Genomic DNA, 72089 nt, shown 5'->3' with positions numbered 1-72089 from the left:
GTAGAGATCCCCACGGGGCTGACCAAGTTTTGTTATTCCTCCATCACCATTTGACTTCTTCCTCTGCTCAATCCTGCTTTTCCTCCCTTTCTTAGGTGTTGATTCTTAATAAATGGTCTGCATTACAAACTCCATCTAGTTATTTCTGGAGAACCTAAGCTGTGAGACCATCTATAAATGAAGCTCAAGTGTTTTCCTTCTCAATCAACTAGTCTAGGAACTGACTCATAGGTAGCGGTTGAAGGAAGTTTGGCTATGTTGTAGGATTAGCTGCACTGGAGTGAAAGTTTCATGTTCATGTAAAATAGCTGTGCTTTCAGGACTTGCTTAAAGCTAGAACTTTTATGTACACTTCCACCTGATGATAGAGTGATTAAGGGTCTGCCTAATTTTATGGGCTAGTGTATTAGATAAAACCCAGTTTACAATTGCTCAGATCATATGGTCACCAATTAATCCATGGTCAGATTTTTAGTTACAAAAATAAAAGCTGACTATACAAGAGTCTAACCACTTTCCCAAATATGTGTGGCTTCATTCCCCTAACCTGCAGAACTTCCCTGAGATTCTCTTTTGAGGGAGAATTGATCCAGGCATATCCAAATCTTCCAAAGACACTGCGGGCACAGCTGGTCTACTGCATGACAGAGAAATGAGCTCTTATTCCACCAAGTCTTATATGATGAAGCATTTCCTAAACATTGAAAGAGAGCTTAGATGCAGGTGACAAATGACCACTACTAGACCTTCTTACTATTACATTTCAGAAAAGTATGATAAGCTTTGTAATAGAGCAAGACGTATCAGGTTAAAGTAAAACTTTAATCCTGCTTGACTGCTGATGCATGGTGCTGGGTTCCCTCCCTCTTTGTTGTTTGGCCTGAGGCAAGCCAACACTGGAGACTACTGGGCTCTTCGGTGGGGCTAATGACAGACTCTGGGAGGGCTCACGCCAAGGAGTACTTCCCAGAACTTCTGCTGCCTGTGTCCTTGTCCCCATGGTGAGCCACAGCCACACCCCGCCTCTGCAGGAGACCCTCCAACACTAGCAGGTAGGTCTGGTTCAGTCTCCCCTGGGGTCACTGCTCCTTCCCCTGGGTCCTGATGCACACACTACTTTGTGTGTGCCCTCCAAGAGTAGAGTCTCTGTTTCCCCCACTCCTGTCAAAGTCCTGCAATCAAATCCCACTAGCCTTCAAAGTCTGATTCTCTAGGAATTCCTCCTCCCGTTGCCAGAAACCCAGGTTAGGAAGCCTGACGTTGGGCTCAGAACCTTCACTCCAGTGGGTGGACTTCTGTGGTATAAGTGTTCTCCAGTCTGTGAGTCACCCACCCAGCAGTTATGGGATTTGATTTTGCTGTGATTGCACCCCTCCTACCGTCTCATTGTGGCTTCTCCTTTGTCTTTGGATGTGGGGTATCTTTTTTGGTGAGTTCCAGTGTCTTCCTGTCAATGATTGTCCAGCAGCTAGTTGTGATTCTGGTGTTCTCACATGAGGGAGTGAGAGCACGTCCTTCTACTCTGCCATCTTGGTTCCAATCAAGGGGTTAATTTCAAATGTAGAGGTCAAGCTGCTGCCTGCTCACCTCTCTTCTGGCTCTGTAACTCCTGATTCCCTTTAAATTTAGTCATTTTTTTTCCAATCAAAAGGAATCCTAGGAAAAAAAGTACTCACCTCTTAGAATTCCTTATATATTCTAAGTCACTCCCAGACATTTTAGGTGAAATCCAATAGATTAGAGTTGCTGGAAAGAGATGCTGAGTTTTTCATCCCAAACAAGGTTTGGCTTGAAGCCATAAGGATTTCTTTCTTTCATCTTGAAGGATCATAGCCCCAGTTGTTTCCCCCTACCCTACAGTAACTCAGTGACTGCCTTGACATTAAATTGTATTTTCTGGCCTAAATGAGTTCATTGTTTACCTTCCCAAACACCTAGATTACTCACAGGCTTTTTAGGGCCAAAGAGGATGTATGCTAAAAGACTGTAATAGGTTTAAGCACTGTATACATTTCCATCCAAACAGGGATTACAAGATTACCTTATTCAGGGACCAGACTAGAGTGTTTCTCTGTTGAAAGAGGCTGATTTGGCGAGGCAAAAGAAAACAAAATCCTTTTCACAACTTTGCTCAGGGGGACTTGAATTTAAAACCTAAGGAAGAGAGGAAGGAGGGGCAAGGTGAGGAAAGATGTAATTTGTATAACTGAAGTTCTATTGCTGGGAACACCAATACCGCCAGATTTAATTATTCCTTTCATCTTGCCTTATTTCACTCTTGAAGATCAATACACTTGTCCTCTTCTGAAGAAGCAATGATTTCTACAATCTAAACATAAATTTAATCATGTGCTGCCATTTCAGTGATTATAGACTCTGTCAAAGACATAGCCCATTATAATTATTTTCTCTGTCATTCGCCATAAGAGAAACACTTCAGGCAACACTAAAACTTAATCACTAAACACAATATCAGTTCCACAAATCGGTCTTATTAGATGGCCATTTTACAAAAGGAGTAAAGCTCATTTCCTAATACTTTAATTTTCTGCTAAATTTCAAACTGTGTTTACATACAGAAATTGAACTACTGCCATATTTTGTATGAAACATAAATGGAATGTTATCATGAGAATATTGTTATTAAAACTGATTCTTAATGCAGCATATGCAAATTTCTAAGGTCATTAATCATTGTGGGTAGTTTATTTACTTCCTCTCTAAAAAGGAACTGTATGTTAATGCTAAAAATGAGTAGTAAGTATAGATTATAGAAATGCTTAAAAAGAAATAAATTGAACTGTAATATTAGAAGACAAAACACTTATCAGAAAAGTGGCAGCCCAGATGACCTCCAGAACTCATTCAAATCCAAGAGGTTTCAGGTTAAATATGAATTACACGAACAAATGTAAAATTGTGAAAGATGCCAATGGTGTTTTAACTGTAAGCAGATGTTCCAGTAATGCCAGAGACATACCTTATGGTACTTTTGTCTTACAACATGATTCTATAGCATAAATGTGAAGAAACTCAAATATGTATATATCAATTAAAAAATAAAAGCATGACAGTTATTCAATCTTATTACAATCAAATACAGTAATACCACATACTATGGGAAATTAGAAGTATGTGTGTATATGTGAATGAACATGTGTATGAGCATGTGTATGTACATATGTGTGTATGTATGTCTGTTTTGTTTACATAGATGTAAGACTGTTATGTATATGTGTTTTCAAGTGTGCTCTTGATCTGTACAAATAAAATTGATAAATATATTTCTTTGGAGGAAAAAGGAACTTGCTTAAAGTCCTTTTAAGGACAAAAGTAGGATCTGTTATAACATCAAACATTTTGTTTTAAAAACAGGAATTTAACAATATGTAGAAATTCATGACAAAATCAACTAAAATTATCCCAATTTTTTTCAAAGCAGTGAGGAGTAACTGCTGATTAAAATGATTTTAGGAGACGCTCTAAAGAGTGCATTTTATTATTCTGTTAAATTTTTTTATTATGAGCTATTTAAAACTCACAAAATGTCCACAGAAAAAATAAAACAAATGTCCTGCAGCTATTATTAGATTTAGTTAAATGTACCATTTAACCATATTAACTTAAAAAAATGTTATATTTTTAGTAGGAGGTCCTGTATGCTCTTTCAGAAACTCATTTCTGTCCTTATCTCCCCACAAGTAGTCAGTCCCGAAGCCTTGTATCCTTTCTGTTCATGATTTTGCACTTTTTAATCATGTTAAACATATAATGCTTTATCTGCATGTTTTTATACTTTATGGAAATAACAATCCTATTGTAAATGTCATTCCATACTTATCTTTCTTTGCTTAAAATTATGTCTTTGAGATTTACTTACATTGATACATATTTATATTGATAGCTCTAGTGAATTAATTAATTGCTATATAAGATTTACTGTAAAAGTATAACACTTTATCTTTGTCCATTCTCAAACTGATAGACACTTATTTCCACATCTGTTGTTCTTTTAATCTATCAAGCAAGGATTATTCTTGTACATGTCCCCTTGTGCACATATGCAAAAAATATGCTATGGAACTTGACTAGAGGAAGAATTGTTGAGTTGCTGAGAAGGGCATCTTTGACTTTATTAGATCAAAAACTTGCTTCCATTGTGTTTGTACAATTTATATAGTGGTGTATGAACTTTTATATTATCCCACATCCTTACCCAAACGTGTTATTATCAGGACTTTAAAATTCTGTCAACGTGAAAGATATGAAATGGTAACTCAACATTTTGTTTCAATTTGCACTTTGCTAATTGCAAATAAGCCCATCATGACATGAGTTCCAAATATTTTTCCAGTTTTCATTTGCTTTTATAGTTTAGTGATGGTATCTTTCCAACTTTCTTTCCATTAATTTTTCTTTTTCTATTTGTATTTTCTTTTTACTGTTTTCTTTGTGTTTATCTTTTGTCCTTTTTTCTCCAGATTCTTAAGGTGAATTCTTAACTTATTTTCTCCAGTCTTCATTTTTTTCTTTATTTAGATATGCATTTAAAGCTTTCCTTTTATTCTTAAGACTTTCCTCTGGAGACAATGGTTCATCCAATGCAGTAATTTAAACAGTGGGAATTTTTTTTTTTTTGCGGTACGCGGGCCTCTCACTGTTGTGGCCTCTCCCGTTGCGGAGCACAGGGTCTGGACGCGCAGGCTCAGCGGCCATGGCTCACAGGCCCAGCCACTCTGCGGCATGTGGGATCCTCCTCCCAGACCGGGGCACGAACCTGTGTCCCCTGCATCGGCAGGCGGACTCTCAACCACTGCGCCACCAGGGAAGCCCCCAACAGTGGGAATTTTAAGAACAACAGGCTGAAGTATGTAACAATTGTTTAAAGGAATTCTTTTGTGTTCCTTGCTATCACATAATGCAGGTGACTACCAAGCTGCCTAGCTGGTTGGGGCTGGTTTTGCATACATAATACAAATTTAATTGTGCTTAAGCTGGCATGCCCGGTAATCATGAACAAGTGCTTTTTCCAACTGAGAAGCTTCAGCTCTGCTCCCTTTAGGTCGTCTTACAAAGAAAGAAGTTAGAATTCTGTTTAATAAGATCAGTGAACCCTAGTCAGCAGAACAACTTCTAGAAACGTAACTGATTGACTAGGGAGTTATCCTTAGATACTATCAGCTTAATCCAGTGTCTTCTAACTATGCCTCTCAATACATATTATTGTTCTCGGAGAGCAATCAAATACTTTAACTGGAAACTTCCTTTTTGTGTGTGCAAAAGGCCAAGATGGTTTAAAATATATATAAGTATATGTAACAGTGCCCTCTTAAAACAAATGACTTACGGGCAGGGAGTTGCAAGCTGATTCTATGGAGGAGAAACCAGGTCCCTCCATTGGTCAAACTTAGTTTTTTCTCTAAAAATAATGTGGAAACCTGAGGTGTATCAATAAAACCATTTACTTTATGTACTTATGACTTACTGATTTTTCTAGCAAGTTTATAGAAAACAAATTTATGGTTACCGGGGGAAACGGGGAGGGGAGAGATAAATTGGGAGATTGGGATTGACATATACATACTACTATATATAAAATAGATAACTAATAAGTACTTACTGTATAGCACAGGGAACTGTACTCAATACTCTGTAACGACCTATATGGGAAAAATAAAAAAATAAAAAAGAGTGGATATATATATATCAATAGCTGATTCACTTTGCTGTACACCTGAAACTAACACAACATTGTAAATCAACTATACTCCAATACAAATTATTAAAAAAATTTTAATATCCAAAATCTTTAACAAATAGATGATTAGAAATCATCCCCACATACCCTGCAGATATGATAGCCATGCATTACAGCATCTTATAGATCACTGTCTTTGAAGATTCATCATTCAATTTAAATTGGCTTCCATTATTATTGTTTCCTGGGTTTCAAAATCATTTCAATTATTGGTGTCTTTGTCTATCATTGTGTTTCAGGAAATATGAAAAGAAACTGCCTTTATGAGTAGAAAAACATTTTCTTTTTTTAAGACCTATAAACATGAATAAGATAGAGAATAGGTCCATTTATAGGCCCTCAATTCTATGGACCCATACACAATTTCTAAAGAAGAGATTATGAATCTAGAACCACAATTCCTACTGAAAGAAGGAAATATTTTGACTTTTACTTTTTTCTTTTTGATTTCTTTTCTTTTAAAGGAACTTAGAAGGGTACATTTGATAAATGATAGTTGGTAATAGTTTCTAGGATCAACCATGAGAATGACTGGCCAAATCTCATCACTAGATGTTTTAATAGTCATCTTTTACTGCAAAAGTCATGAGGTTATTTTTTCCTCCTAAAAGGCTATAAATAGCAAACTTTATACATTTATGCCAATAATGGGAGTGGAATTTAGTGATGTGTTCATAATTGTTTAAAAATTGATTTTATGTAAAAGAAAAAGCCCCAGTTGTTAGCCTTTGCTAAGCTATAGTGTAAATACTCCCACCAAGGTTGATTTCAAACTACCAATGTGATGTCATGAAACATGGAGTTGGGATGAGAGTCGTAGCGGCACACCATAATATATATTTCCACCATATAGATGAGTAACCTCAATATTTTTATAGGAAATATTAAATTAAGTAGGAATTAATGAGTTTTGAATGTATATTACCTTTATTTTCTTTATAGTTCATATAATTAATTTTAAATTAACAGCTGTCTTTAATAATTGATTATCAAAGTTCCTAAAAATTTAGCTCTTGTAAGACTGTATCAGTGTCTACAGCATATCACTGGTTGGGTCTCTCTGTGCCGCTTTGGTTTTATGACTTGTCTTTATAAAAAGTTTCTAAGTGAGACATAAGAGTTGAGGTTTTCAGGGAAATTATTCTTTTACCCAGTAAATAAATTTCCTATTTCTTTTGGGGAAAAATGATAAAGAAATATATATATATATATATATATATAGAGAGAGAGAGAGAGAGAGAGAGAGAGAGAGAGCTATCATTCCATTTGTTTCCCATATTTTCTAGTCAATTTATGTTATATTTTCATTAGAAATTAATTAATTATAATTTTACTAGTACTTAAAGAGAAACGTTTTCCTGTGACTGAATTTGTATTTATACTAAATTTTGTTTGAAGCAAGTAGATTTTATCATAATTAAATTTAAAAGTTACAATTGCATTTCTCTGTTAAAACTTAGCTCATTTTTGTAAGGTTACTGAATAGTTTCATTAGTCTATTTTGGATTTTGAAAGCAAAATGATATAGAGTAAAAAATCAGGGTTTAGAAATCAAACTGTCTTAGATTGAAATCCTGGCTCTGCTATTCACTAGCTGTGTGCACTTGAGCAATTTAGTTAATTCTCAGTCTCAGTTCCTTATCCTTAAAATGGAAATAATAACACCCCCACTTCTAAGTAAATCTTATTTACTTCTGTGTAAATATGATTAATATATGTATTTGAAATATCTGATCTCTAAACAAGTTTTGAGAGGGCTGATCAGCTTCTCTCACTCCTTCTCTGTCTGAATTCTGCACTTAATTTTGTATTTATTTATTTTCAAATTGAAAAAATTATAAGCACCCAGTTAAACAAGAGTGTAAAAAAAAATAAGTCTACCTCCTACCCCAGACCTCCAAAGGTATATCTTCCCATTAAATTCTTCCAATTTCTTATTCTCTTTATAGAAATAATCAGCACACACTCATAATCTATGTATGTATGACTGTTCAGCATCTTGTTTTTTTACCTAACAATACATCCCATTAAGTGCACATACAGCTGCCTCATTCTTTTGCCTGGTTGCATAGGACTCTGTTCTAGGGATGCGCCAACATTTATTTGACTGGTCCCTTGTTGATGAAAATTTAGGTTGTCAGTGTTTTTTTTAAAAAAAATTATTACAGTGAACAACTTTGTACATACATCATAGTACACATGTATAATAATACTAGAATAGCAATTTTATGGAAAGGAAATTATTGAGTCAATAATTTCTTCATTTATATCATGCAGAGTTACTGTGAGAATTTAATGGAATAATTCAGATACACTGCTTAATGTAAGGTCCCGCATATAGTAAACAATCAGTAAACATTCTGTATTATTAGTAGGGCACCTATGGGTCTCAACGCCTGCAGGCAAAGCAGTATCCAGGAGCATCAAGGAAGCTCTCCAACAGAGAGGCAGGTGCTGGCTGTTGGGAGCATGAGCACTCTGGTAGCAGGCGTATATGAGAAGAGCAGAGGGATCGGAGGGGATGTGGGCAGAACACTGAAGGTGCCTGCTCCAAAAGCACTCATTGCATTATTTTATTTTTCTTAAAGAGTGACATAGATGTCATTGGAAATGGTCTTACTGGACCCAATAATTACTGGACCCAATGGGCTTAAATGATAGATCATTGAGTAAAATGATCATTTTTGTTCTGCGTGATATAAAACAACCAGTATGACAATTTTTCATGTTTTAGTTGAACACTTTGGCAAGTTTTAGTCATTTTATGTAGGCATTTAAGGCAAAAGAAGTTTAAGCTTTATTTCTTAAGTTTATTCCGTAATATTTAGCACTGATATCAGAACATTCAACCACCTTCTACGATGAGAAAGCCAATAAACTGGAAACTGGTTTGTAATCTCCAGTATCAGGCATTCGTGTCTTTGGCATTAGAGCTGATGTATCGACTCTGCTTTGTGGTTCATGCCAAAGCAGGGGCCTCACAAATCCCACTTTTTAATTGGATTTTTTCCCTTTTTGTAACAAACAACTCTCTATTTCTATATTAGGAAATATTCTTCTTCCCTGCTGAGTGCTTAAAGGTTAAGCATTCAAGAAAGGAGGCAGATTTATTCTGGCTTTTTATTTTCACATATTGGATTGCTTTCTTAGTATTTACTGAGAATTCAAAATGTGAGAGCTTCTGAAAACTAAGATGCCTTGCTTCTTGTCCCTGAAGCTAATAATGAGAAGAAAGAAACCATTAGAACTAATAAGATATTTCTTTATATTTAAATGAAGGACAACTGTATGCATTTTTTTTTCAGCAAAAAAATCTACGTATTTAACCTCCTTACCAACCACCATACTATCCACAGGGAAGTTCTGTATCCTGTGAGCCTGTGAGCCTAACTTGGAACTATGCACCTTTATGGTTGCTCTGCCGTGACGCGCATAAAGCATGTCTACTTTATGTCCTGTCTACTTTCAGGGAGGTTATCTAAATCTCAGAACCCAGAGTCTATTTATGGTCCTGGATGCCAAGCTACTTCTGCTACTAGGCTATTTAAAACATTTTGTGAACAGTTATTATTTCTAATGACCGAGGTGCTTATCAGTAAATGACAATGAAAATCAACACCAGAAGGTGGTAGGAGCTTGAGGAGGCTGGTGGGTGCTGGTTGGCAGGACTGGCCCCTGGAACGACTGCAGGGCTCATCTGCGGTGGCTGCCATCTGCTGGTGGAAGGGGTTATTGCCCAGGTGGCTGTGAAATCTAGCGGAGATGTCTGGGTGGGTGAGGGTCTAAGCTGCCCACTTGCACTAACGGGTTAGATGGAGATTTCCAAAATGGCGCCTGCCAAAGCTGATATTAGCAAGGTGGCCTGAAATTGCACAAATGGCTCTCCCCAGTGTCTCAAACTCCAGGGAGAATTCCAGCTGGTTCCTGCGTCTTGGGCAGATGCTTCAAGATTAGTAAGTAGGTCTCCTTCACCGCAAAGGACCATGGACCCATGGACCATATCTGCGCACTTTTCAATCTGGTGTTTTGGCACTGTTTTTTGGGTTGAATGAGTCTGTGCACAAGTCCTTTAATAGCAGGTTTTCCATTCCTTGTAGTTCTATAATTTTCCTGGACATATTCCCCATTGGTTTTCAAAGATAGATGTTTTGGGATTTGGTTTCTCCTGTGCAGATCTAAGGGTTTGGGTGCCTGATGTGAAGCTCAAATCCCTCGCTCTTCAGGGAAAATAACTGTATCTTTGTGAATCTTCCTGACTGTGGATGACCGCAGCTAGGGTGTGGTGTTTCTCCTTGGTGTAATCGTGTATCTGTTTCTCCTACCCTCTAACACTGTCCTTGTACCCTTTGCTGTAGACACTGTGTTCATCCAGTTCTCAGGTCCCTTGAAGAGAAAATTATTCTATATATAGAGTAGATTTGTTGTGTCCTTGGGAGTTCAGGGTCTTCCTATGCCGCTATCTTGAACCCTCCTCTCTTTTATTCGAATACACAGATCTCTTTTGCTTTTCCTCCGCCTCTTTGGCAACAGTTTCTAAGCAGGACTTTCATACTTCATGGAAATGTTCATCCTAATTCCCTGCCCCCAGTCTTGTGCCTGTTATAAGTCACATTCTTCTAGGATCCTTTCCTGACTCTCGAAGTCTAGGTGAGGTATTTTGGAACTTTTCCTGTTGCATCACACCCTGTGCTTCCCTCCTTTCCCTCACAGAAGTTATCACTTTTCAGGGGACTGTGGATTTACCTGTCTTTATTCCTGACTGGACTATAAACTCTGTGACACCAGAAGTCATTGGCCTTATTTATCTCAGTAACCCCAGTACCCTAACACAATGCCTGGCACAGAGTAGGTTCTCCCCAACAATTTGCTAAATCAATGACTCCTAATTCTATGTCTTAGCCCTGGCCTGTTTGCTATAATATAGCTGCCTGCTAAGCATTTCTAACTGTTTCTAGCTAGTACCTTTGCTTCGATATACCCCAAACTGAAATCCACTTCCTCCAAAACTCCAGATTATCTTTTCTCTCCATGGCAACACTGTTATTCCAATCCCTTGGACTCCAAACCCTGGCATCATCTCTGGCTCTTCTCTCTCCCTTGCCAGCCACATCAATGAGTTGACAAGCCTGTAGAATCTACTTTTTCAAAGTCTCTCCAATCTCTCTCTTTCACTATTCCTGCTTCCACAGTTCTAATATAAAAGATTTGGTACATTTTGACTAGATTACTAAAATAGACAGTCTTGTGGGTTTCAAACTCCAATCTTTTTCTAATATATCCCATTATTAGATTAATTTCTGAATAGTTCCAATTATATCACTTCCTTGTTCAAAATCTTCAAATAGTCCCTATTCTTTATCTAGTTAAACAAACAAATAGCCTAACATTTTAAGGCCTTCAATAATATGACACTGATCTGGCTGTTTATTTTTATTTCTTACTATTTCCTGCTCACAATAAGAATGTGATGCTGCAGTAAAACCACACCATTCTACCAGGAAGTCCTACACTTTCTTACCCATTAGTGAAATACCCTCCTTTCTACCCACCATATGTTGAAGGCCTCCTCGTGCATCAAGTTTCATGTTGGAGGCTGCGTCCTACATAAAGCCTTCCCTGATTTCACTCGATGAAATATGATATCTCTCATTTTTAAACCCCCAGAGTTCTTTGTTTCTCTCATATGGTACGCATCAGTACCATATTGTACCTGCCCTTTATTTTAATCATAATAAGACTCTAATACCCTTTTTTTTCTTCCTGTAAATTCAGTGAAGATAAGGATGATGGCTTATTTTTATTATCAACCTACCCAAGCACCTTATACATGGACATATATATATATATATATATATATATATACACACACACACACACACACACACACCACACACACAACATAATGTGCAAGGTCTCATGAACTCACTGCTGAAACATCCATCCCCCTGCTCTCTTCTTTGCATATATTCATTAGGAAACATACACTAATACACTAATCATGGCTATATTTTTATATTTCTACGGTATCTAAGATGTCTCACTCCTTCAGCTCATAACCCTTTTGTAAACTAAGACTAGAGACACTGTAGGATCAGCTCTGTGTTCTCCTGCATATCAGGGAAACTCCCTTTATGGACCTGTACACCAACTAAAGGGGGACTCTCCCTGGAATCACGCACATTTCTGTATCTCCTGGGGCTTCAGACAGACACCAACTCCTAGACAATTTCAGAGAGTGCAGCCTTTTCCCTTTCCAGGTAGTATTCATGTTCATATTTCCAGATTAAGTCACCAGCCCCTCTGAGACTTGGAAATAAGAGAAGGTTGTTCTTAGCGTGAACAAAAGGGACTTCATGCCTGACTTGTTCCCCAGGGAGAACAAACATGGCCATGTTTGCCCTCACCAAAGCACATTTGCAAGCTGAAAAGGACAGGGCATATTCATCCCTTTCCTGTTTAGAGTAATGGGGAGCCCAGCTGGGGCAGTTACTGGGTTTACAAAGAAAGAGGCAAAATTTTGGCAAGTCTTAGGGAGACCTAGCAACAAAACCCATTTCTCCCACCCCCTTTCCCATCCATTTGAAATGCAGGTTGTTTCAAAGCAGCATGAAATCCCTGGGAATTTCTTGTGCCCTTTCAACAAATCAGCTCTATGAAGGAAGATGACTCAGTCTCCTTTGCCCCCAAAAGCCAGAGCCAACTCTGGCTACCAGCAGTCTTCGCTTCACAATAGAACATTTTACCCCAGGTCTCCTCCCCCACCCCACCCCGACTCCAATCAGTCTCCTTGCTGCTTCAAATGGCATCAGAGAGGGCATGTGTACTTTAATTATTACTGCTCTTCTGGAAATACCTTTTTGATGGCCTGTATGTGCAAATGTACCCATTTACAAATGGACACCTCTCCTTATCAAATAGAAGAGGCCAATGCAAATGAAGGAACTCTTCTTCCTTTACACTGAGTTAACTTTTTTTGCAAAGGGGGCAGATCAGCTCTGGCCAATTATGAACTGGTTCTGCTGACTCTCAGCAATTTAAGTGTGTTAATTAAACTGGGAACTGCTTGCCTTCTGTGGTTCAGTAGAAAGGATTTATAAGTGGAATATATATTTTAAATAAAATGTGTCTGCTGATTCTTTGTATTGGTCTGTAAACCGGTCCTGAGTTGGCCTGAAGCAAGAGTGCTGATGGAAAATTGAGACCCAGACACATTTCATTGCCTGATGGATGGGGAGAAGCCACCCAGCCATGTTGCCTCATTTTTCTCGGAAGGAGGAGGGGTTGCACCTCTGCTCAGAGAAAATAAATCACAGGGTCAGAGGTCAGAGGTCATGAGTCCATAAAGCTTTATGATCTCTAGCCGACAGTTATTTCTCTTGGATAGAGAAGCAGGAGAGCGAAAACTAAGCTTATTCTCTTTTTTCATGTCCTATCTCTCTGAATTTAATTTCCTTGTTGTTATGTTCAATCCCAAAACATTGCTTTCTCAGTGTTTCTATTATTTATTCTTCCCTATCTCATTCCTTTTTACTACTGTTTGCTCCAGCATCCTATTTACCTTTTCTCAGTAGTGTTATTACTGTTTTATTTGTTTCAGCCAGCTCTTCAACCTTCCCCAGGAACTTACTGTTAGTGACAACTTGCTTATTGACAAATTCCTGCCTCCTTGAAGAAATGCTGAATTAAATTATAGAGATAAACTCTTTGTGCTCTTGTAATTTTTTCTATTAAGTTTATTTCCTTAATTCAATATTTTTTTAATTTCTACATTTTAATTTGGCTTGGTATAGACAGAAGGAGAATAATACTTACACTATCTTTCTTATATTTATTTCTAATTCTTGCTTTCTAGTTTATTTAAAAATATAAAAGGTTTAGATAAAAATTAGGCTTAAAATCCATTATAGATTTCTCAGCAAATTTAACAATAAAATGAACCTGAGTACATGCAACTATGTGATTTATTTGGAAGGATATATTTCTGAATATTAATGGAGATGTCCATTTTGGTTATTTAAACAACAAAAGGAGTAAGAACAAAATAAAAAGTACAGCAGGAGAACTTAACAAATCTCACAAAAAAACAAAAATTTTTAAAAATGAGTCTGGAAGAGAAGAAATGGAGATCAGAGGCAGAAAGAATGTTACAGAATGAATCTGGAATGAGTCACGTGCTCCTCCACAGCCATCACAACCATCATAAACTGCCAGTCCAGTGCTATAACATCTCAGCTAGATTGAAAGCTCCTTTGAGGCAGGTCTGGGTCTTGTGCGGAATTCTGTGTCTAGTCTCTAGCACAACTCCTGACACACAATGAGTACTCATTAAGTGTGTGCCCAGTGAGTCAATGATTAAATGAAATTATCAAAGACTTATGATAATGGGGCTCCTACTGCAGGGCTGTTCTGTCACTCATATGTTCTCTATCAAGCTGTAGCTCATGTCATATTTCTTGTGGTCCTCCAAGTGTGCTGTGTTTTCTCACTTCAAGTTTCACATACTGTTCTTTCTGACTGAAGCAGACCCCAGTCTCCACCCACCTTTACCTACTTGTTCTGTTTAGTGTTCAGTTTAGATGAACTTCCTCAGAGAGCTGGGTGAGGTGTTGCAACCAAGAGCATGCATCAAACTCTACTGGAGTCGCATGTTTGACTTATCTGTACCTCTCTCTAGACTAAAAGTTTCTTAAGTGTAAAAAGATTCTTACATATGTCTGTATTTCCAGGGTCTGGACCAGAGCGTGAGGGTGAGTAGAAGCTCAGTAACATGCTTGTTGAATTAATAATGAACAAATGAGCACCAAGAACAAGAAAATGAAATGGAAAGGAGAAGTAAATAATGATGAGAAGGGATGTACTATTGCAAAGAGCTCGTCTGTGCTTACCTTGAGAATACAAGGTAAGATAAAGCACAATCTTATCAGAAAACTACATTGATTTTGATGCTAGTGTCATCCTACGTGGACCATGTGATTGGATATGTGTGCTGTTCTGGGAGAATACAGGTTAGTAATGAGGTTGATGAGAATAGAATGTTCAGTTGGACTACAAATGACTAGAAGGCACATGACAAATAGGGTGTGGGGGCATTACCTGGCCATGAATGGAAGACAGTTTGTTGGGTTGTCCCACTCTACATGCTGGAACTTTCTCCCCACTACCTTCTAACACATTCCTTTTCCTCTTATTAGGTTTATATTTTTATTCACTCCATGAAAATACCTTATTAATATCTACTTCACTGTCTTTTCTCACAATACCCTTTTTTGTTTGTTTTTTCTTTTCCCTTTTCTTGTTCACCTATAAAATATGATTCTTCAGAAATCAGCTCAGTTGGGTATGGGGTCTGGGTTTTTCCAAACTTGTGTTGGCCTGCTAGTGGATGGAGCAAGGGCCCAGCTTGTCCCTGGATAGGGTCTGGGAGGCTGGAATTGCAGGCTGCAGGATCATGGTTTTCTTGCATCTGGTATCTGCCCCCTGGTGGGTGAAGCTGGTTCAGAGGCTAGGGCTAGCTTTCTGGAGAGCAGGGCTGGAGCCTGCCTACCGATGGGTGGAGCTGGGTCTTGGTCTTCTGGTGGGCAGGGCTGTGTCTAGAGGTGGCTGTGGGCTCAGAAAGTCTTTAGGCAGCCTGGCTGCTGATGGGTGAGGCTGTCACTGTCCAGTTAGTTGTTTGACCTGAGGTGTCCAGCACTGGCACCTACAGGCTGTTGGGTGGGGCCAGGTCTTGGCACTAATGAGCTAGAGTGGATCCCAAGATGGCAACTGCCACCAGCAGTGTTCATGCAGTAGAATGTTCCCAAATATAGCTGCCACCAGTGTCCCCAGAGTGAGCTGCAGCCACACCCTGCCTCTCCTGAGACTCTCTAAGACTACTAGGTAGGCTTGCCCCGGCTCCTATCAAATTAGTCCTTTTGCCTTGCATCCTGGTGCACATGAGATTTTGTGTGTGCCCATTATGAGTGAAGTCTCTATTTCCTCCAGTCTTGTGGGTTTCCCAAAATAAAGGCACGCTGGACTTCAAAGCCAAATGCTCTGGGAGGTCATCCTCCCAGGGCAGGACCCCTGCCTGAGAGCCTGATGTGGGGCTCAGAACTCTTACTCCTGTGGGAGAGCCTCTTCAATATTATTCTCCAGTTTGTGGTTCACCCACTCAGGGGAATGGGACATAATTATATCGTGAGTCTGCCCCTCCTACCTGTCTCGTTGTTGTTCCTTCTTTATGTCTTTAGTTGTAGAAGATCTTTCCTGATAGGTTCTAGTCTTTTTCATCAATGGTTGTTCTGTAGACAGCTGTGATTTTGATGTGCTCGTGAGAGGAGGTGAGCTCAGGGTTTTTCTACTCCACCATCTTGGCCAATCTGTGGGCATAGAGGGAACATAATTCAACATAATAAAGGCCACATATGACAAACCCACAGCTAATACCATTCTCAATGGTGAAAAGCTGAAAACATATCCTCTGAGATCAGGAAGAAGACAAGGATGCCCACTCTCACCACTTTTACCAACATAGTTTTGGAAGTCCTAGCCATAGCAATCAGAGAAGAAAAAGAAATAAAAGAAATCCAAATTGGAAAGGGAGAAGTAAAACTGTCAGTGTTTGCAGATGACAGGATACCATACATAGAAAATCCTAAAGATGCCACCAGAAAACTACTAGAGCTCATAGAGGAATTCGGTAAAGTTGCAGGATACAAAATTAATATACAGAAATCTGTTGCATTTCTATACACTACAAATGAAATATCAGAAAGAGAAATCAAGGAAACAATCCCATTTACCACTGCATCAAAAAGAATAAAATACCTACGAATAAATCTACCTAAGGAGGCAAAAGACCTGTACTCTGAAGACTGTAATATACTGATGAAAGAAACTGAAGATGATACAAACAGATGGAAAGATATACTGTGTTCTTGGATTGGAAGAATCAGTATTGCTAAAATGACCATACTACCCAAGGCAATCTACAGAATCAATGCAATCCCTATCAAACTACCGATGGCATTTTTCACAGAACCAGAACAAAAAAATTTTTAATTTGTATGGAAACACAAAAGACCCCAAGTAGCCAAAACAATCTTGAGAAAGAACAGAGCTGGAGGAATCATGCTTCCTGGCTTCAGGCTATAATACAAAGCCACAGTAATCAAAAGAGTATGGTACAGGCACAAAAATAGACATATAGATCAATGGAACAGGATAGAGAGTCCAGAAATAAACCCATGCACTTAAGGTCAGTTAATCTATGACAAAAGAGGCAATACACTATGGAGAAAAGATAGTCTCTTCAATAAATGGTGCTGGGAAAACTGGACAGCTACATGTAAAAGAATGAAATTAGAACACTCTCTAACACAATACACAAAAATAAACTCAAAATAGATTAAAGACCTAAATGTAAGACCGGACACTATAAACTCATAGAGGAAAACATAGGCAGAACACTCTGACATAAACTGCAGCATTATGTTTTTGGATCCATCTCCTTGAGTAAAGGAAATAAAAGCAAAAATATGCAAATAGGACCTAATTAAATTTAAAAGCTTTTGCACAGCAAAGGAAACCATAAACAAGACGAAAAGATAGCCCTCAGAATGGGAGAAAATATTTGCAAATGCTGTGACTGATAAGGGGTTAATATCTAACATATATAAACAGCTCATACAACTCAATATCAAAAAAACAAAAGACCCCGTTAAAAATGGGCAGAGGAACTGAATAGACATTTTTCTAAAGAGGACATGCAGATGACCAAGAGGCACATGAAATGATACTCAACATCCCTAATCATCAGGGAAACGCAAATCAAAACCACAATGAGATATCAACTCACACCTGTCAGAATGGATATCATCAAAAAGAAGACAAGGACGAGGGGAAGATGGCGGAAGAGTAAGACGCGGAGATCACCTTCCTCTCCACAGATACACCAGAAATACATCTACACGTGGAACAACTCCTACAGAACACCTACTGAACGCTGGCAGAAGACCTCAGACCTCCCAAAAGGCAAGTAAGTCCCCAGGTACCTGGGTAGGGCAAAATAAAAAAAGAATAAACAGAGACAAAAGGATAGGAACGGGACCTGCACCAGTGGGAGGGAGCTGTGAAGGAGGAAAGGTTTCCACACACTAGGAAGCCCCTTTGCGGGCGGAGGGGGAAGCTTCGGGTGGTGGAAGGGGAAGCTTCGGAGCCGCGGAGAAGAGCACAGCAACAGGGGTGCGGAAGGCAAAGCAGAGAGATTCCCGCACAGAGGATCGGGGCCGACCGGCACTCAACAGCCCGAGAGGCTTGTCTGCTCACCCGCCAGGACAGGCAGGGCTGGGAGCTGAGGCTCGGGCTTCGGTAGGAGCACAGGGAGAGGACTGGGGTTGGCGGCGTGAACACAGCCTGCAGGGGGTTAGTGCACCACGGCTAGCCGGGAGGGAGTCCGGGGAAAAGTCTGGACCTGCCGAAGAGGCAAGAGACTCTTTCTTCCCTCTTTGTTTCCTGGTGCGCGAGGAGAGGGGATTAAGAGCGCTGCTTAAAGGAGTTCCAGAGACGGGAGCGAGCCGTGGCTAAAAGCGCGGACCCCAGAGACAGACATGAGACACTAAGGTTGCTGCTGCTGCCACAGATCACTATCCACATCTCCCTTCTGGGGAGCCTGTGCAGCCCGCCACTGCCAGCGTCCCGGGATCCAGGGACAACTTCCCAGAGAGAACGCACGGCGTGCCTCAGGCTGGTGCAACGTCATGCCGGCCTCTGCCGCTGCAGGATTGCCCCACACTCCGTACCCCTCCCACCGCCCCTGGCCTCAGTGAGCCAGAGCCCCCGAAGCAGCTGCTCCTTTAACCCCATCCTGTCTGAGCAAAGAACAGACGCCCTCCAGCGACCTACACGTAGAGGTGGGTCCAAATCCAAAGCTGAGCCCCGAGAGCTGTGCGAACAAAGAAGAGAAAGGGAAATCTCTCCCAGCAGCCTCAGAAGCAGTGGATTAAAGCTCCACAATCAACTTGATGTACGCTGCATCTGTGGAATACATGAATAGACAACGAATCATCCCAAATTAAGGAGGTGGACTTTGAGAGGAAGATTTATGATTTTTTCCCCTTTTCGTCTTTTTGTGAGTGTGTATGTGTATGCTTCTGTGTGAGATTTTGTCTGTATAGCTTTACTTTCACCATTTGTCCTAGGGTTCTATCCATCCGGTTTTTTTTCCCTTAAAAAAAATTTTTTTTTTCTTAATAATTATTTTTTATTTTAATAACTTTATTTTATCTTACTGTATTTTATCTTTTCTTTCTTTCCTTCTTTCTTTCTTTCTTTCTTTTTTTTCTTTCTTTCTTTCTTTCCCACCTTCCTTCCTTACTCCCTCCTTTCTTTTTCTTCCTTCCTTTCCTTTCCTCCCCCCCTCCCTCCCTCTTTCCTTCCTTCCTCCTTTCTTTCTTTCTTTCTTTTTTTCTTTCTTTCTTTCTTTTCTCTCTCTCTCTCTCCCCCCCCCCTCCCTCTCTCCCTCTCTCTCCCTCTCTCCCTCTCTCTCTCTCTCTCTTTCTCTCTTTCTTTCCTCTCCCTTTCATTCTGAGCCGTGTGGATGAAAGTCTCTTGGTGCTGCAGCCAGGAGTCAGTGCTGGGCCTCTGAGGTGGGAGAGCCAACTTCAGGACACTGGTCCACAAGAGACCTCCCGGCTCCACATAATATCAAACGGCGAAAATCTCCGAGAGATCTCCATCTCAATACCAGCACCCAGCTGCACTCAACGACCAGCAAGCTACAGTGCTGGACACCCTATGACAAACAACTAGCAAGACAGGAACACAACCCCACCCATTAGCAGAGAGGCTGCTTAAAATCATAATAAGTCCACAGACACCCCAAAACACACCACCAGATGTGGACCTGCCCACCAGAAAGACAAGATCCAGTCTCATCCACCAGAACACAGGCACTACTTCTCTCTACCAGGAAGCCTACACAACCCACTGAACCAACTTTAGCCACTGGGGACAGACACCAAAAACAACAGGAACTACGAACCTGCAGCCTGCAAAAAGGAGACCCCAAACACAGTAAGATAAGCAAAATGAGAAGACAGAAAAACACACAGCAGATGAAGGAGCAAGATAAAAACCCACCAGACCTAACAAATGAAGAGGAAATAGGCAGTCTACCTGAAAAAGAATTCAGAATAATGATAGTAAAGATGATCCAAAATCTCGGAAATAGAATAGACAAAATGCAAGAAACATTTAACAAGGACCTAGAAGAACTAAAGATGAAACAAGCAATGATGAACAACACAATAAATGAAATTAAAAATATGCTAGATGGGATCAATAGCAGAATAACTGAGGCAGAACGGATAAGTGACCTGGAAGATAAAATACTGGAAATAACTACTGCAGAGCAGAATAAAGAAAAAAGAATGAAAAGAACTGAGGACAGTCTCAGAGACCTCTGGGACAACATTAAATGCACCAACATTCGAATTATAGGGGTTCCAGAAGAAGAAGAGAAAAAGAAAGGGACTGAGAAAATATTTGAAGAGATTATAGTTGAAAACTTCCCTAATATGGGAAAGGAAATAGTTAATCAAGTCCAGGAAGCACAGAGAGTCCCATACAGGATAAATACAAGGAGAAATACGCCAAGATATTATCAAATTGTCAAAAATTAAATACAAAGAAAACATATTAAAAGCAGCAAGGGGAACACAACAAATAACACACAAGGGAATCCCCATAAGGTTAACAGCTGATCTTTCAGCAGAAACTCTGCAAGGCAGAAGGGACTGGCAGGGCATATTTAAAGTGCTGAAGGAGAAAAACCTACAACCAAGATTACTCTACCCAGCAAGCATCTCATTCAGATTTGATGGAGAAATTAAAACCTTTACAGACAAGCAAAATGTGAGAGTTCAGCACCACCAAACCAACTCTACAACAACTGCTAAAGGAACTTCTCTAGGCAAGAAACACAAGAGAAGGAAAAGACCTACAATAACGAACCCAAAATAATTAAGAAAATGGGAATAGGAACATACATATCGATAATTACCTTAAATGTAAATGGACTAGATGCTCCCACCAAAAGACACAGATTGGCTGAATGGATACAAAAACAAGACCCATATATATGCTGTCTCCAAGAGACCCACTTCAGACTTAGGGACACATACAGCCTGAAAGTGAGGGGATGGAAAAATATATTTCATGCAAATGGAAACCAAAAGAAAGCTGGAGTAGCAATTCTCATACCAGACAAAATAGACTTTAAAATAAAGACTATTAGAAGAGACAAAGAAGGACACTACATAATGATAAAGAGATCGATCCAAGAAGAAGACATAACAATTGTAAATATTTATGCACCCAACATAGAAGCACCTCAATATATAAGGCAAATACTAACAGCCATAAAAGGGGAAATTGAGAGTAACACATTCACAATAGGGGACTTTAACACCCCACTTTCACCCATGGACAGATCATCCAAAATGAAAATAAATAAGGAAACACAAGCTTTAAATGATACATTAAACAAGATGGACTTAATTGATATTTATAGGACATTCCATCCAAAAACAACAGAATACACATTTTTCACAAGTGCTCATGGAACATTCTCCAGGATAGATCGTATCTTGGGTCACAAATCAAACCTTGGTAAATTTAAGAAAATTGAAATTGTATCAAATATCTTTTCTGACAACAACGCTAAGAGACTAGATATCAATTACAGGAAAGGATCTGTAAAAAATACCAACACATGGAGACTAAACAATACACTACTTAATAATGAAGTGATCACTGAAGAAATCAAAGAGGAAATCAAAAAATACCTAGAAACAAATGACAATGGAGACACGACGACCCAAAACCAATGGGATGCAGCAAAAGCAGTTCTAAGAGGGAAGTTTATAGCAATACAGTCCTACCTTAAGAAACAGGAAACGTCTCGAATAAACAACCTAACCTTGCACCTAAAGCAATTAGACTAAGAAGAACAAAAAAACCCCAAAGTTAGCAGAAGGAAAGAAATATAAAAATCAGATCAGAAATAAATGAAAAAGAAATGAAGGAAATGATAGCAAAGTTCAATAAAACTAAAACCTGGTTCTTTCAGAAGATAAACAAAATTGATAAACCATTAGCCAGACTCATCAAGAAAAAAAGGGAGAAGACTCAAATCAATAGAATTAGAAATGAAAAAGGAGAAGTAACAACTGACACTGCAGAAATACAAAAGATCATGAGAGATTACTACAAGCAACTCTATGCCAATAAAATGGACAACCTGGAAGAAATGGACAAATTCTTAGAAATGCACAACCTGCCAAGACTGAATCAGGAAGAAATAGAAAATATGAACAGACCAATCACAAGCACTGAACTTGAAACTGTGATTAAAAATCTTCCAACAAACAAAAGCCCAGGAGCAGATGGCTTCACAGGCGAATTCTATCAAACATTTAGAGAAGAGCTAACACGTATCCTTCTTAAACTCTTCCAAAATATAGCAGAGGGAGGAACACTCCCAAACTCATTCTACGAGGCCACCATCACCCTGATACCAGACTTGACAAGGATGTCACAAAGAAAGAAAACTACAGGCCAAGATCACTGATGAACATAGATGCAAAAATCCTCAACAAAATACTCGCAAACAGAATCCAACAGCACATTAAAAGGATCATCCACCATGATCAAGTGGGGTTTATTCCAGGAATGCAAGGATTCTTCAATATACGCAAATCAATCAATGTGATACACCATATTAACAAATTGAAGGAGAAAAACCATATGGTCATCTTAATAGATGCAGAGAAAGCTTTTGACAAAATTCAACACCCATTTACGATAAAAACCCTCCAGAAAGTAGGCATAGAGGGAATTTTCCTCAACATAATAAAGGCCATATATTACAAACCCACAGCCAACATCGTCCTCAATGGTGAAAAACTGAAAGCATTTCCACTGACATCAGGAACAAGACAAGGTTGCCCACTCTCACCACTCTTATTCAACACAGTTTTGGAAGTTTTAGCCACAGCAATCAGAGAAGAAAAGGAAATAAAAGAAATCCAAATCGGAAAAGAAGAAGTAAAGCTGTCACTGTTTACAGATGACATGATACTATACATAGAGAATCCTAAGGAAGCTACCAGAAAACTATTAGAGCTAATCAATGAATTTGGTAAAGTAGCAGAATAAAAAATTAATGCACAGAAATCTCTGGCATTCCTACACACTAATGATGAAAAATCAAGAAAAGAGTCCCTTTTACCATTGCAACAAAAAGAATAAAATATCTAGCAATAAATCTCCCTAAGGAAACAAAAGACTTGTATGCAGAAAATTATAAGACACTGATGAAAGAAATTAAAGATGATACAAACAGATGGAGAGATATACCATGCTCTTGTATTGGAAGAATCAACATTGTGAAAATTACTACCCAAAGCAATCTACAGATTCAATGCAATCCCTATCAAACTACCACTGGCATTTTTCACAGAACTAGAACAAAAAATTTCACAATTTGTATGGAAACATTAAAGACCCCGAATAGGCAAAGCAATCTTGAGATCGAAAAATGGAGCTGGAGGAATCAGGCTCCCTGACTTCAGACTATACTACAAAGCTTCAGTAATCAAGACAGTATGGTACTGGTACAGAAACAGAAATATAGATCAATGGAATAGGATAGAAAGTCCAGAGATAAACTCACGCACATATGGTCACCTTATCTTTGATATGGAGGCAGGAATGTACAGTGGAGAAAGGACAGCCTCTTCAATAAGTGGTGCTGGGAAAACTGGACAGTTACATGTAAAAGTATGAGATTAGCTAACTCCCTAACACCATACACAAAAATAAGCTCAAAATGGATTACAGACCTAAATTTAAGGCCAGAAACCATCAAACTCTTAGAGGAAAACATAGGCAGAACACTCTGTGACATAAATCACAGCAAGATCCTTTTTGACCCACCTCCTAGAGAAATGGAAATAAAAACAAAAATAAACGAATGGGACCTAATGAAACTTAAAAACTTTTGCACAGCAAAGGAAACCATAAACAAGACCAAAAGACAACCCTCAGAATGGGAGAAAATATTTGCAAATGAAGCAACTGATAAAGGATTAATCTCCAAAATTTACAAGCAGCTCATGCAGCTCAATAACAAAAAAACAAACAATCCAATCCAAAAATGGCAGAAGCCCTAAATAGACGTTTCTCCAAAGAAGATATACAGACTGCCAACAAACACATGAAAGAATGCTCAACATCATTACTCATTAGAGAAATGCAAATCAAAACCAAAATGAGATATCAACTCACACCAGTCAGAATGGCCATCATCAAAAAATCTCGAAACAATAAATGCTGGAGAGGGTGTGGAGAAAAGGGAACACTCTTGCACTGCTGGTGGGAATGTGAATTGGTACAGCCACTATGGAGAACAGTATGGAGGTTCCTTAAAAAACTACAAATAGAACTACCATATGACCCAGCAACCCCACTACTGGGCATATACCCTGAGAAAACCATAATTCAAAAAGAGTCATGTACCAAAATGTTCATTGCAGCTCTATTTACAATAGCCCGGAGATGGAAACAACCTAAGTGTCCATCATCGGATGAATGGATAAAGAAGATGTGGCACATATATACAATGGAATATAACTCAGCCATAAAAAGAAACGAAATTGAGCTATTTGTAATGAGGTGGATGGACCTGGAGTCTGTCATATAGAGTGAAGTAAGTCAGAAAGAGAGAGACAGGTACCATATGCTAACACATATATATGGAATTTAAGAAAAAAAATGTCATGAAGAACCTAGGGTTAAGACAGGAATAAAGACACAGACCTAGTAGAGAACGGACTTGAGCATATGGAGAGGGGGAAGGGTAAGCTGTGACGAGGCGAGAGAGTGGCATGGACATACATACACTACCAAGCGTAAGATAGATAGCTAGTGGGAGGCAGCCATATAGCACAGGGAGATCAGCTCGGTGCTTTGTGACTACCTGGAGAGGTGGGATAGGGAGGGTGGGAGGGAGGGAGATGCTGGAGGGAGGATATATGGGAACATATGTCTATGTATAACTGATTCACTTTGTTATAAAGCAGAAACTAGCACACCAATGTAAAGCAATTATACTCCAATAAAGATGTAAAAAAAAAGAACACAAATAACATGCTGGCAAGGATGTGGAGAAAAGGGAACCTTTATACACTGTTGGTGGGAATATAAATTGGTGCAGCCACTGGGGAAGCAGTAAGAAGGTTTCTCAAAACACTACAAATATAACTATCATATGACACAGCAATTCCGCTCCTGGGTATATATCTGAAAAAAATAACACCACCAACTTGAAAAGATACACACGCCCCAATGTTAATAGCAGCATTATTTACAATTGCCAAGATAGGAAAGCAACCTAAGTGTCCATCAACAGATCAATAAAGAAGAGATGGTAAATATATATGTATACACACACACACACACACACACAAACACACACACACACACACACACACACACAATGCGATACTAGACAGCCAGAGAAAGTAATGAAATTTTCCCATCTGTAGCAACATGAATGGACTTGGAGTGCATTATGCTAAGTGAAATAAATCAGAGAAAGACAAGTACTGTAGGATATCATTTACATGTGGAATCTAAAAAGAACAAAAACAAATTAGTGGGACTTCCCTGGTGGTGCAGGTGGTTTAGAATCCGCCTGCCAATGCAGGGGACACAGGTTCGATCTCTGGTCTGGGAAGATCCCACATGCCACAGAGCAACTAAGCCTGTGCACCACGACTACTGAGCCTGCACTCTAGAGCCCACGAGCCACATCTACTGAAACCCGCATGCCTAAAGCCCGTGCTCTGCAACAAAAGAAGCCACTGCAATGAGAAGCCCACGCACCCCAATGAAGACCCAATGCAGCCAAAAATAAATATAAATAAATAAATTTATAAAAACAAAGATGTGCCAAGACTGCCGCAATATAATGTTAAAAAAAAGAAAAGAAAGAAACAAAGTAGTAAATATAACAAAAATGAAGCAGACCCACTGATACAGAGAACAACTAGTGGTTACCAGTAGGGAGATGGGGAGGGGTGATATAGGGGTGAGGGAGTGGGAGGTATAAACTATTGGTTGTAAGATAGGCTACAAGGACATATTGTACAACATGAGGAATATAACTAATATTTTATAATAACTGTAAATGAAGTGTAACCTTAAAATTTGTATAAAAAATTTAAAACTTTTAAAAACTATATCAATTCAAGTTTCCCTGCCTCCACGCTAATATAAGACTTCCAAATCTAAGCCTGTCATCTTCAGAACACGTGCAATATTGCCATCTACATTACACAACCAATACAGGATATAATCATGAATAACATTATATTTTCTACTGCTTTATCTACTCACTTTGTCTCCCAACCAGACTATAAACTCCTTCAGTGTAGGGATTACAATTTAGACTTTTTGTAATCCTTCAAAATATTTGGTCTGATAACATTTTATTTACTCAATGAGTACTTGCTGATTGAGGAAAACAGGTTTGTAGATAACTTTTAAAAATATATATTTATGAAGTAACATGGTTCTCAAACAGCTTTCTGGTTGTCCTCCCCCAATTTTTGCCTTTGATATAAAATTTGGGACATCCTGGTTCTATAATTCTGTATGTATATAGGTATACATGTATAAATATAATTATAGATAAGTAGAAGTAACTATTCCACTGTTTCATTTTAAACTTTATACTCAAGAAGTTGAATTATACTTATACGTGCAAGCTTCTTTTCTCTTATTCATTCCTTAGAGGGTATGATAAATAGTTGTTTACTGCCCTTTGAATAATAGACTGTCACAAATGTTACTTCTGGTTTTCTCCTTTCTCGGCTAAACAACCTTAGCTCCTTTAGACATTTAAATGCCATGAACAGATGCTCAATATTACTTGGTGGCTGGGCATGATTTATAGTGCTTATTTCTGGAAGGAGATCAAAATAGAAGCATTATGTATTTTTAAAGCTTTTCTTTCACATATGGCATGCTTTACAGGGAGTGAGGATTTGGATGAATGGATAGATTAATGCAGCTAATATTCTCACTTCAGTCTCATCTAAAAAGAGGAGAAACACAGGAAACATCATAATGGAAGCTAAAATGCACAAAATGCTATTTTACTATTAACTCGGACCTTTCTTATGCCAGATGGTGTTGGAGGAAAGCTTTTGTTTTCTTGATGATGGGCATCTCCTTTGAATTTTGCTAGCCAGACATGTTTCCTCTCTTCTCGGCATTCACAGACACTGTGGTCTTCTTTTACGTACCTCTTGCATGCAGTAGTTGGTTTGCGTTTCCAGACATTGAATATCCTTCTGATTGGTTTCTGGGAGAGGAATTTATGCTTCTTGATGTATTGATTTTAATCTTCAAGGATTCGGATAACCATGCATACTACCATAACACCCTGTAATAGCACTCACCATATTAAAATGTCATTTACCTATTTTCCTGTCTCTCTGAAACCCATACTACACACTCCCAGTTATCAGGAACTCTTTCTGATTTATCTTTCTATTCTAGTCTGGCATATGGCAGATTCTCTCTAAACATTTCTCGAGTACATGAACAAATGAAGACCAGAAATTCAAGTCTACTTTGATATTTAAAGGAAGTCTTTATACTTCCTGGAATCACATGGGACAAAGGGAACATTTATTATAAATAGATGCCTATGCTGTGTCTGTAGCACAGCACATGTTACCTCATTTAATCTTTTCAAGAAATTCATGAGCTATTCCCTTATTTGCTGCCATTTGTTAGTTATTTACCTATTTGATATATATACTATGTCCTGTCTTTTAAAACACTTTATCATTTAATATTTTTAATGATCCTTTGAAGCAGGTATTACTGTTCTCATTTTTAAAATAAGGAAGTTGAGGCTCAAAGAAGACATGAAGTGTTTGAATCCAAATCTACCTAACTCTAAACCCCAAATATTTCCTACTTGACCATCATGACTTGGAGACAAAATGTTTGGGACAAATAGGTTATTTATGTGACTTTTCTGCTTTCTTTATTTTTACTCTAATGCTGGTATCTACCACTTCTCCTTGTGTATCTTGCATTAACTCTCTTCTAGACAGAAGACCTTATTATTCACTATAAAATATAGAGAAACCTTATTGGTCATCTTAAAGGCTGCTAGTCCAATGTTAAGTCAATAAATATATTCCTGTGATGAACAATCCTTGGTTCAGTCAGTTGTGACCAGATTCTCAAAGTCACATTCCAAAAAGCTTAGCTACCTTTGCAATAAGGACCTGCGCTGGCAGCTTTTCCCAGAAGAGGCCTGTAGGTCTGCCAGTTGCTCAGAGTTTCATGAGTGGTCCAGTCACAAATAGAAGATGCTCCCAAAGGTAAGTATGAGACCTTCATCAGTAGAGTAATTTTAAGCACAGCTTTACTAAAGCAGCACCAAATTCTAATTGGATCTACTAGACTTAATTTAAGGAGCCACAGTGGACTAATTCTAATATACTGTTACATCCAATATATCAGCACAATATTATATGTAAGCAAGGGTGTGTGTGTATAATGTGTAAAATGGGAGAAGGGATGGGGATGTGAGAGCAGGGTGGTGGACTGAAAACATTATTTTAACCTTGTTTATTGTACCATAACAGGTCTTGGTATTGCCCCTCAAGAAGGACATAAGAGTAGAGAAGGAAAGGTAACTAAATAAGCAAAGGAGAAAGAGGTTGCCATGCTGGCAAAACTAGATCCTAAGATGAAAGGAAACATAGAGGTCAGCTAATACAACTCCCTAAACCAAGGGGAATGCCATTTCCATTGTCATCTGTGAGTATCAACTATCCTCAAAAGGATAGTTCAGAAGATTATCATTCCTCATTTTGCAAAGATGAAGACAGAGAGGAGAGAAGTCAAAAGTATTAATGCAGGAAGGGTATGGGTAGGCTATATCAGATGCAGTCACCCAACAGCAGAATATCAGACTTAAAAGCACCTCTTGAACCTGGGACATGGGCATGTATTTGGGGCATTTAGCATGGCACAGATGGAATGTGAAATAGACTTCTTGTCCTGAGACCTAGATTCTAGGCCACTCTCCATCATTATTAACTAGCTATGTATCACTGAACTGTACACATGATTTCTTATCTGTGAAATGAAAGGGTAGGATTAAAAGATTCCTATATTATTTTCCAGCAATAAATTACTCAATCCTAAAGAAAATATTTACTTCTGACAATGGATGAACTGTAGAACAAATTACTCTAAGGTTGTATTGGTTAAAAATAAAAATACCTTTGGGGGATGTTGATCACTACTTCTGCAAAGAACTAAATTCAAAATCTTCATTACACCATTGGAACCTTAACTTTGATACAATCAACAGGCTCACTCATACATAATTTAGCCCCCTAAGGCCTATCTCTTGCTCATCTCTCTGTCAAAAGTGCTTATTTGTGTGCCTGTGCAGTGACCAACCTAGACTTGGTACATGTGCTGGGTGGAACTGGCTGAGTTGAAAACCATGGCATAGGTGCCAGTGGAGTCTGCAGTGGAAGACTTGATGCCTCAGATGTTGCCAGTGGAGCCCTGCAACTTGGCAGAAAAGTTAGCTCCCTCTCTATCCCCAAGGATGCCTCAGGAATCCCTGAGGCCAGTCTAGATTGAAGTAGCTCAATGTCCAGATGTGGTAGCTCACATCGACCCAAAGAATTTGAAAAGGAAGCAAAGTGTGAATGTTTCTCTTTCAGAATAAAAACCTGTTCCTAAAGGATATTCCTCCAAACTTCAGAGGCAAGAGCAACAAGTAGCACCGTTTTCAACTGTTCAACAGAGCGTGAACAGACACTGAAGTCACTGGAAATCTCAGCAGTTGGGTAGTAACAGGATCATGCCTTTCAACTATGTAAAATATGTAATTATTTCTCCTTTCCCGGGATAAATATCTTTCATTCTTCCAAAATCTGAAGATGAAGAAAGCTGTAAAAACTTTTGTCTGGGTGAAATGTTATATGCAGAAGGGGCTGTTGGATCAGCTACAAATTAAAGTCCTGGGATGGATTATACCCAGATTGGTTTTCCTCCCTTGCTTCTTATTGTTAGCAGAATAAATGAGTCAACAGTAACCAGTGTCTTGGAATTTATGAGTAACTGGCTTAGAGAAAGAGAATTATTACAGAATTGGGATGATGACTTTATGCTTTATTGGCTTGTCTTGGAAAACCTTTATTACCTGAGGATCATTCACTAATTTGGCAGCTTGCAAGAAGGTGCTCTGAAGTGAGGCTCTTAGTGGACAGCAAAGATGAATTTGAATTTATTAATCTGCTTGGTTAGCAGGTATTTTCACCAATGTGATTGAGATGATAAGCCATCTTGATGTAGCTGATCTCAGGGATAGAAGATACTTGTGATGATGGCAGCCTAAGTCTGAGGCAGTGCAATGCCAATTCAAGTGCAAATTGCATCATATCTTCAACACTATGTGAAGGGTCCTCAGCTTAGCCTGTGTAACTCAAGCTGATATTCAGAAGACAGATCGTATTGATTTGAATACCTGAGTGTCTTTGGAAAATCCCACCCAGTTTCTGATGGACAGTTTAAAGAGTTTTCTGAAATCAAATGTTTTTAAACCACATTAAGTGCCATTTATTGATGAAGCATCCTGCATAGAAACTGTATGATGAAATTTTACAGAGGTCCTTGGTGCTGTTATATTGTTCATTTACATATACACATATAAAAATTGAATTGAAAATGTGAAAAAGATAGCTTTCAGGGATGTGGAGCTCAAGCTTTCTATTACATTCTCCTCCACTAAAAATTATGTCGTTATTGTGGCTTCCCCATAGACCTGTTCCACATCTTCTTCTCTGGGCCCTATATTTTTCTTTATAAGATCAGCTTGCTTGTTCTGGGTCCCTCCCACAGACTCGTTGCTGGGTTACAGAGGTGCTAACATTCACAAGGATGATATCAAAGCTATTATGTAGCTGTACCTTGTACAGGTTGTGCACTGCACCGGAGCACCCAACTGAAGGAGCAAGTGGGGGCTGCAGTGTGCCTTTGTGTGGGTGCATCCACCTTAAGGCAGGCATGCCTTTTTTCCAATTCACTCTAGGGTGTAGTATGGGCGTGAGGTGTTCTGGGAAGCAGGATTTACCCATTTGCTGCATGATCTGAAAAGGTCTGACCTATACCGACATTGTGAATATCCATTCCTCAATGCCAAACATCACAAAACTAATTACAAGGGGCTCTTTTTGGGGGGCTAAAAAATAAATAATACAAAGCAGTTCCACTTAAGGGGTAAAACATTCTAGGCAGCTCAGATTAAACTTCTGTATCAGCCTATTTTGTTGAATAACAGTACATTATCATGGGAGGACACATTTTTTAAACAAAATTTATTGGTCAAAATTTCCTCAGGGCTAACTTGCACTGAATCCCTGCTGAATGATCTCAAAGGAATAAAGCAAATTACATACACTGCATTAGGCCTTAGAATGCATGGTGCAGTAAAAAGCAGATTCAGACACTCTCTGTAGGTGCCATGCTTGACAGAGAATGGAAAATCTCATTGAAACACTTGTTGATATTCTTTGTCTCTCATGAAGAATTCGATACACTTCTCTGCAGATCTACTTGTGGTTTGGAATGAAAATGTGTTGTGTAAGGCTGCCCTAGAATTTCATGGAAAATGTAAATTGTCCAAGCTCCCTTCCAAATACAATCAGACTTAAAGTGGTTCCCATAGCTCTCCCTTCAACCATAAGATGTTCCCATTAGTGCCAATTAATGCTGAGACCCTGGCAGCCTGTGTGCATGATTCATTAATGAGAAGCCTCATTTACAGCTGAGAAAGCAACGCAATGTAGCAGCTGTAATAATTTCTCACCTCCTCTGCAAACTGCTGACCTCTCACCATGGATAAGCTGCCCTCCCTTTGGCCTATGGCAATGTGTGCTCAGGGGACAGTGGACAATGGCAACAATGATGGTGAAATTCTACCTAACATTCCAGCTTCCATGCTTACTTGAGACCAAATGTGAGACTGAGACTCTAACCTTCCTTTCTCAAACGAAATTTCTAATTCAATTAAAGATGGGACAGAGAAGCCGAAACCTCTATTACTCTACAATACATTGCTTTCCTACAAGATACCCACTTCATCAACAGCCTCTAAATCTGTAGGCTATATTGCTAGTCTCATTACTAACATGACTCCAGTAATCAAACTGGCTCAACCAATTTATAACCAGGCTGTGTAAAAGATGCTGGTTTATACAATCTACATATATATATATATATATTTAATTATGCCCAGATATTTCATTGCTATGACTCCAGATACCATAGTTATTTATTAAATGGTAACAACCAAGTTACCATTTTTTTTCCTATCCAGATGCTATCTTATTCTGCAACCTAAACAGGGGTACAAACAAGAAGTGATTGGACACTGAGTGCCACCCACAGTCTCCCAGATCTGCCATAGTCAGAAGACTAGGGAGAAGGTACCCCTGAGTCCAACAAGCCCGGTCGCAGTCATGCTATTCAAAATGAGAAAGGGACTCTCTGCTTCTGAGAGAAAAACATTCAAGGCGCAGAAATCCCTTTTATCCATGAACTTGGCAGGCATCTTTCTCCCCATTCCTATCCTTCTTGCTCCTAGAAGTGAGCGTGAGACACTCATCAGTAGAGTTGTTGTAAGCCCTGCTTTACTTGAAGCAGCATCAAATTCTAATCAAAAATCTTTTGGCTTTAGTATTAATTTTCATTTATCTCAAGAGGGAGCTGGGCTGAAATACAATTTTGTACTTTCTACAAACAATAGTGCAAGTAACATTGAAGGGGAAGCATTTATGTTACTTAGGATAATCAATTGCTTTTCAAGCACCATTAAGCCTTTTAGAAATGGTACATTTGATCAGTAGCCCAGCTGTGCTATTAACAAGTATGTGACCTCAGACAAGTCCCTAACCCTCTATAGGCCTCAGTCTGTTCATCTGTAAAATGAGAGCACTAGATGGGATTTTCCCTATGGATCCTTGTAGCTCTAAGAGGCTATGATTCTATACATCAGTTGCAAATAACTCTTACCTCGGTGATAAAAATCAGTGGTCTGAAACACTCTTGGAATCAAAGCTGTTTCCAGCTTTTTTTCTCCTGGATGAAGATGGAAATAGCAATCATTACCTGGGGCCTTGGGGGCTACTTGCTTGTACTCAGGCTTTCTGAAAAGTTGAGATGCATTAATTGGCTATCTTCTGGGTCTAAATCTATTTCTAAATTGATTGGGGATTTTATATTTTTCCCTATGAGATCCAGTGACAGCTAGGTACTCAAAAAAATTAGAGTTAAACAAGGAGACATAGTTCTGCCCCCTGGAGGGCTCCACCTACAACAAACCTCAACCCCGCTCAAGCCTCTGGTAATTTTCTGGAGAATGCAGGGACCAAAAATTACCCAGGAAAGTTATACATTTCTGATATGTTTAAATAAATTGAGGCAGAATTTTATGTATCTCATAGAGTCAAGATGATGGCGAGTAAACTGTATTAAACTAAGATTTATTATTAACCATCCATACCCAACGTGGCGAAAATTATCCACGAGGCTATATATCTTTTTATGTTTGTGACCTGTCATTTTTAAAAGCTATATATGTTAATACCTGAAGGATTCAGAGGCTATAAAGCTATGTAGTCAGATTAAGCACAGGTTAATAATACCAGTTCTTTTCAGAGCAAAGCAAAAGCCTGTGGACTTATGGACAGAAGTTTCACAAGGCTAACTGTCCTTACAAACCTCTACTACAAAGAATGATAGGACTTTGGCTTCGTTTCCTCGATGGCTATATCAGTGGGGTAAGTTCTATAATTTCATTTCTTGAGCAAACTATTCAGATAATCCTTCACACAGAATTATAGCTTCTATTAAAAATGTGTATTCTTTCCCAAAGCCTTTTTCCTCTCTTGTTTTAATATGAAACAATATCAGAGCATTGGGAAAGAACTATTATCCTTGTCAACATCCTTAGGGGGCCTGACTAATATAAGAACCACTTCTTCCTGACTAATGATATTACAGGCTGCAGGAGCCTTCCCCAAACAACCCTGTAATTCAAGTCCTTTGTGTCTAGTGTGTTTTTGACAGACTGGTTAATAATGTCTGCTAAAGAAAAGTATTCCTCTCAATTTCAAGCACAAAGCAACCTCTAAGGAAATTCTCAAGTCTGTTAAGTAGGCTAGACTTAAAACATCATACTCACCTGTGACACTCTTGCCTCAATAGAGATGTTGCTTATGAAAGCAGAGCCTATACAAGGAAATGTGGAGCATGAATGACAACTAAAGGCCGTGTACTGTAGTACAGAGGAAGACAAACAGATGAACAGTAAAAATCTTAAATTCTTCTTCTACATGATAATACAAGTAATAATAAAAAGCTATAATAAAAGTTATATATTGAATACTTACCTAATGCTATAAAATCTTCTAAGTGTTTTACATATAACTAATTTAATCCTCATATGAACCTTAGAAGGTTGTTAGTAGGACTATAATATGTAGATAGTTTTGTCTGGTATTTATTTTACTTAATATTTTGTTTGCATTTTTCTACATCATTTTTTAAAATTTGATTTTTAAAAGCTATTGACATTCCATTATTTGGGTAATATATAACTTCATTCATTTCAATATTGCAAACTTGGCTTGGAAATTTCCCCTGTGGCAAGAAAGAGCAGAGAAGATTCAAAAGATATAGCAGAGGACAGATAAGCGAAAAGTATATTGTATTGTGTAGTTTCTCAATAGTTTCAATTGTGTAAGTGTCTTTCTTTGATGGGTCTTTTGTTATGTTTGTGAATGTGCCAAAAAGGCTGGTGATAGATTTGGCACCTATTATGAGCCCTACTGTGTGTCCTCCCCCCGTCACCCCCATTCATATGTTGGAGTCCTAGCCCTCAGAACTTCAGATGTGACTCTATTTGAAGATACAGATTTAAAAGAGGTAATTAAGGTTAAATGAGGTCATTGGGATGGGCCCTAACCCATGTGTCTGTATTTGGAAATAGGACCTTCAAAGATGTGATTAAGTTAAAGTACCTGAGGGTGGGTCATAATCTAATCTGACTGACATCCTTATAAGAAGACGATATTTGAACATGGAGACAGATCCCAGAGGTACACGCACCTGCACAGAGGGACAACCATGTGAAGAGGCAGCAAGTGAGTGGCCATCTTCAAACCAGAAAGAGTGACCTCGGAAGAAACCAACCCTGCTGGCATTTTGATCTTAGATATCTAGCCTCTACTACTGTGAGAAAATAAGTTTCAGTTGTTTAAACCACCCCATCTGTGGTATTATACTATGGCAGCCCAAGCAGACTAATACAGTGCCACAGAGCACAAGTACAGGTGTTAGCTACCTTTAATTTAGCTATTTCCCCTTTAATTGTCTCAGACAAATTTGCATTGAGGAAAAACAGGTCTTAATAAGCTCTTAGAGCATATGTCTGGAAAGCAGTCAAAGCCATAGACCCAAGCTCTATTTCCATAAGTAATTTAGCCCTAGTTATTTAGTAACAAGACTGAAAGCCTATGGGGAGTATCTAGCAGAAGAAGGGTGACTTTCACAGAGCTGCCTGAGCAGCATTCAGTGTTCTTCAATCCTAGGAACTACTGGACATTGTGGTACCCATGGCCATGGACACCCTTAGACCCATTCACAGTGAGACTCTCAGATCAGTAACAACACAGAGAATAAACTTTCAATAGCCCTGCCTTTCTTTGGCAGAGCTGGGTCTTGAAACAAGCTCTCCTGATACCACTGTTTACTTTTTCACTGCACTGGCTTAAATATTCTGGCATTTGAGTATGTATTAAGTACTAATTATGTGACTGGTAAGTACAGTGCTTGAGGTAGTACGAGAAGGATCTGAAATAATATTGGCACTTAGTTGAACTTATCCTTTTTCTGAAGGAATCCAAAGTCCCAATTAACTGAGATGTCTGACCTTGCCACATTATTATACTGGGTGGTCTTACACATCCTGGAAATGAGGCCAATTTTTAAATGGTATCTTTTAGGTATTTAAAACAACCCTTTTATGACAGAGCTTTGATTACAAACTCATATAAGATAAAGCATATACTATCATTTTTAGATACAGAAGAGATACAGTCAATCACATGTCCACACACACACACACACACACATATACACTCACATAAACATTCCTTCAGACACTGTTATTGGTTACCAATTGAAGAGTTTAATCACTTTCAACATTGAGAAATATTTTCTTATATAGTCGATCTTAATCTCTAATGCAGCAGTTTATTTCTTCCTTTTAGGTCCTCGGTACAAAGAGGGGACAGCTGGCCCCAATTCTTTTTCCACACACTGGGGGACTTAACGTGGTGAAATAGGTCATGCCTGTCGATTACAATAGCAGACTTGAATTTTACATAACTTTGATTCTTTTAACTCCCTGCACCTGGGAAATAGAGGGTAGGGAATAACTGGTGTCTGGCAGGATTGCATACATTGCCCATCAACTTTTCTTTCAACAAAAATTTGTCCTCATCAGATTTGTCGTAATCATTTAGCAAAATGTCTAGGGAAAAACACACAAAATAATCAGTAAAATTTCTTCTGTTTGTGATTGAAGAAAACTAGTGAAAAAGAGACAACCAAGTCCCTCAGACTCCTCCTGTGTTGTTCACGTTTTGTTAAAAATGTGGTATACGCTTTTTGTTAAATGCTGTTGACCCTTGCGATTCTTGAATCGTTAGGCTTTAGAGTGACAATAAAAGCTTTGGGGGTTGGTTTCTATGCGATAGATTAGTTAGACCAACCCTCCCATTGGTAACAGTTATCAAACCTAAAATTTAAAAAACAAATAACCAACTCTTTGAAGGCATTGAAGAGTGACTAAAAATGGGAGAAACTGGAGCAGAGAATACTTTTGAAAGATGACCTGAAGAGGTGAAACTTGCCATTTTGTGGTTGACTAAAAAATGTCAAGTATAGCAGAAAGACACAACTTTACACACTTGAGGTATGAGATACTACAGTTTGGTATTGTCAGAGTTGGGACATTTGGGAGGAAATCTTGAAAGGGAAGGAACTACAGAGAGGATAAGCCCCAAATTAAATCTGTAATTTGGCTGACCACTAACTGGAGGGGAAACAGAGAGGTCCAGAAAAACAAAAACAAAATGAAACAAAAAAAATGGTGGAAGCTGAAATTACTCAGTTGAGAGTTCAGCAACTGCCAATGTAGAGAAGAGAGTTTGACTATCAAATTAAGTGCCTGCTAGAATTTAAAAAAAAAAATCACGCTGCTGGATATGTCTATTAACTGACTGTGGTGACAGTATCACAGGTGTTTGCATTTGTGGAGTTACACACAATAAATATGTACCGTTCTTTGTATATCAAATATACCTTAATAAATCTGTTTAAAAAACACTCCACAGATGAACATAACAGAATTTAGGGTCTTTACAATGTATCACTCATAATGTCCAGTATCCAAATAAAAATCAGTAGATATGTAAAAATAAAAGGAAATGTGACCCTAGCTCATGAAAAATCAATGGAAAACAAAACCCTAAGGTGAGGCAGATGTTGCAATGAGCAGATAAAGACTTTAAAATAACATATAAATATGTTTAACTTCTTAAAGATAAATATGTGCACAATGGAGGAACAGATGGAGAATCTCAGCACAGAAATAGAAACTAGTAGGAAAAAAAAAGAAAAATGGGAATTATAGACATGAAAAGTACAATAATGGAAATAAAATTGTCATTGGAGGAGCTTCAAAACAGGTTTGAGATAGTATAAGAGTCAGTGGAATTGAAGAAAGATTAATAGAAGTTATTAAATCTAAGAAACAAAGAGAAGTGAGATAGAAGAAACTTGAACAAAGCCACAGCTGTCTGTGAGATGATAGCAATAAGTCTAACATACATGTAATTTGAGTCCCAGGAGGCAAGATAAGAGAGAATAGGATAGAACAACAAAAACAAAACAAATTGAAAAAATAATGGCTGAAAACTTCTCAAATTTGCTGAAAAACATCAATTTATAGGTCGAAGAAGCTCATGGACAGAAAGCAGTATAAATACAAAGAAAATCCCACATAGGTACATCTTTGTCAAACTGTTGTAATCCAAAACTAAAGAGAAAATCTTGAAAGTAGCCAGAGACAAAAACACACAATACCTATAAGGTAAAGCAATAGAAATGAAGGTAACTTTTCAAAATGTAGGGAAGACAGACTGATGGTATCTTCAAAGTACTAAAGGAAAAGTAAAAAAAAACCCTGCTAAATCAGAATTATATATAAGAAAAATACACTTTACAAATGAAAGTGAAATAAACGTATTTTAGAATTAAAGGGCTTCCCTGGTGGCGCAGTGGTTGAGAGTCCGCCTGCCGATGCAGGGGACACGGGTTCATGCCCCGGTCCGGGAAGATCCCACGTGCCGCGGAGCGGCTGGGCCCGTGAGCCATGGCCGCTGAGCCTGCGCGTCCGGAGCCTGTGCTCGGCAACGGGAGAGGCCACAACAGTGAGACGCCCACATACAGCAAAAAAAAAAAAAAAAAAAGAATTTAAAAAGTAAAAGAGAATTTATTGCCAAAAAGACCCATACTACTAGAAATGCTAAATGAAGATGTTGAGGCTGAAGGAAAATGACACCAAGTAGTAAGTAGGATCTGTGAGAAAGACTGAATACCTCTTTAAAGTATAAATATGTGTATAAATATACATAAATATATATATATATAAATATAAAATCTAGAGCTATCTATATAGTTCTATCTATCTATCTATAGTCTTATAAATATAGACGATAGATAGTCTTTCCTTAAAAGACTTAGGATGGTTTAATGTGAAAATTACCACACTCTTTCATGTAGTTTATAATGTTTGTACATATATATGCAAAGCATAATTTCACATAATAGCAGTAACAGCACAAAATATTGAGGTGGGGCAATAAATGCAACAAGACTGTTGCAAGATTCTAATATTTTATTTGAGTTAGTACAGGGGTAGCTCTAAGTAAATTATGATAAGTAAATATATTATAATACTCAGAGCAATTATAGAAATAATGCAAAGAGCTATGGCTAAAAAGCCAATGGAATATTAAATTTTTGGATAAACCCCCCCAAAAGCAAAAAAAGGATAAATAGAAGAACAAAAATTGATGATATAAATGGAAAAAAAAACTCCCTAACTGTTGACTTAAATCCAATCATATTATTAATTACATTAAATGTAAATCTAATAAACACTACAATTAAAAGGCAGAGATTATCAGACTGGATACAATAGTAAGACCCAACCACATGTTATCTACAAGAGACACTCTTTAAATACAAAGAAACAAATACATTGAATGTAAAAGGATGGAAGAAGATAGCCCATGAAAAAATGGCTCTATTTAGACTAAGCACATTAATAAAGATAAATCTGAGCAGTTCATAATGATAAAAGGGTCAATACATCAGGAAGATATGGCATTTATGAATTACTCTGCACCTGATGACAACAACCTCAAAGTAGAAGAAGGGACCTGAGAGAACTGAGAAACAGCAAAGGAAAGAAATCAATTAAAGTAAAATCATTATTGGATATTTTAGTAGTTTTCTCTCAATAACTGATATAGCAGTTAAGTCAAAAATTATTAAGAACATATAAAAGATACGGAAAATCTAAGTGGCATTATCAACCATCTTGACCTAAGTGATAATAGCATCCTACAACTTTAGAATATGCACTCTTTTCAAATGCACATGGACTGTTCATCAAGAAAGGCATATGTTGGCTATAAAACACGTATAATTAAATTTCAAAGACTGAAATCATAGAACAATTATTCTTTTAGTATAATAGAGTTGAATTATGAATCACTAAATATTTGAAAGTTAAACAGTACACTTTAACCCATGAGGTAAAGAAGGAATTGTAGGAGAAGATATAAAATATTCTGAGCTAAATTTCAATAAACTAAATATAACAAAATATGTTTGATTCAGCTAAGAAAAATATTTAAAATGATTTTTTTGTTGTTGCTGTTTTGCTTCAAATACTTACACTGGAAATATTTAAAGGTTTAAGATAAACTATCAGTTTCCACTTTAAGAAAGCAAGTAAATTGAATTTAAAATAAGTAGCAGGAAAAAATAGAGAACAGATATCAATAAAGATAGATAATATAGAAACAGAAAATTAACAAAAAACAAAACTGATTCTTTGAATTTATTAATTGAAATTGATAAACACCTGGCAAAACTGATTGCATAAACCAAGAATAAAACCTGAATTATCTGAGCAAGAATAAAAGAGGAATTATCAGGGCATATATTAAGATATTACAAAGGTAATGAGGGAATATTATGAACAATTTTATGCCAATAAATTTGACAACTTATATGATGGAGAAATTCTTTGCAAAGCACAACTCTCTAGAAAAAGGAAACAAGAATATAAATCTGAGTATACTTATACCTGTGAAAGAAAATAATTTTGCTATTAAAAAAAAATCCTCCAGGGCTTCCCTGGTGGGGCAGTGGTTGAGAGTCCGCCTGCCGATGCAGGGGACACGGGTTCGTGCCCCGGCCCGGGAATATCCCACATGCCGCGGAGCGGCTGGGCCCGTGAGCCATGGTCGCTGAGCCTGCGCGTCTGGAACCTGTGCTCCGCAACGGGAGAGGCCACAACAGTGAGAGGCCCACGTACCGCAAAAAAAAAAAAAAAAAAAATCTTCCAAAGAAAACTCCAGGCTTAAATAATTTCACTAGTGAATTCTATCAAATATTTGGTGAAAAATAATAACAATCTGAAACAAATCATTTCAGGTAATGGAAGAGGAGAAAATATTTTCGAACTCATTTGATGAGGCCAACACAATCCCGACAGGTAAACCTTACAAAAACATTACAAGAAAATTATAGAGCAACAGCCCTCATAAACACAGTGCAAAAATCCTTAACAAAACATTAACAAATCAAATACAATAACGTCTAAAAGTGATAACACATTGTGGCTGTATTATTCAGGGTTCTCCAGAGAAATGGAACCAAAAGGATGTACATATATTTATAATAAGGAATTGGCTCATGCTATTATGGAAGCTGGCAAATCCCAAGATCTGCAGGGTGAGCGGTCAAGCTGAAAACAATAGAGCTAATGGTTTAGTTCCAGTCCAAGTCAAAGTCCTGAGAACCAGGAGAGCTGATGTTGTGGTTCCTTTCTGAAGGGAAACAGCCTCAAGACTCAGGAATAGCTGGGATTTCAGTTAAAGTCCAAAGGCAGGAAAAAAGCTACTGTCCCAGTGTGATGGCAGTCAGCCAGGAGGAATTCTCTCTTTCTCAGGGGATGGTTAGCCTTTTTATTCTATTCAAGCCTTCAGCTGACTGGAAGCCCACTCACATTAGGGAGCGCAATCTGCTTTACTCAGTCTAAAGATCTCAATATTAATCTCATCCAAAAACTCTCACAGAAACATCCAGAATAATGTTTAGCCAAATATCTAGGCACCCTATGGCTCAGTCAAATTGGCACATAAAACTGACCATCACAAGTCTACCCTTTGTCAACTTGGCATCCTTATGCATCCACTTAAACCATACTTAATCTCCTAATAAAGATAATAACAAGGTTATAATTCTGCTTAATGTGATAAAAATGCCTTGCATACAACTTAAAATGCATTAGCCATTTCCCCAGAAGAGGAGATAAAAGTCTTTGAGTGATGTTTACCCTCCTCCTTGATATCCTGTAACTTAAATACTAAGATGTAAAGATAATGATACTTAAATACTATGATATGAAGTCAATGCATCTTATATTACTTGATAAGGGGATAAGAGAGCAAAGAAAACAAAGATGCTACACACACACACACACACACACACACACACACACAAACACATCCATAACAAAATAAGGAAAAATACTCATAACAATTACAGGCTTCTATAACTGGTCATGTGGTTGTACTTGGTATTTACTCCATTACCCATTCTGTATTCCCTATGCCTTCAGCAAGTACCTCAGCTGACTGTAGTTCTTTACTTGGTGGAGTACTCAAACACTCACTCCTAAAGAGCTGTGGCCATTAGTAATCCTACCTGGATTGAGTTGTTATAGTTTCCACTGACCTTAATTCCAGGGTTTGGTAATACTAAGAGACATCCTAAGGATCTCCTGTATTCCAGATATACTCTTCCTTTCCTCCACATGGATCAGTAGTCCAACTTCCCCTTGGAAGTTATCCACTATCATGCTATTACTATGGACGCTAGCTTTGGCAGAAGCACTGCATGCAGGAAAGGAAAATCCATATCCAGAGTGAGTGTTTATTTCAGTAAGAACAAATTGCTGCCACTTTCATGACGGATGCCATCTGTTGTAATCAACCTGCCACCAGGGAGCTGGATGATCACCCCAGGGAATGGTGCCACACTGGAGGCTCAGTGTTGGTCTCTGCTGTTGATGGATTGGGTACTCAGCAGTGGCCATAGCCAGATCACCCTTGGTAAATAGAAATCTATGTTGCTGAACCCATGCATAATCTCCCTCCCTGCCACCATGGCCATTGTGTTCATGAGCCCATTGGGCAATGACAGTGGGACTGCGGAACGAGGCTGACTGGTATCTACAGAATGAGCTACCCTATCCATTTGCTTATTAAAATTCTCCTTTTATGAAGTCACCCTTTGATAATTATTCACTTGGGACACAAATATCTTCAGGATTTATACTCATTCAGAAAGGTCTATCTCATATCTCGTTCCCAAATTTCCTTGTCACCAGTTTTCCAATCATGTTCCTTCCATGTTCCTGACCATCCAATCAAACAATTGGCCATGGCCCATAAATCAGTGTAAAATTGTACATCTAGCCATTTCTTCTTCTAATAAAAGTTACCAACCAGGCGCACTGCTCAGAGTTCTGGCCACTGGATTTGCCTTCACCATTGTCCTTCAGAGATATCTCAGAATGGGGCTGTAATGCTGCAACTGTCCACTTTGGAGCAGTGCCTGCATATGGTGCAGAATCATCTGAAAACCAGGCCCAAGTCTTCTCTTCATCTGCTAATTGATCACAGGGAACCCCCCATAAGCCATAGTTGCAGGCTGAGAGAGAGAAAATAGTGTAGCAGGAGTGGCATGGGCATTTTGGCCACTTCTTCATGTCACTTACTGGTGCTTTCAGAGCATGCTTGGTCCTGATGATGTATATACCACTTCCATTTGATGATGGAGTACCCTAAGCATGACCAATTTTATGGCTTGGTGGGTCAAATAATACCCAGTTCATGGTGAGCAGTTCAGGTTGCATGATAAGTTAGTGGCCTATGGGTAAGAGTTCAAGCTCTACTAAGGCCTAGTAGCAGGCCAACAGCTGTTTATCAAAAGGGGAGTAGTTGATGCCAGAGGATTGCAGGGCTTTGCTCTAAAACCCCAAGAGCCTGCAGTGCGATTCACCTAGAGGGGACTGTCAAAGGCTCCAAACATCATCTGCCAATGACACTTCAAGTCCCATTGGATCTGCTGAATCATATGGCCCAAGTGGCAGAGCAGCTTGCACAGCAGTCTGGACCTGATGCAGAGCCTTCTCTTGATCTGGGTCCCACTTAAAACCTGAAGCTTTCCAGGTCACTCAGTAAATGTGCTGGAGTAACACTACAATGAGAAATATATTGCTTCCAAAATCCAAAGGGGCCCACTAGGCACTGTGTTTCTTTTCTTTTCTTTTTTTTTTAAGTTGTAGGAGGGACGAGAACAACAGCTTCTCCTTCACCTTCGAAGGGGTGTCTCAATGTGCTCCACACTCAGAAATTTCACTGAGTAAGGCCCCTGAAACTTTGCTGGGTTTATGTCCTACCATCTGACATGCAGATATCTTACCAATAAGTCTACAGTCATTGCTACTTCTTGCTCACTAAGTCAAATCAACATTATGTAATCCACTGCAGCATGGAAGGGAAAGGCAATCAAGATCCTTGCGAACTAAATTATGACACAGAGCTGGAGAGTTGATAGGTAGGACAGTGAATGTATATTGCTGGCCTTGCCAGCTGAAAGTAAACTGCTTCTGGTCGTTCTAACTAACAGGTATGGGGGAAAACCATTTGCCATATCATTAGCTGCACATCAGGTACTAGGGGATGTGTTAATTTCTTCAAGAAATAAAACCACATCTGGGGATCTAGGAAGATGGCAGAAGAGTAAGACGCGGAGACCAACTTCCTCCCCACAGATACATCAGAAATATATCTACACGTGGAACAACTCCTACAGAACACCTACTGAACGCTGGCAGAAGACCTCAGACGTCCCAAAAGGCAAGAAACCCCCCACGTACATGGGTAGGGAAAAAGAAAAAAAGAAAAACCAGAGACAAAAGAACAGGGATGGGACCTGCACCAGTGGGAGGGAGCCGTGAAGAAGGAAAGGTTTCCACACACTAGAAGCCCCTTCGCGGGTGGAGACTGCGGGTGGCGGAGGAGAGCGCAGCAACAGGGATGCAGAGGGCAAAGTGGAGAGATTTCCGCACAGAGGATCGGGACCGACCAGCACTCACCACTCCAAGAGGCTTGTCTGCTCACCCACCAGGGCGGGCGGGGCTGGGAGCTGAGGCTCGGGCTTCAGTCGGAGCGCAGGGAGAGGACTGGCGGCTTGAACACAGCCTGAAGGGGCTAGTGCACCATGGCTAGTCGGGAGGGAGTCCGGGACCTGCTGAAGAGGCAAGAGACTTTTTCTTCCCTCTTTGTTTCCTGGTGCGCGAGGAGAGGGGATTAAGAGCACTGCTTAAAGGAGCTCCAGAGATGGGCATGAGCCGCGGCTAAAAGCGCGGACCCCAGAGACGGGCAGGAGACGCTAAGGCTGCTGCTGCCGCCACCAAGGAGCCTGTGTGCGAGCACAGGTCACTATCCACACCTCCCTTCTGGGGAGCCTGTGCAGCCCGCCACTGCCAGGGTCCCGGGATCCAGGGACAACTTCCCCGGGAGAACGCACGGCACGCCTCAGGCTGCTGCAACGTCAGGCCGGCCTCTGCCGCCGCAGGTTCGCCCCGCACTCCGTACCCCTCCCTCCCCCCGGCCTGAGTGTGCCAGAGTCCCCAATCAGCGGCTCGTTTAACCCCGTCCTGTCTGAGCGAAGCACAGACGCCCTCCGGCGACCTACAAGCAGAGGCGGGGCCAAATCCAAAGCTGAACCCCGGGAACTGTGCGAACAAAGAAGAGAAAAGGAAATCTCTCCCAGCAGCCTCAGGAGCAGCGGATTAAATCTGCACAATCAACTTGATGTACCCTGCATCTGTGGAATACCTGAATAGACAATGAATCATCCCAAAATTGAGGAGGTGGACTTTTAGAGCAAGATTTATGATTTTTTCCCCTTTTCGTCTTTTTGTGAGTGTGTATGTGTATGCTTCTGTGTGAGATTTTGTCTGTATAGCTTTGCTTTCAACATTTGTCCTAGGGTTCTATCCGTCCGTTTTTTGTTTAAAATTTCTTCTTTATAATTATTTTTTTATTTTAATAGCTTTATTTTCTTTTCTTTTATCCTTCTTTCTTTCTCTCTCTGTCTCCTCTCTCTCTCTCCGTCTCTCTGTCTCTCTCTCTCTTTGTCTCTCTCTCTCTTTGTCTCTCTCTCTCTCCCTTTTTATTCTGAGCTGTGTGGATGAAAGGCTCTTGGTGCTACAGCCAGGAGTCAGTGCTTTGCCTCTGAGGTGGGAGAGCCAACTTCAGGACACTGGTCCACAAGAGACCTCCCAGCTCCACGTAATGTCAAACGGCAAAAATTCTCCCAGAGATCTCCATCCCAACACCAACACCCAGCTTCACTCAACGACCAGCAAGCTACAGTGCAGGACACCCTATGCCAAAAAACTCGCAAGACAGGAACACAACCCCACCCATTAGCAGAGAGGTGGCCTAAAATCATAATAAGTCCACAGACACCCCAAAACACACCACCAGACGTGGACCTGCCCACCAGAAAGACAAGATCCAGCCTCATCCACCAGAACACATGCACTAGTCCCCTCCACCAGGAAGCCTACACAACACTGAACCAACTTTAGCCACTGGGGACAGACACCAAACACAACAGGAACTACGAACCTGCAGCCTGCAAAAAGGAGACCCCAAACACAGTAAGATAAGCAAAATGAGAAGACAGAAAAACACACAGCAGATGAAGGAGCAAGATAAAAACCCACCAGACCTAACAAATGAAGAGGAAATAGGCAGTCTACCTGAAAAAGAATTCAGAATAATGATAGTAAAGATGACCCAAAATCTTGGAAATAGAATAGACAAAATGCAAGAAACATTTAACAAGGACCTAGAAGAACTAAAGATGAAACAAGCAATGATGAACAACACAATAAATGAAATTAAAAATACTCTAGAAGGAATCAATAGCAGAAAAACTGAGGCAGAAGAACGGATAAGTGACCTGTTAGATTAAATAGTGGAAATAACTACTGTAGAGCAGAATAAAGGAAAAAGAATGAAAAGAACTGAGGACAGTCTCAGACACCTCTGGGACAACAACAAACACACCAACATTTGAATTATAGGGGTTCCAGAAGAAGAAGAGAAAAAGAAAGGGACTGAGAAAATATTTGAAGAGATTATAGTTGAAAACTTCCCTAATATGGGAAAGGAAATAGTTAATCAAGTCCAGGAAGCACAGAGAGTCCCATACAGGATAAATCCAAGGAGAAACATGCCAAGACACATATTAATCAAACTGTCAAAAATTAAATACAAAGAAAACATATTAAAAGCAGCAAGGGGAACACAACAAATAACACACAAGGGAATCCCCATAAGGTTAACAGCTGATCTTTCAGCAGAAATTCTGCAAGCCAGAAGGGACTGGCAGGACATATTTAAAGTGATGAAAGGGAAAAACCTACAACCAAGATTACTCTACCCAGCAAGGATCTCATTCAGATTTGATGGAGAAATTAAAACCTTTACAGACAGGCAAAAGCTGAGAGAGTTCAGCACCACCAAACCAGCTTTACAACAAATGCTAAAGGATCTTCTCTAGGCAAGAAACACAAGAGAAGGAAAAGACCTATAATAACAAACCCAAAACAATTAAGAAAATGGGAATAGAAACATACATATCGATAATTACCTTAAATATAAGTAGATTAAATGCTCCCACCAAAAGACACAGGCTTTCTGAATGGATACAAAAACAAGACCCATATATATGCTGTCTCCAAGAGACCCACTTCAGACCTAGGGACACATACAGCCTGAAAGTGAGGGTATGGAAAAAGATATTCCATGCAAATGAAAACCAAAAGAAAGCTGGAGTAGCAATCTCATATCAGACAAAATAGACTTTAAAATAAAGACTATTAGAAGAGACAAAGAAGGACACTACATAATGATCAAGGGATCGATCCAAGAAGAAGATATAACAATTGTAAATATTTATGCACCCAACATAGGAGCACCTCAATACATAAGACAAATACTAACAGCCATAAAAGGGGAAATCGACAGTAACACATTCATAGCAGGGCACTTTAACACCTCACTTTCACCAATGGACAGATCATCCAAAAAGAAAATAAATAAGGAAACACAAGCTTTAAATGATACATTAAACAAGATGGACTTAATTGATATTTATAGGACATTCCATCCAAAAACAACAGAATACACATTTTTCTCAAGTGCTCATGGAACATTCTCCAGGATAGATCATGCCTTGGGTCACAAATCAAGCCTTGGTAAATTTAAGAAAATTGAAATTGTATCAAGTATCTTTTCTGACCACAACGCTAAGAGACTAGATATCAATTACAGGAAAAGATCTGTAAGAAACACAAATACAAGGAGGCTAAACAATACAATACTTAAAAACGAACTGATCACTGAAGAAATCAAAGAGGCAATCAAAAAATATCTAGAAACAAATGACAATGGAGACACGATGACCCAAAACCTATGGGATGCAGCAAAAGCAGTTCTAAGAGGGAAGTTTATAGCAATACAATCCTACCTTAAGAAACAGGAAACATCTCAAATAAACAACCTAACCTTGCACCTAAAGCAATTAGACTAAGAAGAACAAAAAAAAACCCAAAGTTAGAAAAAGGAAAGAAATCATAAAGATCAGATCAGAAATAAATGAAAAAGAAATGAAGGAAATGATTGCAAAGTTCAATAAAACTAAAAGCTGGTTTTTGAGAAGATAAACAAAATAGATAAACCATTAGCCAGACTCATCAAGAAAAAAAGGGAGAAGACTCAAATCAATAGAATTAGAAATGAAAAAGGAGAAGTAACAACTGACACTGCAGAAATACAAAAGATCATGAGAGATTACTACAAGCAACTCTATGCCAATAAAATGGACAACCTGGAAGAAATGGACAAATTCTTAGAAGTGCACAACCTTTTGAGACTGAACGAGGAAGAAACAGAAAATATGAACAGACAAATCACAAGCACTGAACTTGAAACTGTGATTAAAAATCTTCCAACAAAGAAAAGCCCAGGAGCAGATGGCTTCACAGGCGAATTCTATCAAACACTTAGAGAAGAGCTAACACCTATCCTTCTCAAACTCTTCCAAAATATAGCAGAGGGAGGAGCGCTCCTAAACTCATTCTACGAGGCCACCATCACCCTGATACCAAAACCAGACAAGGATGTCACAAAGAAAGAAAACTACAGGCCAATATCACTGATGAACACAGATGCAAAAATCCTCAACAAAATACTAGAAAACAGAATCCAACAGCACATTAAAAGGATTATACACCATGATCAAGTGGGGTTTATTCCAGGAATGCAAGGATTCCTCAATATATGCAAATCAATCAACGTGATACACCATATTAACAAATTGAAGGAGAAAAACCATATGGTCATCTTAATAAATGCAGAGAAAGCTTCTGACAAAATTCAACACCCATTTATGATAAAAACCCTCCAGCAAGTAAGCATAGAGGGAACTTACCTCAACATAATAAAGGCCATATATGACAAACCCACAGCCAACATCATCCTCAATGGTGAAAAACTGAAAGCATTTCCACTAAGGTCAGGAACAAGACAAGGTTGCCCACTCTCACCACTTTTATTCAACATAGTTTTAGAAGTTTTAGCCACAGCAATCAGAGAAGAAAAGGAAATAAAAGAAATCCAAATCGGAAAAGAATAAGTAAAGCTGTCACTGTTTACAGATGACATGATACTATACATAGAGCATCCTAAAGAAGCTACCAGAAAACTATTAGAGCTAATCAATGAATTTGGTAAAGTAGCAGGATACAAAATTAATGCACAGAAATCTCTGGCATTCCTATACACTAATGATGAAAAATCTGAAAGTGAAATCAAGAAAACAGTCCCATTTACCACTGCAACAAAAAAAATAAAATATCTAGGAATAAACCTACCTAAGGAGACAAAAGACCTGTATGCAGAAAATTATAAGACACTGATGAAAGAAATTAAAGATGATACCAATAGATGGCGAGATATACCATGCTCTTGGGTTGGAAGAATCAACATTGTGAAAATGACACTACTACTACCCAAAGCAATCTACAGATTCAATGCAATCCCTATCAAACTACCACTGGCATTTTTCACAGAACTAAAACAAAAAATTTCACAATTTGTATGGAAACACTAAAGACCCCGAATAGCCAAAGCAATCTTGAGAACAAAAAACGGAGCTGGAGGAATCAGGCACCCTGACTTCAGACTATACTACAAAGCTTCAGTAATCAAGACAGTATGGTACTGGCACAGAAACAGAAATATAGATCAATGGAACAGGATAGAAAGCCCAGCGATAAACCCACGCACATATGGTCACCTTATCTTTGATAAAGGAGGCAGAAATGTACAGTGGAGAAAGGACAGCCTCTTCAGTAAGTGGTGCTGGGAAAACTGGACAGGTACATGTAAAAGTATGAGATTAGATCACTCCCTAACACCATACACAAAAATAAGCGCAAAATGGATTAAAGACCTAAATGTAAGGCCAGAAACTATCAAACTCTTAGATGAAAACATAGGCAGAACACTCTATGACATAAATCACAGCAAGATCCTTTTTGACCCACCTCCTAGAGAAATGGAAATAAAAACGAAAATAAACGAATGGGACCTAATGAAACTTCAAAGCTTTTGCTCAGCAAAGGAAACCATAAACAAGACCAAAAGACAACCCTCAGAATGGGAGAAAATATTTGCAAATGAAGCAACTGACAAAGGATTAATCTCCAAAATTTACAAGCAGCTCATGCAGCTCAATAACAAAGAAACAAACAACCCAATCCAAAAATGGGCAGAAGACCTGAATACACATTTCTCCAAAGAAGATATACAGACTGCCAACAAATACATGAAAGAATGCTCAACATCATTAAGCATTAGAGAAATGCAAATCAAAACCAAAATGAGATATCATCTCACACCAGTCATAATGGCCTTCATCAAAAAATCTCGAAACAATAAATGCTGGAGAGGGTGTGGAGAAAAGGGAACACTCTTGCACTGCTGGTGGGAATGTGAATTGGTACAGCCACTATGGAAAACAGTATGTAGGTTCCTTAAAAAACTACAAATAGAACTACCATATGACCCAGCAATCCCACTACTGGGCATATACCCTGAGAAAACCATAATTCAAAAAAGGTCATGTACTATAAAATGTTCATTGCAGCTCTATTTACAATAGCCCGGAGATGGAAACAACCTAAGTGTCCATCATCGGATGAATGGATAAAGAAGATGTGGAACATATATACAATGGAATATTACTCAGCCATAGAAATAAACGAAATTGAGCTATTTGTCATGAGGTGGATGGACCTAGAGTCTGTCATACAGAGTGAAGTAAGTCAGAAAGAGAAAGACAAATACCGTTTGCTAACACATATATATGGAATTTAAGAAAAAAAAAATGTCATGAAGAACCTAGGGGTAAGACTGGAATAAAGCCACAGACCTACTAGAGAATGGACTTGAGGATATGGGAAGGGGGAAGGGTAAGCTGTGACAAAGTGAGAGAGTGGCATGGACATATATACACTACCAAACATAAAATAGATAGCTAGTGGAAGCAGCCGCATAGAACAGGGAGATAGCTTGGTGCTTTGTGACCACCTAGAGGGATGGGATAGGGAGGGTGGGAGGGAGGGAGATGCAAGAGGGAAGAGATATGGGAACATATGTATATGTATAACTGATTCACTTTGTTATAAAGCAGAAACTAACACACCATTGTAGAGCAATTATACTCCAATAAAGGTGTAAAAAATAAATAAATAAAAACATAAGGGGGAAATGGCATTTACTTTATTGAGCAGTAGATATATTCTTTTCTGTGTGTATCATTCAATATTTTTATAGATTATACTCCATTTAAAGTTATTATAGAACATTGGCTATATTCCCTGTGTTGTAAAAAAAAAAAAAAAACACATCTGGTGCTGCAGCTGCAGTTGGAGTCATGATCTGATTAGGTTTATGATAATCTACAGTTATGCTGCAAAATGTGTCTGTCTTCTGCATCAGCTGAATAGGCAAGTTGAATGAGGATGTGGTAGGAATCGCTACCGGTGTATTAATCGTGGTGCTTGTCTCTGCAATCCTTCTAGCAACAGAGTACTGCTTTTGGCTTACCATTTTCCTAGGTAGAGGCAGTTTCAGTGGTTTCCACTTGGCTTTTCCCATCAGGGTAGTGCTCACTCCACAGATGAGAGAAACAATGTGGGGGTGTTGCCATCTGATGAGTATATCTTTTCAAATTATGCATTTTGGAACTGGGAAAATAACTGCAGGATGGGTTCAGGGTCATGCTATGCCTGCCCACTGTGCAGTAGACCTGACCTCCATAATCCTTACTCTGACTAGCAGACCACAGTGGTATTTTGGGTCTCCTGGAATTAATATCAGCTCAGAGCTAGTGTCTGTTTAAGTTAGAAAACTCAAGCAGTTCTTTTGGAGTGTGTTGTACCTCTTCACAGGTCACAATTTGTACCTCACCTTTAGGGGCCTGCTGGGACTTAAGTCTAGTTAGGTTTAGAAGAAAAGAAAGGTGGCAGGGGTGTATTGAGGAGAATCAGCATTGTTTTGCATGGCGACTGCCTCAGGGGAGGCCATTATGGTCTCCTCAGGCAATCTGGAGTTAATCCTTTCAGGCTGGGTAGAGAGGCCACTTCCACCATGGCTGGAAAGACTGTTTCCACTGGCAGAGAAGATTCATCAGAATTTAGGGCTCAATGTTTCCACTTCATCAGAGTCTCCCAATATAGCCTATTCCAACTTTCACAATACCATTCCATCCCAATCAAAGTCCTCACTTTAATTGTAGACACCCTTGTATTGTAATTCAGTCAGTTGCAGGATGAGATTTTTGGGTTTGATTTTTCAGAAATTTTAGCCCTCAGCTATAGGAGATAAGGGTCTCCTTTAGGGAACAGGTAGAAGCTTTCAGGTCATCTGTGAACACTTGAGCTGGGAATTTGAATCCCTGATCTCATCCTTTTCTTTTTAGGAGTATTCAACAGTGATACCTATACAACCAGATCACACCATGAACTATCAACACTCACTTCAATAGTGGAAATAGAGTTATTAATGTCTTTAAATCTAATCAGACTAGAGAGCCAATTCCAGGAACTCCAGAACAAATTTAGAAAATTCATCCTTAAAATTTTATTCTGATAGAACCACTCTCTGTATCAATATTTCACTAATGAATTCTGTGAAACATTCAGTGAAAAATAATACTAATCTTAAATTATTCCAGATAATAGAGGAGGAGAAAATGTTTCCAAACTAATTTCATGAAACTATTACAATCCTGATAGGAAAACCTTACGAAGACATTACAAAACAACTATAGAGCATTAGCCCTTATAAACATAGTGCAAAAATCTTTAACAAAATATTAGTAAAGAGAATGCAATATTTTCTGAAAAATGATAATGTATCATGGCCAAGTGGTATTTATCCAAGTAATTCAAGATTGTTTTAACACTTAAAAGCAATCAATGAAATCCACTATAGTACCAAATAAAAGAAGAAAATCCTGTGATGTGTTGAATATCATTATTTTGATACATAAAGCCAAAACATGTGACCAAATATAAAACCCATTCATGACACAGAAAAAGAAAATCTGCTAGGATGCTTGGAATAAACCACAATTTCTTCATTCTTAGAAATGACATCTATGAAAAATCTGCAACTCAAATCATACCTAATATTCTCCCTAAGATTGGGATTTATGCATGATGGCTCTTAGCATTTCTATTCAACATTTTTTGGAGGACCTGGCCATCACAATAAGTGAAGAAAAAGGGGAAAAAAATCCATATGGATTGGAATGGAAAAAAGTTCAACCATCCTATTCAGAGAAAATCTGATAGCTTTTTGTAAAAACAACAACAACAAAAAAAAAAACCTAAGGAATTAATAGCAATAAAAAAAGGTTCTCAAACTAATAAGTGAGGTTCACAAGACCTGAGGTTACCAAGACAATATACAAACAATTATATTTCTATACACTAGAAGCAAACAACTGGAAAAGAAAAAAAAAACAATTAAATTCCTTTTACAATTATATAAAACTATTTATAAAGTGCATAGGAATATATTTTTAAAAGTCACACAAAACCTTTATTTTTATTTATTTATTTTTGGCTCCGTTGGGTCTTTGTTGCTGTGTGCAGGTTTTCTCTAGTTGCGGCAAGAGGGGGCTACTCTTCTTTGTGGTGCATGAGCTTCTCCTTGCCATGGCTTCTCTTGTTGCGGAGCATGGGCTCTAGGCGTGCGGGCTTCGTTAGTTGTGGCACGTGGTCTCAGTAGTTGTGGCTCATGGGTTCTAGAAGACAGGCTCAGTAGTTGTGGCACATGGGCTTAGTTGCTCTGTGGCATGTGGGATCTTCCCGGACCAGGGCTCAAACCTGTGTCCCCTACATTGGCAGGCGGATTCTTAACCACTGCACCACCAGGGAAGCCCAAAAACCTTTATTTTTAAAACCATGGAACACTGCTGAAAGAAATGAAGAGATGTATCTATATCTTGAAAGATGCAATATTTTAAAGAGGTCCATTTCTCCAAAATTAATCTATAGATTGCATATAATCTCAGTCAGAATCCCAACAGATGTTTTCATATAAATTGATAAACTTGTACAAAAATGTATATGAATATGCAAAGAATCTAGAATTTTCAAAACAATCTTGGGAAAAAGAAAAGCAAAAAAGCTAGAAGCCTTGCACTCATGACTTCAAGACTTACTATAAGTTATATTGATCAAGATAGCATGGCACTGTCATAAAGACAGACAATAGATCAATGGAATAAAATAGAGGGTCCAAGTGAACCCATATTACATAGAAAATTGACTTTCAATATAGGTGCCAACTCAATTCAATGAGGAAAGGACAGTCTTCTCAACAAATGGTGCTGGGACAATTGAATATTCACAAGAAACAAACAAACAAAAATCCACCCCCCCTTTCTCACACCATACATAAGACCTAATCTGTTACGGATCATAGACCTAAACATAAAAACTGAATCTAGGGGGCTTCCCTGGTGGCGCAGTGATTGAGAATCTGCCTGCCAATGCAGGGGACACGGGTTTGAGCCCTGGTCTGGGAAGATCCCACATGCCGCGGAGCAACTAGGCCCGTGCACCACAACTACTGAGCCTGCGCGTCTGGAGCCTGTGCTCTGCAACAAGAGAGGCCGCGATAGTGAGAGGCCCGCACGCCGCGATGAAGAGTGACCCCTGCTCACTGCAACTAGAGAAAGCCCTCGCACAGAAACGAAGACCCAACACAGCCAAAAATAAATAAATAAATAAATAAACTGAATCTACATAGCTTTTAGAAGACTACATACAAGAATATTATCATTACTGTTAGAAACGTAAAGACCATGAATAGACAAGCCACATATAGGAGAAAAGTATTCAAAAACGTATATTCACAAAACATATCTGACAAAGGACTTGTATCCAGCATATATTCAGAATTCCACGACTCAATAATAAAGCAAAATTAACCCAATAAAAATATGGGCAAAAGATTTGAACAGGCACATCACAAATTAAGTTACCAAATGGTCAATAAAGACATGAAAAAGTATTCGGCATGGAAAATGATCAGGGCAATGTAAATTAAAACGATATCACTAAATACCCAGCAAAATGGCTAAAATATAAAAGACTAACAACACAGATTGCAAGGACCTGGAGCAACTGGAACTCTCATACATTGCTGGCAGAAATGTAAAATGGTATAACCATTTTGAAAAAAGGTTTGGCCGTTTCTTTTAAACTGCCTGCTCTTTGACCCAGCATTCCACTCCTAGGTATTTACCTAAGAAAAATGAACACATATGTCCACATAAAGACTTAGATGAAAATGTTCACGGCTGCTTTAATCACATTAGCCAAAAACTGTAAGTCCAAATGTACATCTGCAGAAAAATAAACAAACTATTGTATAGCCATAAAACAGAGCACTACTCAACAATAATGAATGACTTGTTGATTCACTCAGTAACATGGATGACTCTCCCAAATAATGTGCGGAGAGAAAGAAGGACATATACAAACAGTACATGCTGAATGACTGCACTTATGTTAAGTTTTAGAACCGGCAAAACTTACGTAAAGTGAGAGGAAAATCAGAATACTATTTGCCTGGGTTGGGATGAAGGGAATGTGACTGGACTGGGACACAACAAAAATTTCTAGGGAGACAGGAATACCCCACATTATGATAGAGCTGTGGATTGTGGATTACTCAGTTTTATCCATTTTTCAGAACGGTATATCTAATATTTATATATTTTAGTATATGAATTTACCTCAACGAAAAAGAAATTAAAATACTACCACTACTACTGCTGCTGCTACTACTACTACTGATAAAGTGGTGGACAGATAATGAATGACAGCATAGAGAAAATAAGAATGGCGGGTGTTGATAATTGTAGCTAATGGGTCCAAGAGATTTCACTATACTATTATACTATTCTGTTTACTTCTTATAAGTTTTAAATTTCCTACAATAAATACTAAAAATAATTTGATATGCAATACAAATAAGTAACATGACAGTGATTGAAAAACGGGGTTATCCAGTAATCATTTAAGACTCAAATTCTTGTATTTTATCTAAAAAAGTAAATCTAATTGCACATGTATACATACATGTTTTTAACTTAAAAAATCAATTGGGGCCCCGTTGCTCGCCGGCCGGCGGCCTCGCTCGGCCCTCAGCTCCGCGGCGGCGTTGGAAGGCGGCCCGGGCCCTTGCAGGCCCACGGCGGCGGCTGCGGCGCTGCCGGGCGCGGGCGGGCCTTCCGCGGGCGGCGGATCCCCGCCGGGCGGCTGGGCAGTGGCGCGCCTCGAGGGCCGCGAGTTCGAGTACCTGGTGAAGAAGCGCTCGGTGACCATCGGGCGAAACTCGTCGCAGGGCTCGGCGGACGTGAGCATGGGCCACTCGAACTTCATCTCGCGGCGCCACCTTGAGATTTTCACGTCTCCGGGCGACGGCGGCCATGGGGCGCCGCTGCGGCTGCGGCGCGTCTGAATGGGGCCGGGGGGCGGGGGTGCGGCCTGGCCGTCGCGACCCGGACCCCGACCACGGCCCCTACCAAGACCCGGACCACCGACTCGCGATCCACCGTGACCCACGACCCCCTACCCCCACCTACGACCAGGAGGACCCAGATCCGGGCCCTGCCAGCCCCTCCACATACGGCCCGTGGCAAGGACCCAGCCCCCGGCCAACGATCTCCACCTGGTCCTAGCCACGAGCAGGACACAGGACCCAGACCCGGAGGCCCATTCGACCCCAAGCACTTGGCCATCCTCCCCACAACCAGGATCTATATCCCCGACATCTGGCCTTGTTCTTCCTCCATGTGGGCTGAGGTTTTCTGGGGTTCTGGGAGTTCGCATATATTTTTCATAGCTAGCATGTAGGTAGTATGGAATAGAAATGTAAAACTCTGGTTGGTGGAACTGCCCAAAACAAAAAGCTGTATCTTCTTAACTGATAATGGGTCATCTGTTACTTTCTTTTTGTTCTACATGTTTTCAGTAGTGTATTATTTCAAGCGTGTGTTTTTTAGGCTGCAAGGACTTCTTTTTCTCATTGTTTTCTGTAGTCTAAAAATTGAAAGAAGAGCTTTCAATTTTTTTAGCTTCAAGAGGAAGCATGATGAATTTTTAAATCTGTTCTCTGAACGTTGAAATTTTGGGAAAACTAGATACTTTCAACATAACTTTTTTAAAAAAAGTCACTTTATTATTTAGAAATTACTATAAGGTGTTACAGAGTATAATTAAGTGAGCTTCATGAGGAACTGTCAATCCTGCTACAAAGCAGTTCAGCTTGGTTCTGTGGTTTTGTGAAGTTATCATTTAGTCTGCTTGAAAAACAAACTTGCTCTCTAGGAAATGCTAATTATTCCTTAGGGGCTTTCTAGATTATTCCAAGTAGAACCTTTCTCCACAAACTGGAATTTTTGACTGCTTTCAGTTGTTGAAGATGGTGCTTTTCTTGATTCCTTCACTCTTGTAGGTGGCTGCTGTGTTACTGCTTAGCCTGGAAAGCTGCACCAGCTAGTTCCTTAAACCTTGATGGGAGCATTTCAAGGACGGTTATTTTTCAAACCAGAAAAAAAAAAAATCAATTGGAACAAATCAATAAGAAAACAACCCAATTAAACAGTGGCAAAAAATTTGAACAGACACTTCACTAAAATATACAGATGGCCAATAGGCATATGAAAAGATGCTCAACATTATTAGTCATTAGGGAGATACAAATTAAAACCACAATGAGATGTCACTACATGCCCATTAAAATAACTAAAATGAAAAAGCTTAACAATACCAAGTGCTGACAAGGATTTGGAACTAGTGGGAATGCAAAGTTAAACGTACTTTTCAAACTACCTAGCAATTTCACTCCTAGATATTGACACATGGAAAATAAAAATATATGCCCACACAAAGACTTGTAAGGGAATGTTCATGGTTTTTATTCATAATAATCAAAAACTGGAAACAACCCAAATATTTATCAACTCAAGAATGGACACACAATTTTGGAATATCCATAAAATGAAATGCAATTCAGCAATAAAAAGGGAGAAACTACTGATATTTATACCATGCCTGAACCTCGATAGCATCTTGTTAAGTAAAGGAAGACAATTACACGTCCTATACTTCCATTCATATGAAATTCTAGGAAAGGGAAAAAGTACAGCGATGGAAAGCCGATCAGTGGCTGCCAGGGTTCAGTGGGTGGGAGGAGACAATTGACTTCAAAGGTACATATGAGAACTTGTTGGGATGAAGGAAATATTTTGTATCCTGACTGTAGTAGCAATACCATAGCTATATTTTTGACAAAAGTCATGAACTCAGACACTTTAAAAGGGCAGATTTTGCAAATTTTAAAAACAATGTATTGAGAATGTGTTTTTACACGCTCAGAATCTATTTTCTGGGGGAAGTATAATTTTCTTCCTAGTACTGTTTCTGGCAAAGTGGCAAGTATGATTACAGAAACTGCAGTAGTATAAAATCCATTAAACATGAAGACACAGAATGGAAACTAGGCTAATACTTTGGCACAGGCACTAAAAAGCTCAAGAAACACTAAGATCTGCTTAGACTCAGTCTTATGACTCAATTAGAGTAAAACGTCTTCCCACTGAAATTATTAATGGGCTGTGGGGCTTCAAATAACACAGTTCCCAGATCAGTTCTAAGTAGAGGCCAGCTTCTTATGTGATATCCTACTTGCTGAATGTACCTTGCATGGTTACAAAGTGCTTCTGCAAGAAGTTGTTTCAGAGTGTTATTTTAGTCTTCTGTCCTCCTTCTGAGTCAGAATGGGAGAAAGAACTCAGTTGTTGATATTTGAATGGGTGAACATGAGACACAGAAAATAACTTGTCTATATTAAGAGACAAATAGAGCTCAAAAGGCAATCATTTGACTAGTGGTATTATCAACCTATTCTCAAAGCTTTTTTTTTTTGACAATTGTTTTAAGAATGAGAAATTCAAAGTGTATCTTAATAGCACCTCTGGGAATTCAAAGTGTGAATAATCTTCCTGATATCTTCTTTAAACTCCTAGTTGCCATTTTTGGTTCCAGAGGTCCTAGAATGCAAAGGGGACAATGGGCATTCCTTGTTTTCAGTACAGTCTCACTTATGGAAAGCTGGCAATTCCAGGTTGCTGACAGTTTCCTAACAATGTTTACAGCCGATTAGGATGGTTTGGCAGCAGCATAGGGAAGAAATGACAGAGAGGATCTAGGTTACTCCTGCTGCTAAACCCAATGCCAAAAGTCGCTGTTCTTGGGCTCTTTCTCAAAGCTGTGTCCTGGCAACAAGCATTTCTAGAAAGAAGAATGTGTGTATGTGTGGAGGGGAGCAGGGTAAGCTGTTGAAGGGAGGGAAAGAGATATCAGGGAGACAGTGTCTTCATGTTTCCTATATGGTACTCGGCTGGGTACATCAATCATATTTAAATATTAAGTTGGTCCCTAAACCATATATCAGAATTTTGGTGGCAAATCTTTCACTCTACACTTTTGAATCCCAGTGTTCTCCCCACTGCACCATTCTGCTCCAGCTGAGGCGGGTGCTATGTGGAGAGTGGATTGGCGAGGGAAAGGATAAATGAAGGGCAAGAAGACCTCCTGGCTGCTGCAATAAACCAGGGTAAACCAAGCAAGTAGTGATGATGGAGATGTAAAAAATTTGAAGATACAAAAAAAAAAAAAAGGTCTTGGTGACCTAATCAGGTGTGGGAATTAAGCAGAGAATTCTTGCTTGAGCAACTGGGTAGACAGCAGCAGCGTCCATAGAGCCAGAAAAACATAAAAAATTGCTAGCTGGGTTGAGGTTAGTTGGGGGAGCATAGCCACATAAGAAATGCATATGAAATTCAATAGGAATCTTAAACTGTGGTGCAAATCTTGTGACCCCATTATTTTTTGTTTGCTTGTTTACTATTATTCTATGTGAGTCTCTCTCCAGCCTCACTTCTTTCTATACATTTTCATGCCCACTTGCTTTGCTTCCTTAATCCCCTAACAGACTTACACTTAACTTCTTTTAGTTCCTTGAATGTTCCTTTCCCTATCTCACCTCTGCGACTAGACATATGCTTTGCTTTCTGGAGTGCTTTTCTCCTTCCCTCTAGCCCTCTTTCTTTGGGTCACTGCTATTCACCTTTCAGTCTTCCACTTAGCCATCACTTTCTCCAGAAGCCTTCCCTGCACCATCCGCAACCTTCCCAACCCCATGTTAGGTAACTCTTTAATGTACTTCTACTTCCTCTATCATAGTGCTTATCACTAGTATTGAAACTGTCTGTCTTCATCTCTACACTAGAAGCTCAACTAAAACAGAAGAAATGTTTGCCTTGCCGATAATTAAGCCCAAAGAATCAGAATAAAACTTAAACACACATTAATAGAATTGAATATTTCTAAAATTATCTAGCAAACATAAAATAAAAACAAATGTACAAAGAGACCCAAATTCTCAACCTTTGTAGTCATTATGACCTTTCTTCATTTATATCAATTGATATGTCAATTATAATTTATAAGAATAAATAAGTATATATGTATGACATATATAATATGGGGAGGGAGAGAGGGGTAATGAACTAAGAACTAGAAAATAGCGTTCTATATGACATCCTGTGCTTAAAAAGCAAAGTATGGCTTTATATATGGCATTTAAATACTCTGGGTTTAAATTTTATCATCTGTACAAATGAAAGGTAGGATGAAGAAAGTTTTATGTTTCTTCAGATTTAACATTATGTGAATCTATGAAAATAAACAACAAGGAGGAATCTAAGTCTTATCAATTGTAAATGTTGTAAACAGAGATTTTCAAAAATAAGATAAGAATTGGGGTGATGTACAATAATATGGGAGTAGAAATAAATTTCAAATTTCTATCAAAAAATAGAAGTACCATGCGTTTTTTGTTTTTTGTTTTTAAAGAAGAACTTTATTCCTGGATTCTTCAAGTTTGACTTTGTATATTATAAATATTTTGTAAAGCCTAGCTGTAGACTTGCTCGTCAAGATGGTTAAAGCTCACCATAATACATGATAAATCAAGTGCAGCTAGTAAGCACTGGTAAAAAGACCTTCTACTAACATGTAACATTAATGAGGGGCAAGATGGAGGGAGACTGTAGACACAAGTACAAAGCACTTGGATACATGCAAAGATAAATTACTGATATAATATTACAGCATTTCCAAATAAAGGTAAGATATTAAACCAACACCAAGGAAAGTGGAAATCCTTTCAAGTGTTCCAGAACCAAATAAGTACTGGTTGGGAGAGACCCTCAGAGATCATTTGATCCAGCCTCACTAGGGTCTTTGATCTTGAAATACCCCCAGTAAGTGCTGTCCCACTTATTCTTGAATGTCTTTGAGGAGACAATCTCACTGGAAGCAACTCATTCCATCTTTGGGCATCTCTATCTATTCCAGAATGTTTTCTTTTATCATGCTCCCTGAAGCTTCCATTCATTGGTCTTAGTTCTGCCACTGGGATCAAGCAAAACACATCAAATATCTCTTTCACATGAGAGCTTCAAATTGCTGTTGCAAATCTGGAATGAATTAGCAATTTTGTATTTCTATGCAACGTAAAAATATACTGTGACAATCAAGACCTTTCTGAACTAGATGTGATAGAAGTTTAATTTCTTTTTTATTCACCAAATTATAGAAATTACAGTTTTGCTTAAATCTGATTCATGTTGTTTTTAAACTAAAGCTGTCCTTTTTCAAAAGTATCGCACCACCTCTTGCCTCTTTTCTGTAGTTTTACATCAGTCATCAGAGTGTAATTGCTCTTGTTCTTGCTTCTTGGTATGTGAGAGGTGGGTGGTGAGTTTGTATGACATCTGACATTAAATGCTTGCTGAGTTCCCTCTTTTATAGAAATAGCTTATGTATCACACTGTAATATGCTGCCAGCTAAGGTACACTGGGGAGTAGAGTGGCTGTGAGGATGGTGTGAACAGAAGCCACTTCTTCTCTCAGACAAAAGTATGTTGCAAAACGGTTAAGAAAATGACAACTATAAAACAATGAAGGGCTTCCCTGGTGGCGCAGTGGTTGAGAGTCCGCCTGCCATGCAGGGGACACGGGTTCGTGCCCCGGTCCGGGAAAATCCCACATGCCGCAGAGCGGCTGGGCCCGTGAGCCATGGCCGCTGAGCCTGAGCGTCCGGAGCCTCTGCTCCGCAACGGGAGAGGCCACAACAGTGAGAGGCCCGTGTACCAAAAAAAAAACCAAAAAAAAAACAATGAATTCTTTGAAATAAGACCAGAACTAATTTTGTAACTTGGCCTAGAAAGTTACCATCTATATAACCTTCATTAAATGAGTTAACTTCACTCAGCCCTAGGGTCTTCATCTATGAAATGGGAATAATATTGACTTTGCAGGCCTCTTGTGATAATTAAATGAGGCACTTTCGCACACTTCATCTAGTAAAATGCCTGGCTTGCTTCTCCTGTTTCAAAGCTAGTGTACTTAGAAACTTTCTCTCTTAGCTCTTGATAGCTTCTCCAGGCCTCCACACCCTCCCACACGACAGTGCTGCTCAGGACACCCTCCAGCCCTACATTCAGGCCAGGTAGCATTTTCTGCTCTGAGCTCTTGCCTCCTGCAACTGGATGATTCCAAAATGAGAGCTCCTCAGCAGTGGTGAAAGCATCAGGACTGAACTGAGCCGTCTTATTCTCATTCCTCAGAGTAATAAAGATGCCGGCAATGCACAGACTGATGAGGAATTGAATGTCTCCATGACCCAGTTTGGTAGGTCCCTGAGTAACTGAGGCTGCTTGGCTTCTGAAGGTCCTCTTGGTGGTCTTCCTTGGATAGCTTTGGTTGAGAGAACCCTGCTGCTATTGCCCAGGGAACCAAGGGGAAGGAAACATGTACAGAATACTGATCATGTGTCAAGAACTCTGCCGGGTCTGTGCCTCAGAAACACTCGTTGAGATATCCATGCATTCTTCATTTATTCATCAAAATCTATTGCAAGCCACCTCTGGGCCAAGTTGTGTGTGACAGTCTCAGAGAAGAAGTCCAGTGAAATGTGTAAAACAGAGAGATTACACAGAGAAAGGAACTCTTAGTCTCTGGGGTTGTAAGATCCTGGAAGAAATGACATAGGAACTGAGGTTTGAAAGAGAACAGGCTTTAGAGGGAAGAATAGTTCAGGCATGGGAAACACACATATGAAAATACAGGAGGCCTGACCAAACATAGCTTGTTGTGGAAATATCCATATGTTGACATTATAGAAGCCGGACATGCAAAAGAGGATTGTGAAAATAGCTTAAGCTAGAAAGAGGGTGTTGTGTAAAATAAGACCAAAGACATAGAATTTAAAGCTATGTTGCTTACCAAGGTAGGAAGGAGGGAAATCTCACCAACTCATGGCTGGGATGCAATCACTTTTCAATTCCTTTGCACATCAAAATCACAGACTTTCTGGTCAAAAGGTACAAACTTCCAGTTATAAGCTAACTAAGTACTGGGGATGTGATGTACAGCATGGTGACTATAGTTAACACTGTTCTACGGTACATACGAAAGTTGTTAGGAGAGTAAACCCTAAGAGCTCTCATCACAAGGAGAAAAAAACCTTTTTGTTCTTTTATGTGCTTTTACTTTTTATTGTATCTATATGAAATGATGGATATTAACTAAATCTAATGTGGTAATCATTTCACAATATATATAAGTCAAAACATTATGCTGTATGCCTTAACTTATACAGTGCTGTATGTCAATTATATCTCAATAAGACTGTAGAAAATTAATCACAGAGTTTCTTTTATATAAGGATACAACATAAGATCCTTTGAGAATTGAATTTTGTCAGCAGTGGAGTAGAAATTTGAGGATGCATTGGTGATGCAAGTATAACATGATGCGGGGGTAGGGAGATTCTTGGGAAAAGTTGTGGAGAGAAATCTTAATGAAAGCCCACCTCAGAAGGTTATCTGTGAAGGGTAGTGACAATTTAGACGTGGAAGAGGCACAGGACTTGTGTGGTAAACATTAAGGTATTTTTATTTTGCTGAGACCATATACTCTTCTAACTAACAGGAAGTTATATAAGATGAAGCTCTGTTTAATATAGGAGAGGTGACTTTTTTCATCAGGAACCTGGACTTGTGTGTTCTATATATTTTGCAGGGTTAATGAATAATTTAAGCATGTAGAGTCATGATCAGATTTACACTTCATAAATATTACCTTGATCACAATGCAGAATATAAATTTGTGGGGGATGAGGCTGGAGGCAGATAAATTAGTTAGGAGGCTACTGCAATATACTGCAGGGAGATAATGAGGAATTAAACTAAGAAGAGCCACTGGGAATAGAAAGGAGATGAGGTTATCTAATAAAAACCTGCAGAAAATAGCAAATATAATGGAGAAAATTTAGATGCATTCTGTTTAAAGTTGGGGTAAGCCATGGGTACCTGCTATCACTGCTACTTTTCAACATAGCACAGAGATTCTGGTCAATTCAGTGATTTTAGAAAAAGAAGGTGCAGTAGATTGAAAGCATGACACAGTGTGTGATTATTTACTGATGATGTAATGACACACACACACACAAACACACACACACACACACACACAAATCCACAAACTATTAAAACAAAAAATAGAGTCCATCCGTATGCTGGATACAAGATCACTTTAAAAATCAACACACATTAAGATCTTTAATCCATTTTGAGTTTATTTTTGTGTATGGTGTTAGGTAGAGTTCTAATTTCATTCTTTTCATGTAGCTGTCCAGTTTCCCCAGCACCATTTATTGAAGAGTCTGTCTTTTCTCCATTGTATATTCTTGCCTCCTTTGTCATAGATTAGGTGACCGTAGGTGCATGGGTTTATCTCTGGGCTTTCTATCCTGTACCATTGATCTATATTTCTGTTTTCTTTGACATAAATCACAGCAAGATCTTTTATGACCCACCTCCTAGAGTAATGAAAATAAAAACAAAAATAAGCAAATGGAACCTAATTAAACTTCAAAGCTTTTGCACAGCAAAGGAAACCATAAACAAGACGAAAAGACAACCCACAGAATGGGAGAAAATATTTGCAAACGAAGCAACAGACAAAGGATTAATCTCCAAAATATACAAACAGCTCATGGAGCTCAATATCAAAAAAACAAACAACCCAATCCAAAAATGGGAAGAAGATCTAAATAGACATTTCACCAAAAAGACATACAGATGTCCAAGAGGCACATGAAAAGATGCTCAGTATCACTAATTATTAGAGAAATGCAAATCAAAACTACAATGAGGTATCACCTCATACCGGTCAGAATGGCCATCATCAAAAAATCTACAAACACTAAATGCTGGAGAGGGTGCAGAGAAAAGGGAACCCTCTTGCACTGTTGGTGGGAATGTAAATTGATACAGCTACTATGGAGAACAGTATGGAGGTTCCTTAAAAAGCTAAATAAAGAACTACCATATGACCCAGCAATCCCACTACGGGGCAGATACCCTAAGAAAACCATAATTCAAAAAAACACACGTACCCCAATGTTCATTGCAGCACTATTTATGATAGCCAGGACATGGAAACAACCTAGATGTCCATCGACAGATGAATGGATAAAGAAGATGTGGTACACCTATATAATGGAATATTACTCAGCCATAAAAAGAAATGAAATTGGGTCACTTGTAGAGATGTAAATGGACCTAGAGTCTGTCATACAGAGTGAAGTAAGTCAGAAAGAGAAAAACAAATATATATTAATGCATATATGTGGAATCTAGAAAAATGGTACAGATGAGCCTATTTGCAGGGCAGGAATAGAAACGCAGATGTAGAGAATCGATGTGTGGACATGGCAGGGAAGGGGAGGGTGGGGTGAACTCGGAGATTAGGTTTGACATAAATACACTACCATGTGTAAAATGGATAGCTAGTGGGAACCTGCTGTATAGCACAAGGAGCTCAGCTCGGTGCTCTGTGATGACCTAGATGGGTGGGATGGGGAGGTCCAAGAGGGAGGGGACATATGTATACATACAGCTGATTCACTTCACTGTACAGCAGGAAGTAACACAACATTGTAAAGCAATTATACGCCAATAAAAAAAATCAACACACAAAATATCAACAAATTGCATCAAAAACAATTGTGCCAAAGACTACATATATACTCAGGGATACCACCCCACTCCTCCCCAGCTCTCTTCCTTTTTCCCACTCACATCTAAGTATGGCAAACCTTCCTGCCTCCTTCATGGGAAACCCAGGGAACTATAGTATTCCTTGTGGTTACCCTACATCTTAGCCACATTTAAGCAAAATGTCCTTTATTAATCTCTCCTGCTAGGACCCTGACAAATCATAATACTAATCATCCCTTCTCAAGATGATTAGTATTAGCCACCACAGAAATTCCATGTTTCTTTTCCGTCATTGATCCAACAAATATTTCTTGACATGTGACCCAATTTTGGCCGATTAAATGGGATAGGAAATCTAATTAGCTTCCAGGGAAAAGTTTATACACTCATTAAAAAGCATCACAGCCTGGTGTATAGCACGGGGAACTCCACTCAATACTCCGTAATGGCCTATATGAGAAAAGAATCTAAAAAAAAAGGAGTGTATAGGGACTTCCCTGGTGGCGCAGTGGTTAAGAATCCGCCTGCCAATGCAGGGGACACAGGTTTGAGCCCTGGTCCAGGAAGATCCCACATGCTGTGGAGCAACTAAGCCCATGCACCACAACTACTGAGCCTGCACTCTACAGCCCACGAGCCACAACTACTGAGCCTGCGTGAAGCCCGTGAGCCTAGAGCCTGTGCTCCGCAACAAGAGAAGCCACCGCGATGAGAATCCCATGCACCGCAATGAAGAGCAGCCCCCGCTCGCTGCAACTGAGAAAGCCCGCTCGCAGCAACGAAGACCCAACGCAGCCAAAAATAAAATAAACAAATTTATTAATAAAAAAGAGTAGATATATGTATATGTATAACAGATTCACTTTGTTGTACACCTGAAAGTAACACAAAGTTGTAAATCAACTATACTTCAATAAAAATTAAAAAAAAAAAAAAGCATCGCAGGAAAAGATGGTTCTCTCTTTCCTCTGAAAATTGTCCTAACTGAATGTGGAACTTGAAATTTCTGAATCATCTTTCTATCACAATGTGGATGAAGTTACCCCAAAGAATTTGTTCAGCACTGAGGGAATGAAGTGAGAGAAGAAAGCAAAGAACCAGACTCTAGAGAACTTCAACACTGACAGGTGGTGTGAAAGAGGAGTTCTAGAAGTGACTGAGAAATGTCAATCAAAGAGACAGGACATGAGTCAGAAGAAAGGACAAGTATGTAAAGTAAGAAAGAAAAAGCTTCAAGAAAAAAGGGCATGGCTGATATCATCATGCTGTTGAAGGGGTTGGTCAACTGAGGTCTGCGAAGAGACTATACAATCTGAAGCAAAAGCAGTTGCAGTGGAATGATGGTGCTGAAACCCAATTGTTAAGGCTTGAGAAGTTAAAAAGGAGTTAGAACATGGATGTAGAACATGAGGAGAAACTGGATACATTTTCGGAGAGTTTTCCAGGGAAGCAGGGCATTAAAAGGAGGAAAGGAAAGTTGTTAGCCCTTTTCTTCCCTTTTTATATAGGAGATAATCCAGGATGGAATAAACCTGAGGGTGGAGAGTGAGAAATTAAAACTGCAGAGGAAGACAGATTGATCACCATAGAACTTTCATCAGTTTGAACAATTACACTATTTATAACAGTGGATTGATTTTAATCAAGTCTACCTCATGTATTTGAACACTTATACCTATGGTCTGAAGGTGTAGGATCTGAGTTTCTCCTCCTGCACCCCCCTCACTCTCTCCCTGCACCTTCCTTTAGGGCTTTAACACTCCAACTTAACCTGATAACTGTCAGTGGCCCTGCCTGCAGCTTGAGTTTTAGGTATGTGACCCTCTAGTGAAAGTAAGAACTATGGAAAAAAAGCAGGAGAGCTGACCAGAACCAGAGCACTTGGGCAGATATTCTGACTTCTGATGACATTTCTGGCCACAGAGTCATTTCACTAATGCCTGAAATCTAGATGGTGAGGCAGGGCAAGGGGCCTGGGGCTTGGAGAGAAGCAGGTTAGAAAAGGGATTTCCTTGGGGAAATTGCTCAGAGGTAGGTCTAGAAAATGTACTGTTCAAAGGGAAAACAGTAGCTACTTTCCTTTTCCTCCCTCCCTTTCTCCCTCCCTCCCTTCCTTTTAAAATTCCTAATGCCTTTATAATAGTTACAGTTATGCAGAAAAGAATCTAAGCTTTTCTAATTTATTTTGCACTTCCTGGGATTCATTTCCTCCTCCACACTCTGCCCTCCTGTATTTTCTTCCTATTTAATATTAATGTGATTCCCATCTTGTTTCTCCTCCACTCAGCCTACTTTCTTTTTCAGCTTCAGTGATGAGTCTCTGGCACTCAGGTTAATTTTCCCTTTATTTTAATCATTTCTACTTTCTCACTTTGACCTTTCCTTCATTTCTAATCGACACCCCCAGACTGCTGTGAGAAAATTAAGTCACCTCCATCCATTTCAGAGGACCAAAGTGTGCACTGCTCAGTCACAAATTCTCCATCTCATTTCCTTCCATAACAGAGGCCCATCGAGATTAGTCGAAAGGAGCAAGAAATGGGTGAACTATCTGTCCGTGGCAGCTAAAAATTTAGCATACAACAACAGCACATTTGCCTCATTTCCTAAGAGTATGAGGTGTTCCACAAAAGTGATTTTTAAAGATAACAGAAATTTACTGTTTCTCAAGCTCCATTTTTTTTTTTTTTTTTTTTGCGTTACGCGGGCCTCTCACTGTTGTGGCCTCTCCCATTGCGGAGCACAGGCTCCGGACGCGCAGGCTCAGCGGCCATGGCTCACGGGCCCAGCTGCTCCGCGGCATGTGGGATCTTCCCAGACCGGGGCACGAACGCGTGTCCCCTGCATCGGCAGGCGGACTCTCAACCACTGCGCCACCAGGGAAGCCCTCAAGCTCCAATATTTAAAAGAAAAAACTTTTTGTTGGAATCTTCATGAAGACTGATTATTCTATAAATGCACTTGCTAAATACCAGCCTCAGTGCATGAAGTCACTAGGAAAGAGAAGCAGTGTGGTGAACACACCGGCTATCGGAGTTATTTTCTTAGCTCTGACAACCTCTTCAGGTGAAGCTGTGCAGCTTTGGGCAGTTACTTAACTTCTCTGACACTAAGTGGTTTCATCGGAAGTAAATTAGGTCTCTGCTCCCATGAAGTCAGCAGTGCTAGAGCGATCTTACTGTTCTTTAATGTTCATAGGTCATAATGTGATTATTATGAGTGTGGAGGCTTTGTTTTATTCAACTTACCTAGCATCAAAGAAACAGGTTTTAGGGCTTGTGTGTCTTCAGTTTTTGTTCTGGATTTGCCCTTTATTTGAGTGTTACAGTACACAAGAGTGTGGTGCTATATGTCCAGACTGCAGGGAATTAGGATTCCCTTCTCATTTACCAGTATCTTTCTCAGCAGACAAATGTTTTATTTTCCTATTAGTCTATCCCAACATTTTACTGCATCTAGAGATTTATACAGGGTGCAAGTTTGGGGGTCTATAAAGGCTAGAAATGGAGGCCCACTCTTCACTTCTGCAACACTGCTGCAGTCACAGACTTGTACAGTCAGTATTTTTGTGCCCTGGAAAACCAGGTTGGATGACAGCACCCGGAGAACACTAATGTCTTTCATTTTAGTTTCATTTCCTGGTGTCAGGGCAGAGGAGGGCATGCTCCCTTTGCTGCTGGCAGGTGTTGTTAGCCACGTTCAACTGTATTTTCCTTGTAATTTACTTCTGTTCTTCTTGAAGTAAATGTCACTCATGGTTTCTTGTAGCTCCCATTGGTCTGAAGTGTATAAAATCCAAGCCTGAGTCTTGAGTTGCTGACCTATCTGAGGTTATTGCAGCAACAGTTCAAGAAGACTAGGACATAGAACTGGGGACAAAACTTGGGAATAACCTTGAACAAGTCCATTAACCTATTTTGGCCTCAGCTTCTTTATTGGTACAATGCACATGTTAACCAATATCATCCCTTCATCTGTGACATTCGAAGACTCTAGTTCTTGATGTTGCCAGTAGTGGTTAGTTTCTGCATTTCTCTGTGAGTTGTTTAGAGATTTTCTTTACATATATACTTAATTATTGGCCTGGGCCATTGATTACCATTTCATGTATATATCTAGATATTGGATTTAAAAATATGAATGGATCATTATAAGCCCATGTAATTCAATATCAGATGGTGTTGCATTAAGGAAAACAGTCTAGCTTCCAAATTTAGAAGTAACTCAAATATTTTCTTGAAAGCCTCAAGACTAAGAGATTCTCCAAACAAATAGTTCATGAAATATTTCTTAACATCCCTTGTCCTCTCTTCAATTCTTTATCTTCATAAAACTCTTTGGAGACTCTCCCTCCCCAAAATGCAGAAGACCTTATAATTCCTCACTTTCTTCTTCCTCCCATCATTTCCCCTTACTTATTTCCTGTTTTACACAGGTTTCTACTGACTTTTTTTAATCGTTGTTCTCATGCTCTGTCCTCATCCAGTTCTTGAGCAAAGGGTAAAAGGCAGGGAGGCCAACAGTGAATGTTCACTTTATTGCCACATTCATCTCTAACTGATGATCTTTTGCAAATAACTGAAAAAGCAGGAAGTCATGGTGAGAAATGTGACAAAAGTACAGCTTAGTTCCTCACCTGTAGTCTGGGAGAGACAAAGGGGTAACAAAAGAATTAACTTCCCAGTAGGAACCCCTTCTTTTCTCCCATATTGAGTTCATCAAAATGCAGGGGGTCATACATCTTTGGAATAACAAGCTAGGCACACTGCTCATTACTTCTCCTCACAAATCCTAGAAAACTCTGGGACCTTCATGGGCTAATTCTAAAATAATGGAATATTTTAAGTGCCTAATTCAGGTAATAATTGCCCTAAAGAGCCCATTCTAAGACAAATTATTTATGAGATAGATAACTCTAGATAGGCAAACCAATCTTTCATTTATTTAAATTCCAACTTTCTTGAGAGGGTCTTGAGTTGCTCTGTTTCTGATCACGTTTATCCCTATCCAGTCTGGGTGTTCACTAATGGGTGTATATTATTATCTGTTTAATCCTTTACATAGAAGCCATCCTGTATCATTCAGGAACCATTTGGCTACTAACACTAAATAATGAAGGCTGTTTCTACATGCAAAATGTCTCCAGGGATGCTGCCGATTGCATTGTTTTGGGGACTAGACTTACGACATCAGAGCTGGCTGGCATCTCTGTGATTAATCTAGCCATCTCTTATTGTTTCACATCATGAACTCAAGATGGCTCTTGTAGTGTTAGTTTAATGTCCACATTCAAGGAGAAAGAAGGGGAAGGGGAAAAGGGTTTTAAGTCAGGCATTTTGTCCCTTTAGTTAGGAAAGCATAAGCAAAAGTTTTCCCCAAACACTGCCCCACCTCTAGTTCAGCAGACATGTCACTGAATAGAACTGGATCCCATGGCCATCCCTCACTGTAATGGAGGCTCAAAAGGATGAGAGGAGGATTGATTCATGAGCCACTGCCTGAGGCTGTGAATATTATTTCTCTGAACAGATTAGGTTGCTTTTCTCAAGGATAATACGGGAATGGCTCTGGAGAAGCCAATCCCCTCTGAATCTGCTACACCTTTCAAGGAAGTAGAGAATCATCTTTGAAACAAATTTTCTTAAACAGATAAGGGCTATTAAGTTTTCGTAGAGATTTACCAGTAAGTGTTGATCAAATAGTCTCTTCGATGTATGGGAACAGGAAGGAAAAAGAGGAAGGGAATAAGAAAGCAAGAGTATCTGTGGAGAAAGCAATGGAACTGAGACTTTTTCTGGTGGATCCAGAGTTCAAGTTTATATCTCTCTGTAGAATTTATCATCCACACTACTCTGTATTTTACTGCTGTGGAATTTTTCATCCATTCTACTTTGCTGCTTCTATTAGTAAGTATTATATTTTAATTTAAATTCCTTAGCTTCAA

At 39.1% G+C, this 72089-nt stretch overlaps 1 pseudogene; it reads left to right on the top strand.

The window, feature by feature from the left end:
• Nucleotides 1-29309: 29309 nt before the first annotated feature.
• On the top strand, nt 29310-30197 carry LOC115845082 (gem-associated protein 2 pseudogene; annotated as a pseudogene).
• The last annotated feature ends 41892 nt before the right edge of the window (nt 30198-72089 follow it).

The sequence above is a fragment of the Globicephala melas genome, chromosome 2 (assembly GCF_963455315.2).
Source record: "Globicephala melas chromosome 2, mGloMel1.2, whole genome shotgun sequence".
Taxonomy (NCBI): domain Eukaryota; kingdom Metazoa; phylum Chordata; class Mammalia; order Artiodactyla; family Delphinidae; genus Globicephala; species Globicephala melas.
This window is presented reverse-complemented; position numbering and strand designations above follow the sequence as displayed.